A 72,089-nucleotide genomic window follows, 5' to 3' on the forward strand; every position below is an offset into this window, starting at 1 on the left:
GAGGGCACGGATTGCATGGAGCACTGGGTGTGGTGCAAAAATAATGAATACTGTTATGCTGAAAAAATAAAAAATTAAAAAAAAAAGAATATCGTAATTAACATGGAATTAGAAGAAAGGAGCGAGAGTATGAATTGCACTAAATTTTAAACTAAATTAACTTTATAAGATATATAAATGAATATTATAGCATCAAGTAGAATTTTAAAATGTTTTTGTTGATGCATATAGTAATAAGCATCAATTTAGTGATTATCACTTGATTAACTTTTGATAAATGACATCTGTTATGTTCTTAAATTTTGCCAAGACCAGTTCCACTTGGTCTGATTAGAGCGTGATTAGAGCTATCTACAGTTAATATCTAAATTTTCCTTGCCTTGGAATTCATTTTGGCTGACTGTTTTGTTCCCCAACAGTAGGGGCCTACCTTTTGGAAAAAGGTAGGAAAATACTCTGGAAAATACTCTTTGGAAAAATACTCTTCTGCTGCCTTAAGATAGAAGGCAAAATTGCCTGGAGATTATGAGACCTCTTGATGTTTAACTGTCATTTTTCCATGGCATAACCTCAATATGTTGTGTGAGGAAAGTATTTCAGGTACAATCATTAAAACTCTCTAGTGCTTATGACCCTCAACCATCCCACTAAGCTGTGCCATATTCATGAAATAATGTGCAGTTTGTAAGCTTGTACCTATACTTGTGATACTATATCCAGTTTGTAAGCAAGTCTGACTCTTATCTTCACCATATGCACCTTTCAGCATTGCCACTGTGATGCCCCTAAATGATGTGTTTGAATTAAGCAACTCCCTCAACCCTCAGCTCTCACTAGCAGCCAGTCATTTATTGGAATGTGGATGCCAGAAATCGGAGAAGAATTTAGCATTCTCCATGAACTCATTTATTTTATTTTATTTATTTTTATTTTTTATTTTTTTCCTATTTTTTTTCATTGTGGTAAAATACACATAACATAAAGTTGACCATCTTAACTCTTTTTAGCACTAACACATTCATAATGTGCAGCCATAACCATCACCACTCTCTAACTCTTTCATCTAGTAAAACTCTTGAAACTTGAAAGTTTCAGCATCTTGAAACATCTTGAAATTCTACATCTGTTAAACAGTACCCTGCCCCTCTCTCCCCACAAAGTCCCTGGAAATCACCATTCTGCTTCCTGGCCTCTATAGTTTTGACTGTGCTACATAGCTCATATAAATGGAATCATATGGTATTTGTCTTTTTTTGTTAGTGGCTTGTTTCACTCCCTGTAATTGGTTTGCTTATTTTAGACTGCTTTATGATGCAGAAGAAAAGGCTGCCACTGTAGCACCTAATTGTCACACTAAAATTCTGTCTGCCCTCTGTCCCTTCAGTCATACCCTTTGAAGTAGGAGACCTTGCACTCTCTACACTTTTCCCAGGAAAATTAAATAAATGAAAATTCTCCTACTGCTCCAAGTTCTTCAGCTATATAGCATGCCTCTTTTTCAATATTCCTTTGGTGATTTTGTGACTTCTCGGTGGCTAATTTTTTTATGTCAGCAAGAGGAGATTAGAATTATTTAGCGGATTTGTCATGGTTACAGTATTCCACATAAAATTTTAGTATTTTGGTTTCCTTCCACAATTAATATTTTTGCTTGTATTTTTTTAAACATAATTTAAGATTAGTCAAGAAGCAACATTTTGGATTAAAACATCGTTTCAGAAAACAGAATTACATGTGCTTGATGATGTTGTAAATGTTAATTCCAGTTTTACATAAATACCAAAACGTTTGATAGATTTTCAACTTAACCTTATCTTGTTCTGCCTTGATTGTGGGAGTGGAGATATCTGTAGCATGGCATTTAAAGTTCAAGAGAACTGATTGTAGATTGAAAAGATTAACCCCAAAATAAGGCTGCCATTACTATTACCTGGCATTTTTAGTAGATTGGCCTTTCAGATTCTGAAATATTTTAATCTCCCTGTAAGACTGATTGCATTTGAATATGGTGGCCCTGAAATTATTGTATGGTAATTAGAAACATGCTAGTGGTTTAAATTGGCAAATCACTGTGTATTATTAACTGCTGCTCTGTTTGTTATGTGAATACTTCAGGTTGCTGCCTTGTGCAATGTATGAATTGCTAAAGGGATAAATAATTTACTTTCAAGGCAGTTGGCTGCCACTATCCAAGTTAACTCCATGTTCCATAAAAATATTGCTATATCTTAACTGATTCTTTGAATTCTTGATCTTGTCAGCACTTTCTTAAGTTAAGCATTTTGGTTAATTCTTATCTTAATCTGTCTACAAAAGTTCAGAAAATTATTATCCCTGAACAGTTTGCAAAGAATAGGTATTGACTGTTCTTTAAATATTTGGTAGATTTCCCCTGTGAGACCATCTGGCTCTGGACTTTTGTTTGTTGGGAGAATTTTGATTGCTCATACAATTTCTCTGCTCTTATGGGTCTGTTCAAGTTTTCTCTTTCTTCCTGTTTCACTTTTGGTTGTTTACATGTTTCTAGGAATGTATCTGTTTCTTCCAGATAACCCAATTTGTTGGGTATATAATTTTTCATAATATTCTTTTATAATTATTTGTATTTCTGTGGTGTTGTTTGTGATCTCTCTCATTCATGATTTTATTTGGGACCTTTCTCTTTTTGATAAGTCTGGCTAGGAGTTTATCAATTTTATTAATTCTTTCAAAGAACTAGCTCCTGGTTTCATTGATCTGTTCTACTGGGTTTTTTGTTTGTTTCTATATCATTTATTTCTGCTCTAACCTTTATTATTTCCCTTCTTTTTCTGTCTTTAGGCTTTATTTGCTATTCCTTTTTTAGCTCCTTTAGGTATAAGGCTAGGGTTGTATATTTGAGATTTTTCTTGCTTTTTGAGGTAAGACTGTAATGCTATATAGTTCCCTTTTATGACAGCTTTTTCTACATCCCAAAGATTTTGGATTGTCTTATTTTCATTTTCAAGTGAAAATGAAATTTCATGTATTTTTAAATTTCTTCTTTAATTTCCTGGTTGACCCATTCATTCTTTAGTGTTCTTTAACATCCATGTATTTGTGGTCTTCCGAATTTTTTTTCTAGTGGTTGACTTCTAGTTTCATAGTGTATTAGATCTTCTTGTTGGCTAGACCTCCTTCTTATGATATAGTGCCCTTCTTTATCTCTTGTCATGGTCTTTGGTTCAAAGTCTAGTCTGTCTGGTGTAAGTATTGCTATCGCAGCTTTCATTTGAATGATATTTATCCATCTCTTCCATCCCCCTTTCAATCTACAGGTGTCTTTAGGTCTAAAATGAGTCTCCTGTAGGGAGCATTTAGATGGGTCTTATTTTTTCATCCATTCTTATCCATAGGTATCTTTTAATTGGAGCATTTAATCCATTTAAATTCAGAGTAATTATTGATAGATATTAAATTAGTGCCACTTTATTATTTGTTTTGGTGTTGTTTCTGTAGATTTTTCTCTGTTCCTTTCTAGTCTTTGTCACTTTGGCCTTTCCTTCTCAAAGAGTTCCTTTTAATATTTCTTGTAGGGCTAGTCTAGTGGTCGTGAACTCCTTTAGTTTTTGTTTGTCTAGGAAATTCTCTTTATCTCCTATTCTGAATAACAGCTTTTTTGGATAGAGTATAATTGGCTGCATCTTTTTCCCATACAGCATGTTAAATATATCATGCCACTTTCTTCCTGCCTGCTAAGTTTCTGTGGAGAGATCTGCTGCTAACCTTAATTGTCTTCCCTTATAAGTTAGGGATTTATTTTGTCTTGCTGCTTTTAGGATTCATTCCTTATCTGTGTTTTCTGCAGATTTTGCTACACTATGTCTTGGTGTTGGCCTGTTTTTATTGATTTTGGTGGGAGTTCTCTGTGGTTCCTGGATATGGATGTCTGTTTCCCTACTTTGAATCTCAGTTATTGCATTTTTTCACTTTAGCCTGACTAGTTTTTAGATGTTTTATCTTTGCAGTAAGGGACTCCCTAATATCTTCTATTCTATGCTTTTCTCAAGCCAAATAGTATCCTTATGGTTGTTGCTTTAAATTCTGAATCATGCATATCACTTATATCAATGTCTATAGCAGCATTATCAATAACAGCCCAATTATGGAAAGAACCCACAGGTCCATTGACTGATGAATTGATAAAGAAGTAGCATGTTTATACAATGGAATATTACTCAGCCATAAAAAGAATGAAATCTTGCCATTTGCAATGATGTAGATGGAGCTAGAGTCTATCATGCAAAGTGAAATAAGTCAGAGAAAGACAAATACCAGATGATTTCACTCATATGTGGCATTTAAGAAACAAAAGAAATGAATATAGGGGGAAAAAAGAGGGACAAACCATAAGAGATTCTTAATTATAGAGAACAAACTCAGGGTAGCTGGAGGGGAGGTGGGTGCAGGATGGGTTAAATGGGTGATGGGTATTAAGGGGGGCACTTGTTGTGATGAGCTCTGGGTGTTGTATATAGGTGATGAATTACTAAGTTCTACTCCTGAAACTAATATCACACTGTATGTTAACTAACTGGAATTTAAATAAAAACTTGAAACTATAAAAAAAAAAAAAAGAGCGAGAGAGAGAGAGAAAATAAACAAACTAAAACTATGTACAGCAAATTATACAACCTCATACACATAGTGTTAAGCAAAAGATGCCAGAAACAGATCAGTATATACCTTATTATTTTGTTTATAGAAAGTTCAAAAATAGACAAAAGCCTACCTTTGGTGTCCAAAGGCAGATAGTGTGTACCTTGCAAGGGTAGGAGTTTAAATGGCTTGAAATGAGTATAAGAAGATTTTTTAGTGTGCTGGTTATGTCATTTATTGATCATAGTACTTAGTACACAGGTGTGTATCATTTAGGAAAATTTATTGAGCTATATATGTATGATTTGGCCTCATTGCTTTTTTAGATATTATGACTCAGTTAAAAGATTCATCCCCTCTCCCTAAAAAAGAGAAAATTGATATCTCAGAAAGTAACAATAGTCACTGTAGGAAGCTCAAATAAATCCAGCCTCTCTTGAGATGACTTAGTAAGACAGAAATTTATTAATATTATAAAAATGTGAAGAATAATTAACAATTTGACCTAATTTATCTATCTTCCTTTCTCTCTGTCTCTCTTTCTCTTTCTTTTTTCCTTCTATCTACACCATTTGAGTTTTCTAGAGAAAACAAAACCAATAGGATATATAAGCATATACATATTATAGATATGTATGATAATACATACATACATGTATACATAGATATACACACATACACATATACACAGAAATATTGATTATAAGGAATTGGCTCATGCTGTTATGGAGTCTGAGAGGTCCCACAGTCTGCTCTTGACAAGCTGGAGAATCAAGAAAGCCAGTGAGATATCCCATTCCAAGTCTGAAATCTTGAGAACCAGGAGAATTGATACTGTTAAGACCCAGTCTGAGGACAGAAGAGTAATGAATGAGTAAGGCAGAGAGAACAGATTATATAAATATATAATATATAGTATGTATATTTTCACTTTACTCAATAATAACCCTGGCATTTTTTGAGACATCTTTTTAATCAGTAATTTACTGTTCAGCAATGTCAAATTTGTTACTTCTTTCCCCATATTGAGTTTCTAATTTTGGTTATTATATATTAAAATCTTAGATATTTTGTCTTCAAAAAAAACTTCTTGTTCAATTTTTAGAAATCATGATTTTTCATTATAATTTCAATACCTCCTTTATATTTTAAGAATAGTATAAGGAAACTAATATTCTATAAGTAATAATTGTCATTATTATCATCTTTTAGCAGTCTGGCTCATTAACATGTTCAATGATTTTTTAAAATATTGTGTCCTCGTATTTAATTTTTAATTGGTAGGAGTTTCTGAAGGTTGTCATTTGAAGATCATTTTTTCAGTATATTTGTTTCCATTCAGCACCAAAGATAACTACTGATTCAGGGCTACACCAAAATAAAATATTAACTAGTCTGTTTTGAACCACACAAATAATATAGATTCAGGTTCATATGGGCATATGATTAGGTATTCTTAAAGGATGATTATTTTATTTTGTTCTCCTGTAAGTAGAATTTGAGAAAGACATGTGTTATTACTCTGTTTAGGATGATTTTTCTCTGCAAAGTGCTATCCTTCGGGGTTCCAAGTTTCATGAGGGTAGAAGTGGAGTATCTGTCTAATATGACCCTTAAAGTGTTGGCAATATTCAAGCTGTGTCTCTTGTACTCTAAACCAAACACCAGTTAAAACCCAGGCTTTACCCTACCAGATATCCCCAAGGAAACCGCCAGAGGCATAGCTCACCTCTCTTTTTGTAATAAAGCTTTCTTAACATTTGTGTAATTGATTTTCCTGCCATTCCAACCATGGAATAGAAAATTCTAACATTTTATGGAGAAATTATTCAGTATGTTGGATCAAGAGGGTTTCCTCAGAAAATTCAGTCAGCATTTGCTACAAATTTAAGCAAATAGTCTTCTTAAATTTTTAAGAATGTGATTATTTTACCTAGGTGAGTAAAATCTTTCAGTAGATCACTTTGATTTTAGGATAAATTATGAAGTATTGAACCTGAGGTCTAAGCCTGTTTCTCCTAATTAATCTCATGACATCCCAACTCATGCCCATGACATCAGTAAGTTTGACTTACACATTTGCATTACTCAACATATGCCCTGGTCTCTCAGTCCTCCGTGACTGTGCTTTGATAATAATGCCTAATAAAAGGTCCTAAAATATTAGCTGGTTGCTTAAGAAGTTTGTATTTATTTTTTTATGAATGGATTTTCTTTTTTTTTTTTTTTTTGTAAAGATTTTATTTATTTATTTGACAGAGAGATCACAAGCAGGCAGAGAGGCAGGCAGAGAGAGAGGAGGAAGCAGGCTCCCTGCTGAGCAGAGAGCCTGATGCGGGGCTCGATCCCAGGACTCTGAGATCATGACCTGAGCCGAAGGCAGTGGCTTAACCCACTGAGCCACCCAGGCGCCCCATGAATGGATTTTCATATCATCTTCAGTTTGGGCAGATTTTGATGCTGGATTTAGAGAAACTTGAGCTAACTTCAGGCTTTAGATTTAGACAGTTCTCTATTTGTCTTCATTCTGGGTGTTAGACTAAAGGAGAAATGGTTCCTGGAGCACTTCTTTTTTCTTGCTTGTAGTCAGAAACTCAAGAGAAGAGAGCAGGAATGCACAAAGTTTCTTAAGGCCATGGCTCAGAACTGGCATGTTTTCTTTTCTTTTCTCTTTTCTCTTCTCTTATCTTTTTTCCTCTCTCTCTTTCCTCCTATTTCTGCCTACAAGCAGACACATGGTCAAGCATAAAATCTGGGGTGGGGAAAGGTCCTGCCAACAATGAATTATGGCAAGGGACGGGTATATTGTGAGAAAATGATACGATTTAACAAATCTCTGAAAAAATGACATTATAGCCTTACAATATCCATTAAAAGTATGTAGAAACAAAAAGGGGAAGTATTTACCAGAGTATTAAAACTTAATGTTTATGATATTACTCATTATCTTATCCACAGAGGTAGTTGTGTTTAACTTAATTGATTTTATTATGTACTTTATAATAATATATTTTGAAGTTTTAGAAATTGATTTACTTCAATTTTTTTCAAAGTTTATATTCTAAATGTGTCACATACAACACAATGACAATCATCAATGTGTTATTTCATATTACCCTTGTTCCAAAATCATTTTTTCTATTTCATACTGTTTGTAAAATTTTCATTTCTTATTTTCAGTTTTTCTAAACCTGAATATTAATCTACCATAGGATTTCTCATAATTCTCTGTTTATTTTTTAGCTTCTGGTAACATATTTTATTAAATATAGTTATTGGGGTAAACCAAAATTAAAAAGGAATATAACACAGTATATATCAAGATCAACATCTGGATATTTATTAAAGCAACTTCAATGCTATGTAAAGAATACTTGATTGTATTTCGTAGGTACTGTGATAATTGCTTTGGCAATGTTAGACTAATATCTGTCAGTTAAAAAAAAAAAAACATTAGTTGCTATAGACTGAATGTGTCTCCTCAGAATTCATTTATTGAAGCCCTAATCCCCAAGGTGATTGTGTTGGGAGGTGGGGCCATTGGGCTATGAGGATAGAACCTTCATGAATGGGATTAGTGCCCTTATAAGAGACATGACAGAGATGTCTCTCTGCCAATAATGGATACAGCAATAAGACAGCTGTTTGCAAACTAGGGTTCACCAGAATCCAACCATGATGGCATCTTGATTTTGGATTTCTCAAGCTCCAGACTTGTGAGAAATAATTTTTTGTTGTTTAAGCCACCTAGGCTTGTAGTATTTGCTAAAGCAGCCTTAAATATGTTGTTTCATTAGAACATAAACCTAAAATTTGTTTAAGGTAGGTGAAGAGTTGGCCAGAATTAAATACATTAAATACATGGAAGCCACATGAGGATTAATTGTTTTTATTTCAGTATTCAATTAATTAGTCAATTTAGACAACTTCTATTCTAACCAGTTAGTTGTTTAAGTTGAGCTAATTAGTTATGCAACTAAGACTGCCATTCAACAGGAATAAAATAGGTGAAATATCTCTGTACAGATATAATCTGAGAGATATTTTGTCTTCTTGCTGAGAGAATTATATGACATACTGATTTCTTAAAGTATATGCTATTTGCTTTTTAAACATGTATAGCTACCTCTGAGGCTCTCCTCAGGTCTGTTCATTTTATCTGAGAAAACTATTTTCATCATAAAAATACTACTGAATTATCATGTAAATAGTATGATGAAAAATGTGAGCTATAATCTACTAAAATATTTGGACATTTTCTCAATAAAACTCAGACTGCATTAAGCTCCAAAACAAAACAAAACACAACACATCCTTGTTTAATAGATATTAATTGTGAAGGAAACCTCAATAATAGTAATATACTTTCTACATAATATAGGATCACTTTAGATTCACAGTAGTATGACTATTGTGCCTGTAGCCTAGTGGCAATATTTTATGTCTTCATTGTAGCATTGACACTCCTCTTTCACAGAATTAAAGCTGATTTCATCCTAAAATTTTTCTTGTGTTCTTTAAATGTCATTAAAGGGAAATATGAATAAATACTTCTGAGAAATTCTGAAAGGAAATAAAGAAAATTAGGAATTTTCCCCATTTTTTTTCTTTAAAAAGATAACTAAGATGCACTTCAAAATTAAATTCTCATGTCCATTTATTGAAATCATCAAAGATCTGTCAGTCACAGTTTGGTGGTCTAATCTCAACAGATTGTGCCTCTCAGAACTATTATGACAAATAATAATTACACAAGCTTTTACCTTTTATCATCTATCTTGAATAATGGTCACACCCAGCATATGCTATCTTCCAAATAAAGATCATCATATTGGATACACACACACACATATATATATATATATATGTTTTTCATAAATGTTTGAATGATTATTTCCCAAAATAAAGATTTCCAAATAACCCAGTATCTAAGGAAGTGTTTACAATAGTTACAAATTTTTCTCCTAAATTTAGGAGTTTTAACTATCCTTCTCAATTGCCTGTTGATAAATACATACTGAATTTTAGCATTGCTGAAATGATTTCTTAAGTAATTATAATGTTCATAGTTATACAAAAGAATCTGTTAGCTGCCTGAATAGCTTCAAGTTTAAGTCCTAATGAGAAAACAAATTAAATATTAAGAATAAGGGATAATGAAGCATCAGGGTTTTAGAAAGTATCTAATTTTCTCTTCAAATAATATCTTACTGAACATATGTCTTCAAAAGATTTTTAGCATGGATTTTCCTCACCCTCTTGTGTATTTTCTGCAATATCTAGTTACCAAGTGTTCACTCCTTACAAAAAGACATGTAGGGAATATTAGTTACCTTTCTTAAGCAGTGGTATGCTTTAAAGCCTTTTTAGAGTTCTGTTATTCCTTGTAATTAATTTAGTCCAAAGGATGGTAAAATATTTGGCTAATCTAAGCTACAGGACTTTATATCATTTGGGTTACCTTTATTATGCAGCCCACATATAAGTAAACAAATTTAAAACAAATATCTTGTCAAAGAGCAAGATTATATATGCACACAAATTTTGCTTGTGACTTTCATCTAAAATCAGACTACAAAGAAGAGCTGAAGTAAACCCTGTAAAAGGCTTTTAGGCTAAGGGTGGAGTGGAACTGAGAGAATTCTTCTCCCAGGTCGTCTATACTTTCACCTAAGGAAGACAGGGGAAGAGCCACAATCAGAAAACTTGAAGTAAGGAAGTTAGGCTAAACAATATTTGGAGGCCCAGAAATCAGGGAGTGATATGAAGAGCAAAGACTCTACAACCATCACAAGTACATGTAGCAGAGCTAGAAATCAAGGAGAGACTTCCCACTTCTGAAAGCTTACAGCTCAACTTGGAAGCATAAGCAGATTTTTAGAATTTCACCAGAGTTTAAATCCCAGATTCTGCTAAAGAAAAAGCTATGAGTTCATATTTAAAATATTTAAAGCCATTGTGAACTGATTCTAGCTGAAAATTAAGTAAGCCCAGAATTAAGTAAACTGCCAATAAATTCTATATAAGAAAGAATATGACAGTTTATGGGGGTAAGTATTGTTTATTTATTTACTTCCAGTGCAATAAAAACAGTAATAAAAAATTATAATGAATATACAAAGAAATCAGGAAAATGTGGACCATGGTTGAGAGCAGCAGTGATCATTATAAACAGATACTAAGATGCCCTAGGTGTTGGGATTATCACATCAGATTTAAAATGACTGTAACAAAAAAAGGATTTTGTGGGAAAGTTTTTAGAGAGAATAAAGATACGGGAATTTTTGTAGATATATGTGAACTACGTAAAGAACAAATAGAAAGGCTTTAAATTATACACACACATACTCCCCATGTCAGAAATAATTCATTGAATTCATTGAATGAGCTTAACCTAAGACTTGATTCAAAAAGGAAAGGATCATTGAAGAGAAAATATACAAGCAGAAATAAAAATATGAAGGAATTAGAAGAAATAGAGAAATATCAAGGATATGAGAGAAAATATCAAGTGGTCTACCATATATGTAGTTGGAGTCTCAAAAGAACAAAAGTAAGATAATGGGAAAGAAGAAATATTTAGAGAAAATGACCAAAAGAGACTTCAGAAAATTGATTTTAAAAAATCAGCCCAGAGCTTTAAGAAGTTCAGTGAATGCCCCAAGGAGTATAAACAGATAAATAGAAAATATATAGGCTCACTCATACATGCAAATACACACACACATTGCAGCTAAACTGTTAAAAGTTAAAGTCATATTCTTTTTAAAAAGATTTTATTTATTTATTTGTTTGATAGCAAGAAAGAGAACACAAGCTGGTGGGGTGAGGGTGGAAGAGGGGGAAGCAGGCTTCCCACTGATTAGGGAGCCGTATGTGGAATCTTGATCCCAGAACCCTGGGATCAGGACCCAAGCTGAAGGCAGATGCTTAATGACTGAGCCACCCAGGCCCCCCATAAAATCATATTCTTAAAAGGAGAAATCAGAGGAAAAAACCTTCTTTATATATAGGAGAAAAATAACGCTAATAAAGATCACCTTCACACCAGAAATAATAAATAATATTTGAATATGATTTAAATACTAAAGGAGAAATTATAACTCAAAGTAGAATTCTAACTCTAGTTCACCTTCACAAAATCATCCTCAGACAGACAAAAACCAAGTAAGGATGTAAGTAATGAATAAATGAAGAATGAATGTAAGAATGTAAAACTGAATGAAGAGCAGAGGAAATGGAAAATAACTGGTACCATTCAAATGTAGTTGTTTTTCTTAGTTTCTTTCAAAGATTAGTAAGCGATTAAAGCAATCACGTTAACATTATAATGTAGCATGTATGGCATACATAAAAAAAACTAATAAAATAATAGAAGCATAAAAGCTTGAATAAATTTTTTTTTGTACTGTGGATGAAGTAGCATATCGTTTGAAGCTACAGTGTCATAAAAAATCCACATACTAACATGGGGTTAATATCCAAAATATATAAAGAATTTATACAACATAACACATGTAAAAAGCCAAATAATCCAAATAAAAATGGTCAGAAAACATGAACATATGGCCCACAGACACATGAAAAGTTGCTCAACATCACCACTAATCATCAGGAAAATGCAAATCAAAACCATGATCAGATATCACCTCATACCTGTCAAAATGGCTAAAATCAAAGAAGAAATAGCAAGTATAGGTGAGGACGTGGAGAAAAAGGAACCCTCATGTACTGTTGGTGGGAATGCAAACTGGTGTAGCCACTCTGGAAGACAATATGGAGTTCCCTTAAACAATTAAAATAGAATACCCTATGATCCAGTGATGGTACTCCTGGGTATTTAACCAACAATACAGAAACGCAAACTGGAAAGTGATATATGTACCTCTTTACTTTTTGCAGCATTTTTTTTTACAGTAGCCAAATTATGGAAGCAATCCAAGTGTTCATTGATAAGATGAATCGATAGAGAAGAAGTGGTGTATATATGTGTGTCTGTATGCAATGGAATATTATTTAGTCATAAAAAGAATGGAATCTTGCCATTTCCAATGACACTGGTGGAACTAAAGATAAAAATACCATATTTCACTCATATGTGGAATTTAAGAAACAAAACGAATGAGCAAATGAAGAAAAAAAGTATAACTAAGAAATAGAGTCTTAACTATAGAGAACAAAGTGACAGTTACCAGAGGGGAGATAGGTGATAAGAATTAAAGAGTACACTTATCATGATGAGCACTGAGTAATTTTTAGAATTATTGAGTCACTATATTACACACATAAAACTAATATAACTCTATATGTTAATTATACTAGAATTAAAACAAATTTTTTTTAAAAAAATGCATTTGGCAGTATCTATGGAAATCACTAAACACAGGAAAAAGAGACGTAGTTGAGATATCAGTACACAAGATAAAATCAAATACTTCAGTCTTTACAATTCACTCACCAGGAGGTAGAAAAGTAAGAACAAAAACAAATTGCTAAATATCAAACAAATGAAAAAATGGGGACGTCATTTTATGAGGCTGTTTGTGTACCCACAAAATTCATATGTTAAAAACCTAACCCCCAGGGAATAATATTAGGAGGTGGAGACTTTGGGAGGTACTTAGGTCATGAGGGGGGAGCCCTCACGAATGGAATTACTGCTCTTAGAAAAGAGTCCCCACAGAGCTCTCTAGTCCCTTCCACCATGTGAGGACACACTGTGGCAGCCTTTAAAAGTGCCCTCATTTGACCATGTTGTCACCTGATCTTGGATTTATAATCTCCAGAATTGTGAGAAATACATTTTTGTGTTTATAAGTAATATAGTTTGTGGCATTTTGTTATAGGAGCCTGAACAGACTAAGACAGGCCAGCATAATTCATATATCAAAACATGAAAAGTAACATAAAGCAAAAGTTAGAAAACATTATTGCTCTTGAATATAGATAAAAAATTTCTTAAAATATTAGCAAATCAAAATTAACAATAATGAAAAAGTAAGTAAGCTGTGTTATCTCAGAAATTTAAGTTTGGTTTAGTTATAGAAAATTAATAAATGTAATAGTAATAAATCAAATTAGCAGAATAATTGAGAAATTATGTAATTATCTCAATAACTACCCCCAAAAAACTTCAAAAATTCACACCTGTTAAAAAATAATACAATAACAAAACTCTCAGCAAGCCTGGAATACAGGAGAACCCCCTCAGTCTGATAATGGCTATTTATAAAAAACCTAGTTAACACCCATAAAGTTGGAACATTAAACACTTTCCTCCTAAGTTCAGGGAAATGGCAAGGATATCTGCTCATGCCACTTCTATTAAACATTTCCTACATATTTTAACCCATACAATAAGGCAAGATAAACAAAACTATAAATATTAGAAAACAAGAGGCTCTTTTCATTTACAGAAGATTTTATTTTCAGTGTTTAAAGATTTTTTTAATACAAACTACTAAAATATATAAGGGAGTTAATAAGGTCACAAAACAGTATAGAGCAGTCTATTTTGTTTTTATATATTTGCAATGAAATGTTTTAAAATGTAAAATATGGTAGCATAAAAATCAAATGTCTAGGAATAAAATTTTTAAATGTGAAATGACTAATTTGGAAGCTACAAATTGTTGCTGAGAGAAATTAATAAAAGATCTAAGTTAATGGGGAGAAGTATCAAGTTTGGGAATTGGAAGAACCGATTGTTAAGGTGACTTTTCCCAAATTTGATATGTAGGTTCTGGTGACATGTTTTGAAGAAACAGACATAATTATATAACTTACGTGGAAGTAATGAGGATATAGAATAGCTAATTCAGTTTTTCTTTAAACTGATCAGCTTTCTTTTAAAAAATAAGCTTAAGGACTTAATTACTTAATTTCAAGAATTACTATGAAACTATAGAAATGAGAGTGTTATATTGGTATATAGAATTAAATAAGTGTAATTAAGTAGAATGTCCAAAAACAGACTCTCATATATTCAATAAAATGATTTTGACAAAGATGCTAAATCCAATAGGGAAAGAAAAATCTTTTTAACAAATGTTGAAATATTGGATATCCACATTAGAAATAAATGAAAGTCTTCTATAACCCTTCAAAACATCAAAATAAATCATAATAAATCATAAAGCTTTTAGAGGAGAACATAGGAGTTTATTTTATTGGACAACAAACAAAGAACACAGACTATTAAACAAAATGAAATAAAAAAATTAGTCAACAACAAAAATGTAGATATCTATTCCAGCCAAAGAAACTATTCATAAAATAAATGCAAAAAAAAAAAAAAAAACAATACTGGTGGACATATATCACAACATGTATTTATGACTCAAAGTATTTATTCTAAATATATATCATATATAAATGAATAATAAAATGATTAATAACAATATAAAATGGATAAAAGGTATGAGTACAGACTTCACAAGTTAATACATGCTAATGACTTCTAAGCAAGTGAAAAGATGCTCAGGATAATCAATATGCACATCTAGATTAAATCCACAATGAAATACTACTCTAATGCACCAGAATGTATTGACCAGAAGTTTTTGACAAAACAAAATGTTGATAAGGATCCTTTCATCTCTCCATTGCTGTTTGGAGTATAAAATATTTTAAGTTTCTTATAAAATGAACACATACCTTTTGTTCAATCTGGTAATTTAATTCCTAGGTACTTACAGAAAAGAAATAAGACTATATGCTCAAGTAAACTTAGAGAAGAATGATAAGCCTTCTTTATAATGTGCAAACAGAAACAATCACAATGCCCTAAACCAGAAAAAAAAAATCATTTTATATATCTATCTGATAAAATACTATTAAGCAACAAAACCAAACAAACAATAAAAGCAAATGCATATAAGCTCACATATACAGATACACAGAATATCATGGATGATTCTCGATCAACTGACACATCATAGATTAATCTCAAAAATTTTATGATAAGTGGGGCGCCTGGGTGGCTCAGTGGGTTAGGCCTCTGCCTTCGGCTCGGGTCATGATCCCAGGGGCCTGGGATCGAGCCCCACATCCTGCTCTCTGCTCTGTGGGGAGCCTGCTTCTCCCTCTCTCTCTGCCTGCCTCTCTGCTTACTTGTGATCTCTGTCAAATAAATAAATAAAATCTTAAAAAATTTATGATAAGAGAAAAAAGCCATAAAAATAAGTACGTACTGCATGGATCCAAAGTCAAAATTAATCCATGGTGATTGAAATCAAATAATTTGGAGAGGAAAGAGGCACCAGGGATCTTTCTGTGTGAAAAGAACAGACATGTACTACACCTTGTTTGGGGTGATAGTTTCATAGGTCTTTTAAAACTAACCTAAAGAGCTGTTTAAAATCCATGCATCTCTTTTATGCATGTAATTAAGAAGCAAATCTTGAATTTCTAAACACATAGAAACTGAAACAATATAAAGACATAAATAGGCAACAGCAAAGTTTCACATTGCTTGGTCACTGCTGATTCGTCAGACAGAATATCAAGAAAAATAATGAAACATCTGCTTTGAAGAATGAGTTCTCTTATCTGATACGGTACAAAAATACCACAGGATACTGAAATGATATTTTGTATAAAAACAGTGATAAAGACTGAGCATCCACTGACTTGCCCCTGAAATGGATATGTGTAAAAATATTTTCCAATTTATTTATCTGTTGTTTAAATAAAACCTGCTTAAAAAGTAAGTGTATTTTATATATTATTAAGTTAATAAGACTAGTTAACCTTCTAAGTCAGTAGAGATTTTTTCAACTGATAAGAGGGTGTGGAAGATGAAACTCCTCTGGTTATTAATTGCACTGCAATGTGGTTTTCTCAACAGAGTGTCTCTTCTAAGTAGCATTCTACCATTTGCAACCCCTAGGCAATAAATTCTGAAGATGTAATAGTTGCTTGAAAACAGGACTTTTCAAACTGAGAGATGTTATTTATTCTTTCCAGTATTCTGCTATTTGTATGGTTTGCTATGTATCTATCATGCCTTAATTCTTAGGTAATTATACTTTATACCTGATGCTTGAAATCATAATGAGCCAAAAACCAGGGTTCTGATGAAATTGGGACCAAAATATTGTGCTAACAAGTAGCACAGTGGTTGTAAACTATGGCTGCCTATTACAATCATCAGAGGTTTAAAAATAAGTAAATAAAGAGCCTGAGTTCCATCCCAGAAGAATTTAATTGTGATCTGGGAAGTCATCCTAAGGCATCACTAATTTTTAAAATCTTGTCAGTTGATTTTTATTGTGCTACAAGGGTGTAGATTTGATGGTAGCAAATACTAAATGTTGATGCCTGAACTGTATCAAAGGATACAATAGGAGAGTAGACAGTTGGGCATAAGAGCCCAATTATTACTAAACCCAGCACAGCTGGGAGCAATAATCAGCTGACAGAGAACCATGATTGGCAGCCTGGAAAAAAAAGTATGGATTACCTTGAGCTATTGAAGGATGAAAACTGAAGAAAGTTATAGTGGTCTATAATTTTATGTACTGAACTTTTTAATTAATGATTTTGCTCTTCTGCATGAAGTGGGATTTTTAGCATGAGGAATGTTGCAAGTAGTGGTTCTCATTGTGCAAGAAAATCATCTCTTATATAAACTGTAAATGAGGTCTTACTCTAGAAGTTTTTTCAAGTTCTTGGTAGAACTTCTGAATCTGCTTTTTAAATCCTATTTATTCTGATGCAGTTGGTCCACAGTTTGTGTTTAGATAAATAGTGGTCTAAAGCATGAAGATGTTCTAGACAGAATAAATTCTGTGATCTAAAAAGGAAATGAAACCAATATCAAGGGAAAAAATGTGAAATGAAGAAAGGAAATAAGAAACTCTATCACTTGATCATGTCAAGTCTTTTCATGGAAAAAAAATGAGTTCTCTTTATTACAGAAAAATAAGGAGGACTCATAGGCAATGTCAGATATAAGCAGTAAGAAAATAAACAAGATTACATCTAACATCAGCTGTAGCATTAATATTCTGTGATTCAGTTATCTTTAGGTGATGTGTAGGGTTAGCCATATAATTGGAAAAGCATTTCCTGTTTGTTTATATGTGAGGACCAATTGAATGATTCTAATTCCACATGATTTAATTCTTGATTCAAGAATGTGTTTTGTCGGGGCACCTGAATGGCTCAGTGGGTTAAAGCCTCTGCTTCGGCTCAGGTTATGATCCCAGGGTTCTGGGATCGAGCCCCGCGTCGGCTCTCTGCTCTGCAGAGAGCCTGCTTCTCTTTCTCTGCCTGCCTCTCTTTTGATCTCTATCTGTCAAATAAATAAATTAAAAAAAAAAAAAGAATGTGTTTTGTCAGGGCACCTGGGTGGCTCAGTGGGTTAAAGCCCCTGCCTTCAGCTCAGGTCATGATCTCAGGGTCCTGGGATTGAGCCCCACATCGGGCTCTCTGCTCAGTGGGGAGCCTGCTTCCTCCTCTCTCTGCCTGCCTTTCTGCCTACTTGTGATCTGTCAAATAAATAAATAAAATCTTTTTTTTTTAAAAAAGAATGTGTTTTGTCTAGTTTCTATGTTAACAGTGATCAAATGTAGTTGCAGTTGGAATCATTAGGGGGATCTTTCTGAAAACACTCATATTTGGATCTCATGTCTAGGGACAGAGCTTGGGCATTGTCAAACTTTTAAAGTTCTTTGGATGACTGTTAACATGCAGCAGATTTTGAGAGTGACTGCCTTAAGTTAAAGTTGGCTTATTAACATCACTGAACTAACTGAGAATTATGTATTAAGAATTGTTTTAAGGACCTGAACTACTAAGTGAGTCTCAGCTTCATATACTATTGTCAAATCACTGCATTACGGATAAACTTAATCTTTCTTAGAGAAAAAAAAATAGAGTAGTTGAAACCAGTACAGAATTATAATTGGAATTTTGCACAGTTTACCCCACTTCCCTATTTTTTCTCTGGCCAGTCAAATGAGTCTCCCTGAAGCCAATACCAGAGCATATGTTTGTTTCATTTTTCAACAGAAATATTTATATTGACCTACCTAGCACTTCTTTATAAGAAGTTTATAATAAAATATTTCAAAGGCATTCACAGATCTAAAGTCATATGTCAGTGATAAATAATAATTACCCTTTGTGTTTGACTCCCTACTTATTGATCAGACTGCAGGTCTTTTAGGATCTTATGACTCCAGAGCCTATTCACTTGCCAAATGTTTTAATAGAAGGTATTTTAAGGAAGCATAATTGCATGTAATCATGCAATTTCATTTTATGGCTATGGCCATAAAAAATATTTTGTTCCTGCAAAGTGACAGAAATAATAGTACGTTAATCCAAATAGGAGATAGATAGATAGATAGATAGATATAGATGATATAGATATAGATATAGATATCTATCTATATATATCATTTAAGGAAATAGTTTAATTCAAATATAAGTAGGGACTAAAACTATCTACTACATTAAAATATCACTTCTGAAGCCATTTAAGTAAAAACATCGTCTTAATACTTTGTGCAATATTGCAAATATTGTGCTTCTATTTTTATGAAGCCATGACAATAAATACAATTTTTGGGTTACATACAATTTATGCTTTTTCTTTCCTTTTGATTCCAGACCTATTCACTATAACACCAAGTTTTGGTTTTTGGTGTAGTCTCTGCAATGAAATCAAAAGCTTTAAAAGTAACGCGTAGTGTTGAGGCAGTGAGAGCAAGAGACTGGAAAAGAGAGAGAAAGAAGAGAAGTTTGAACTTCATATACCTCAGTGGCAAATTTCTAGGAACTGTTTGCTCTCCTTTTAAATGAATTTCTAGCTGCCTCTCACCTTGCTGGCAAGGACACATTCCACGTGTCCTTTATCAGCTGTGAAAATGACTAAACTGGAAAAAGAAAAAAGTTTTCCAGTAGACAGTGGTAGTGTCTATTTCAAAGTGGACCACCCCTGCCCACTGGTCTTGGAGGTGCTCACAGGAGGACCATTAGGGCAGTCCAGCTGGCTAGTTGATCATGGTGTTTCTAGAAGTGAAGTAGATAGCCCAATAAATTCTTACTTGATCTGTATAAGTAGAGAAGTTATGTCTGGGTCAAATGAACAAAAGTTTTTAACTTGAATCATAAAAACAAAAAGAGTCCATCAGTTACCAGATTTGAGTCAATACACAGACCCAGAAGTTCTTGCATGAAGAGGAGGCCAGGTCTCCTTGAGAAAGGACACCAGTACACCACAGATAATTTATACTGTTAATCATTCTCTTAACTTTCCCCAGAGGGGCCTATGACCTTTTGTGGGGGTAACAGTACATGGGGAAAAGAAAATAATCAGGGCTTTTTGGTGACTACTGGATGCTGGCTCTGAAATGACACTAATTCTAGGAGACCCCAAACATCACTGGGATCTGCCAATTAATGCAGGCACTATGGGAGGTCAGGTGGTCAATGTAGTCTTATCTCAGGTCTGTTTCACAGTGGGCCCAATGGTTCCACAATCCTATTTTGGTTATTTACATAGTTTCAGAATGCATAATCAGAATAGATGTACTCAGCAGCAGGCCGAGTTCCCACATTGGTTTTCAACTTGTGCATAATAGGACTATTATGGTGGAAAAGGCTAAGTGAAGTCCCTAGAACAGTCTCTACTGAGGAATATAGTAAATGAAAGTAATACCATTTTCCTAGAGGGACTGCAGTGATTAGTGACATGAGAAAGGACTTTGAAGTTTGCAGAGGTGGTAATTTCCAACACACCCCCATTCAACTTGCCTATTTGGTCAGCACAGAAAACAGATGGATCTCGGAGAGTTACAATGGGTTATCATATACTGAACCAGGTAGTGACTCCAATTGCAACAGCTATGACAGATGTGGTTTAATTGTTTGAGCAAATTAACACACCCCCTGATTACCTGGTATGTAGCTGTTTAGCTGGCAAATGCCTTTTTCTCCATCCCTGTCAGTAAGGTCCACCAGTGGCAGTTTGTTTTCAGGTGGCAAGGCCAAAAAAACACCTTTACTGTCCTATCTCAAGGATACAACCACTCTCCTGCCATATGTCATAATTTAGTTTACATGGATCTTTATCTCTTTTCCTTTACGTAAAATATCACATTGGTCCAGTCCATTGATGATATTATACTGACTGGACCTAGTGAGCAAGCAGTAGTAACCACTCTAGACTTATTGGTAAGACATTTAAGAGCTGGATGGTAGGAAATAAATATAAGAAAAATTAAGGGGACTTCTACCCCAGTGAAATTTCTGGGGGTCCAGTGGTACAGGGAATGCTGAAATATCCCTTCTAAGGTAGAGGGTGAGTTGTTGTATCTGGCCCCTCCTACACCTAAAAAAGGTGTACAATACTTCATGGGCATCTGGATTTTCTATACAACATAGTCTTCACTTGGATGCATTACTCCAGCCCATTTACTGAATGACTCAAAAAGCTACTAGTTTTGGTTAGAGCCCAGAATAGGAAAAGGCTCTGAAACAAGTTCACACTTCTTTTTTTTTTTTTTTCCAACCTTTTTTTTTTTTTAATTTTTATTTTTTCAGCATAACAGTATTCATTGTTTTTGCACCACACCCAGTGCTCCATGCAATCCGTGCCCTCTACAATACCCACCACCTGGTGCCCCCAACCTCCCACCCCCCACCCCTTCAAAATTCTCAGATCGTTTTTCAGAGTCCATAGTCTCTCATGGTTCACCTCCCCTTCCAATTTCCCTCAACTCCCTTCTCCTCTCCATCTCCCCTTGTCCTCCATCAAGTTCACACTTCTGAACAAATTGCTCTGCCACTTATACCATATGACCTAGCAGAGCCAACGGTGTTTAACCTGTCAGTGGCAGGTAAGGATACTGTTTAGAGCCTTTGGCAGGTCCCTTAAATGAATCACACACAGTACAGGTCCATAGGACTTGGGAGCAAAGCCCTGAAATCACCCTCAGATAACTATTCTCCTTTCGAGAAGCAGCTTTAGACTGTTGCTGGGCCTTTAACTAGAGACTAGACCTTTAACCATTGACCACTGAATTATTATGTGTCTGGAGTTGCCCTTATGAACTAAGTGTTACTTGACCCACTAAGCTATAGTTGGGTATGCACAGGCAAACTCCATCATAAACGGAAGTGGAATGTATGTGATTGGACCCAAACAGACCCTTAAGGCATAAATAAGATGACATGAAGAAGTGACTCAGATGTCCATTTTCCCACTCCTGCTACACTGCCTTCTCTCTCCAAGGCTGTATCTATGGGGAGTTCCTTGTGAGGAAGGCTAGACTCAGGACTGTTTTACCAATGATTCTGTATAATATCCAGGCACCAGTCCAAAGTGGACAGCTGCAGCACCGCCCAGCTCTTTTCTGGAATATCCTTGGAGGTCAAGTAGTGAAAGTAAATCCTCCCAATATGTATAACTTCAAGCAGTGCACCTGGTTGTTTACTTTGCTCGGAAGGAGAGATAACCATGTACCAATTTATGTACTATGGCTAATGGTTTGGCTGGATGGTCAGGGACTTGGAAAGAACATGATTGGGATATTAGTTACAAGGAATCTTGTATATACCTCTGTGAAGGGACAAAAAAAATGAAGAATTTGTTTTAGATGTGAATGCTTACCAAAGTGTGACCTCAGCAGAGGAAGAATTATAATTAGGTAGATAGGATGACATATTCTATGGATACTAGTCAGCTCATGAATAAAGTCATGGTAGCAGGGGTGGGGGGTTATACATGGGCTCAGATATGGACTTCCACTCACCAAGGCCAGTGTGGCTGTGACCACTGCTGAATGCCCACTCTGCCAACAACAAAGACCAACACTGAGTCTCCAGTAAGGCACCATTTCCCAGCGTGATTAGCCAGCTACTTATGACAGGTTCATTATGGTGGGCTGCTTCTACTGTGGAAGTGGCAGGAATTTTTCTGACTGAAATAGAGACTTCCTGTGGATATGGACTTGCATTCCCTAAATGCAGTACTTCTGACAAAGCTGACATCCATGGACTTGTAGAATGTATTATCCATTGCCATGGTGTTCCACACAGTATTGCTCCAACACAGCAAAAGAGATGTGGCAGTTGGCTTTTCTCCTGGAATTCACTGGTCTTACCATGTTCCTCACCAACCTGATGCAGCTGGCTTGATAGAGCAGTGGAAAAGTCTTTTGAAGACTTGTTGCAATACCTGATAGATGACAATGCTTTGCAAGCCTGGGACAGTGTTCTCCAGAAGGGTCTGGGTACTCTGAATTAGCAACCAGTATATGGTGCTGTTTCTTTCATAGCCAGGAATCACAAGTTCACTAGCAAAATTTTTGCTTTCTATTCCTGGGACCATATGTTTTCCTGCCCTAGAGATTCTGAAGGGAGGAATACTTCCACCAGGGACAAAACAATAACTCCGCTGAACTGGAAGTTAGGACTGCTGCCCAGCCACTTTGGACTCCTCTTCTCAATCCACAGGCAAAGGAGAGAGTTGCTGTACTGGGGTGATTCATCCTGACTACCAAGCAGAAATTAGACTTACTCTCCACAATAGATGTGAAGAATATGACTAGGGTACAGGAGATCCCTTAGACTATCTCAGTACTACCAGGCCCTGTGAACAAGGTCAGTGGAAACTACAACAACCCAGTCCAGGTGGGACTTCAAATGACCCAGGCTTGTTAAGAATGAAGGTTTGGGTCACCTCACCAGAGAAAAACCATGAACAGCTGCGGTGCTTTCTGAAGGCAAAAGCAATGAGGAATGAGTACTGGAAGAATGTTGTTACAGATACTAGCTAACAACCACATGACCAGTTATAGAAATGAGGGCTGTAATTATCATATTTCTCCTTATTTTGTTCTGAACATATTTGGATAGTTAGATATAAAATATTTTTTTTCTTGCTCTTATCCACTCATCATATAAGATATATTGAATTTTATACCATAATATTTAAATATTATTAATACTGCATCATAGTATTTAAATTATGGGATATCAAGAAGAATAAACAGCACTCACAGACTTTTCCTTCTCTTCTAGGGAAGTTTTAGTGCACTTCAGTTGTATGCAGAACAGTAGTATTATGTTAGGTGGAACGATGACCTTATTATTGCTGTCATTTAGAGATTAAGTATAGTTTAAGGATATGTGCTGAACTGACAAGGTGAAGACTTAGTGTTAGTTAATTTTATATATCAACTTGAGGGGGCACAGGATGCCCAGGTATCTGGCTAAACATTATGTCTGAGTGTGTTTGTGAGTGTATTTCCTGAAGAGATTAGAATTTCAACTCACAGACTGAGTAAAGTGGATTGCCCTCCCCAGTGTAGGTTGGTCTCCCCATTCCAATTCATAGAGGGCCTGAATAGAAAAAAAGGTGGGGGAAGAGAGAATTTGCTCTCTCTCTGTCTTCCTACCACTCCACCTCCCTACATCCCCCCTTTCTCTGTGTCTGTCTCTTTCTCTCTGACTGTATGGTCTAGAATAGCAGTCTTTTCTTGCCTTCTTTGCTCCTGCTTCTCAGGCCTTCAGATGGAGATGGAATTTATATCATTGGTGTCTGGTTCTCAGGTCTTTGAACTGTACCACCAGCTTTCCTGAGTCTCCAGATTGTAGAAGGCAAGATTGTGGGACCTCACAGCCTCCATAGTCATATGTGCCAGTTCCTTATAATCTCATTTTAGATATATATCTTATTGGTCTCTTTTTCTGGAGAAATCTAATACAAGTGTGTAACCATTCTCAACTCTTTGATCCTTTGAGTAAAAAAAAAAAAAAAAGTTATTAAACAGAACAATCTGGGCACCTACAGGTGCGCAGTTGGTTAAGTGTCTGCCTTTGGCTCAGGTCATGATCTCCAGGTTCTGGGATCGAGCCCTACATTGGGCTTCCTGCTCAGCAAGAAGTCTGCTTCTCTCTGTGTGTCTCTCTCTCTCGCCCTCTGCCCCTTCCCACTGCTCATTCTTTCTCTCTCTCTCAAATGAATAAATAAAATCTTTAAACAGAACAGTCTTAACATCTTCCTACTAGCTCTTGTCTTGAAGGAACCCGTGCACCATGCTACTGTAAATCATGTTGCTTACCTTAGAACTAAGAGCACTCTGACTCCCACTGAGAGACGGGTGAAAGAGATATGCTTTCCTTTTGCATTTTCTCCTAATGCATTGTCTCCTAATACAGTGTCAAAGTAGTTATCTGATACTCCCTATTGTTTTTTTTTTATTTTGTTTGATTTTTTTACGAATTAACTTGCAATTTTCCAGACATTTTCTTTATAATGTGTCTTCATGAACAACATTCTGAACACTCTAATTATTTTTTAAAAATTTTGCTTTAATATTTATATATTTTTTTCTTATGAAAATATCATAATTTTCTAAGGAAATAAAATATTCAAAAATGGAATAAATTTATCACCCCTCATTTTATAGAGTTTGCTGCTGGGCTGCAACTTAAAGTTAATGTCCCTTATGGTGCTGGGATGCAGACTCAAAGAACCATTATAAATGATGTAACTATTTCAAATAGTCTTTAAGCACAAAATTGTTAGGAAATTAGAGAAGCCAGGGACAAGTTTAAATGTGTGGGAGCACAGAAGACCAAAATTGTCAGTCACGAATGCCATCAAGAGTTATCTTTTAACCAGGAGATGATGTCATTTATTTTCTCATTTGTGTTTCAGTCTTCTACTGAACCAAGGAGATTTTTATGACCTTCTCAAAACTAGTTTCTTTCATAAATCCAAATCTTATTTCAAAGTTTCACTTTATTACTTCATTTCCTTTCCTTTTTCTGGCAAGTGAACCAAATCCACAGAACTGCTAATGGAACTTTCTGAGGTCTTACGTGAAGTGTGATGAATTTAGTTCAACTCCTGTAACAACAAAAGAAAAATCTGAAAAAAGGGTAGTTTATTGATAAAATAAAACCTAGCCTCCCAAAAATACAGTGTAGATGCAAAATAATTTAAGAGTCAAAGTAATTCACCTATCTTGGCAATGTTGGGTAGGTGACATTTCACCAAATTCTTGTATCTGGACAGTGAATGCAGGAGTTTAGGAAATAATACCAATTATTTAAAATATATATAATCAACCTCAGTAAAGCATTGAGTTATAAATGGATTTTACTGAATGCAATTCAAGAGGTTGACAGACTGATAGATGTGTTTTCTCAATCTCTCTCTCTTTCTTATAGAGTTAGCATACAAGTAACTCTATCAATAGGATGCATATTAGGGGCTTTATTCAAGAACTCAAGATTTCCTTTGATTAAGGAATGGAAGGAAAAGAAAGAGGAAGAATCAGGAACATTGTTCATTTTTCAAATCAAAATCTGTACACTATATCAGAATCACCTGGAGGTTTTGTTAGACCATAGATTGTTGGGTCTCCACCAAAGTTTCTGATTCAGTAGGTTTCAGATGAAGCCAGAAACTCTGAATATTAAACAAGTTTCCAGGTAATGCTAATATGCTATTCTGGAGATCACATTTTGAGAACCACTGCAAGAATATCCTGGAAGATAAGTGGAAATTTTCAAGACTATGAGATGGTCCAAATGTCAAATATAATGGTGTATTCAGAAATAGTAAGTACTTAGAACTGACAACTTGGTTTTCTGTTCTCATATATTCCATTTCTTTGATTATCCTACAGATGAGTTAGAGTTTAGTAAGTTCAATTAATGACATTAATAGAATTTTAAAAAGTTGCAAGTGTATGTGTATGGCTAGGAAATTAATGCAGTAAATATAAATTGATTAAAGGGTTGATGGTAAAGGAAGCTTTGAAATGATAATTAAGGGCTTTAGGGTCTTTTATTCTGGGTCTCCCAAAATAATGAACAAAATGATAACTTTTTACCATGCTATGGTGATAATATAGAGAAAATGTTATCTTCCTAGTACTGGTAAAAATTCCATTATAAAGAGAGATGAACTTTATAGCACTTGCCAGAAGCTGCAGGTTAGCACCCACACTTTATGCAGAGGAACTTACTGTAATAAAGGAGCAAGAAGGAGGAAAAAAATAAGGAACTTATAAAACTCAACACCCAAAAAGCAAATAATTCAGCTAAAAAAATGGGCAGAAGATATGAACAGACGTTTTTCCGAAGAAGACATGCAAATGGCTAACAGACACATGAAAAGATGCTCAACATCATTCATCATCAAGGAAATACAAAGCAAAACTACAATGAGATGCCACCTCACACCTGTCGGGATGGCTAAAATTAACAACACAGGAAACAACAGATGTTGATGAGGATGCAGAGAAAGGGAAATCCTCTTACACTGTTGGTGGGAATGTGAGCTTGTGCAGCCACTCAGGAAAACAGTAAGGAGGTTCCTCAGAAAGTTAAAAATATACTACCCTATATTCCAGCAATTGCACTACTAGGTATTTACCCAAAGGATACAGAAATACAGAATCAAAGGGATACACACACCTTTATATTTATAGCAGCATTATCAAATTATGAAAAGAGCCCAAATGTCCATCAACTGATGGACATATATCAATATGGGATATATAGATACAGATATAGATATATATAGAGATAGATATAGGTATAATGGAATATAATGGAATATTGCTCAGCCATCAAAAAGAATGAAGTCTTGCCATTTGTAATGATGTGGATTGAGCCAGAGAGTATTATGCTAAATGAAATAAGTCAGTAAGAGAAAGACCAATACTATATGGTTTCATTCGTATGTGGAATTTAAGATACAAAACAGATGGACATGGGGAAAAAAAGAGGCAAACCAGAAAACAGACTCTTAACTGACTCTTAACTGTTGGCTTAAGAGAACAACCTGAAGGTTACAGGAGGGGAGGTGAGTAGAGGATAGACTAAATGGTTGTTGGTTATTAACGAGGGGACTTGTGATGAGCAATAAATTCAACACCTAAAACTAATATTACACTATTATATTAACTAACTGGAATTTAAATAAAAACTTGAAAAAAAGAAGGAGGAAAGACGAGCTGAAGAGAATTGTGAGGAGTGATCTAATGGCCTGCGGCCAGGAAAAGAATCACATCTACTAGAGAGCTTCCAGTGAAATTCTATGGAGACTAAATGGTTGTTGGTTATTAACGAGGGAACTCAAAATATATCTCAAATATAAGTTTCAGGTGTTGAATTTAGTGCTCTTCACAACAAGTTATTTTAGAATAGATATAACTGTCTTCTCATGGAAGCCAATGAAAAAGCTAATCTGTGCATGTAGGTTTTAGCAGATTCAAGAACACTTAAAACTGATTAATATTGACGAACTAATTCAATAAATTAGCACATAAAACAACATCTTGGTTCTCCTAATTTACATGTGATAAAGACTGAAAACTTCACAGTGATCAGAAAGTTCAATCATCACTATTTTAGCATTTTGCATGAAAAATAAAATTTCCAGTATCTTCAGAAAAATCAGGATATTTTCACTGAAGGGAACCTCATGGAAAACTCTAATTCATTAAAAAAAAAAAAAAGATTTCTTTATGTTGTATCCAAATCCATCTCTTCCTTACTTTAAACCACTGGCTTTGATCTGTTCTTCCTTCTAAGTTAGCATACATATAATGCAAATCTCTTCTCTCTAATGTTCTTACAGATATTTTATTTGTTTGTGGTTCTATTTTAATGTCATCTACTCTTTTAGCACCTCGTGTTTATTCAGTCATTCTTTGTGAGGGTTGGCTTCCATTTCATGTAGTAAAGATAACTCATCTAAGCTAACTGAAGTTTGTCACTATGTTTGTCACTATTCCTCTTCTCACACTGTGGTGTTGATAACCAGATGTGTTTCAGACAATGCTAGGTTGTAATCAAATTTTGGGTCCCCCCTGCCCCGCCTTACCGTTATCTATTCCTTCTTTCTCATAACAGAATTTTCTCTGGGGCATCCCCTTACCCCCAATATCTTTATGTATAGTTTAGGGGCACTTGGAAACAACTCTGATCACACAGGAACTTACCTGACTCTGTCGTAACCAAACAAAGCATAAGATTATCTGGTAATAGTGACTGGTCCAGGATATGCAGTTGATCCAGACTGATCAAATGCAACTTAATCCTGGGGCTCTTTGGAAATATTGAGAGGAGAAAGTCTCTCTTTTCATGACTTTGGAGCTGTGTTGATTTAAGTCTGAGTTGCTGGAGGGAAACCATGTGGAGAAAGTCTGCTTGAAAATGAAACCCACACAAAAGAAAGCAGAGTCAAAAGAGACTAGTTAACATGACATCCTTAGAGTCTTTGGAGCTCTAGAGGGCAAGAAAGCAGCTCAGCTACAGGAAATCGTGTATTTTCTCTTTCTACTTAAGCCAATTTTGGTTGAATCTTTTTAGTCCTAATTTAAACAAGAGTTAGTAGAATCAGTATAAGGTGAAGAATGCTGGAGGCATAAAGCTTGGAGTCCTGCTTCTATCCTAAAAATTTCAGATGGTAAACTTTCAATGGAGTTCATTAATAATTTCATTCTATCTACTTAGAGACTGGTTGTTACTCAGAGTCTGGGCAGTGAAGCAGTAGCACCAGCCCCCTTACCTTGGAGCTTATTAGAAATGTAGAAGCTCAGCCTACCCTCTCCCTATACCTGTTGAATCAGACTCTTCGTTTTGAAAAGATACCCCACAAGTTCTGTATGCGTATTACCTATTATTTGGGAATCACTGCTATAGATTTGTTAGATCTTGCCTGGCATGCTTCTGTTTTGGGGCTTTCGCTCTGGCTATTGCTTATGCGTGGAATAATTTTCCCATAGGTTCCTGCATCTCTAAACCTCTTATAAGTTTTTCTCAAATTTCCAATGAAAGCTGTTTTTTCCCTCCCTCCCTCCATGAGAATGTGAATTCCTTGAAGCAGAAAGCTTTTGGCTGCTCTCTTTTGTGATATCCCCCAAACATCTAACACACGTGCCTGGTACATAGTACGTAATAAATATTTGTTGGACTAATTAATCAAATTCTTATACCTGTAAGAGCCACTTCAATGGCATCCACTTATTTCTCGGACATCACCTTATATTACTCTCCCCGTTTTTTTGGTTTGGGTTTAGATATACTGCTTTCTTTTTTCTTCATTAAATATGCCAAGTTAGTCCTGTTCAGGGCCTTTCTACTTGCTTTTCCTTTCTCCTGCATGTTCTCCCCTCACTCCACCATACTCCTGCACATTCTTTACCCAGATCTTCATATGTTTTTCTCCTCTTCATCATTCAGGCTACAGATCAAATTTCATCTCCCCCAGAAATGCCTTCTCTGACAGACTTCAGTCAAAATTACCATCTCTCCAGGAAACCATCCCTCTGTATAATAGCTCTGTCCAACAAAGAGTCACTATTGTATCTATTTAAATGTTTCATTTTACTAACAGCTTTATTGAGATATAATTCACATACCATAGAATTCATCCTTTTAAATAAAGTGTAGTCAATGTGGTCTTTAGTATAATCACAGAAGTGTATAATGATCACTATCAATTTTAGAACATTTTCATTACTCCTAAAAAAAACACCTGTTTCATTAGCAGCGCCTCCCTAATTTCCCCTTTCCCAGCCCTTAGCAAACTATTTTTATTTTGATTTGCCTTTTGTGAACATTTTATTTAAATGGAACCATACAATATGCGGTTTTTCATGACTGGCTTCTTTTATGTAACATAACATTTTTAAGGTTCATCAGTGTTGTTGTGTGTATCAGTACCTTTCTATCAGTACCTTGTGTTTTTATGGCTACATAATATTCCAGTGTGGATATTCCACATTTTGCTTATCCGTTCTTCAGTTGATGGACATATGGTCTGTTTTTCCTTTTACAATATTAAGACTAATACTACTTTGAACATTCTTGCACAAGTTTTTGTGTAAACATAGGTTTTCAGTTCTTGGGGGTTTATACCTAGGAGGAGAATTGCTAGGTCATGTGGTAACTGTATGTTTAATAATTTCAGAAACTGTCAGACTGTTATCCAAATTCTTCAAGCAATGTATGAGAGCTCCAATTATCATTATTCTCTATCTTTTTAATTTTAGCCTTCCTAGTATATGTGAGATGGTTTCTCATTGTAGTTTTCCTTTGTATTTCCCTGATGACTAGTGCTGTTCAACATTATTTCATGTGGTTATTGGCCATTTGTGTATCTTCCTTGGGGCAATGTCTATTTAAATATTTGAAAATTTGTCAAGTGGGTTATTTGTCTTTGTATTATTGAGTTTTTTTTTTTCCAATTTTTTTTTTTTAATTTTATAAACATATATTTTTATCCCCAGGGGTACAGGTCTGCGAATCGCCAGGTTTACACACTTCACAGCACTCACCATAGCACATACCCTCCCCAATATCCATAACCTCACCCCCCCTCTCCCAACCCCCCTCCCCCCATCAACCCTCAGTTTGTTTTGTGAGATTAAGAGTCACTTATGGTTTCTCTCCCTCCCAATCCCATCTTGCTTCATTTATTCTTCTCCTACCCCCTTAACCCCACATGTTGCATCTCCTCTCCCTCATATCAGGGAGATCATATGATAGTTGTCTTTCTCCGATTGACTTATTTCGCTAAGCATGATACCCTCTAGTTCCATCCACGTCGTCGCAAATGGCAAGATTTCATTTCTTTTGATGGCTGCATAGTATTCCATTGTGTATATATACCACATCTTCTTTATCCATTCGTCTGTTGATGGACATCTAGGTTCTTTCCATAGTTTGGCTATTGTAGACATTGCTGCTATAAACATTCGGGTGCACGTGCCCCTTCGGGTCACCACGTTTGTATCTTTAGGGTAAATACCCAGCAGTGCAATTGCTGGGTCATAGGGTAGTTCTATTTTCAACATTTTGAGGAACCTCCATGCTGTTTTCCAGAGTGGTTGCACCAGCTTGCATTCCCACCAACAGTGTAGTTCCCCTTTCTCCGCATCCTCACCAGCATCTGTCATTTCCTGACTTGTTCATTTTAGCCATTCTGACTGGTGTGAGGTGATATCTCATGGTGGTTTTGATTTGTATTTCCCTGATGCCGAGTGATGTGGAGCACTTTTTCATGTGTCTGTTGGCCATCTGGATGTCTTCTTTGCAGAAATGTCTGTTCATGTCCTCTGCCCATTTCTTGATTGGATTATTTGTTCTTTGGGTATTGAGTTTGCTAAATTCTTTATAGATTTTGGACACTAGCCCTTTATCTGATATGTCATTTGCAAATATCTTCTCCCATTCTGTCAGTTGTCTTTTGGTTTTGTTCACTGTTTCCTTTGCTGTGCAAAAGCTTTTGATCTTGATAAAATCCCAATAGTTCATTTTTGCCCTTGCTTCCCTTGCCGTTGGTGATGTTCCTAGGAAGATGTTGCTGCGGCTGAGGTCGAAGAGGTTGCTGCCTGTGTACCAATATCCTTGATGAACACAGATGCAAAAATTCTCGCCAAAATACTAGCCAATAGGATTCAACAGTACATTAAAAGGATTATTCACCACGACCAAGTGGGATTTATTCCAGGGCTGCAAGGCTGGTTCAACATCCGCAAATCAATCAATGTGATACAACACATTAATAAAAGAAAGAACAAGAATCATATGATACTCTCCATAGATGCTGAAAAAGCATTTGACAAAGTACAGCATCCCTTCCTGATCAAAACTCTTCAAAGTGTAGGGATAGAGGGCACATACCTCAATATTATCAAAGCCATCTATGAAAAACCCACGGCAAATATCATTCTCAATGGAGAAAAACTGAAAGCTTTTCCGCTAAGGTCAGGAACATGGCAGGGATGTCCGTTATCACTACTGCTATTCAACATAGTACTAGAAGTCCTAGCCTCAGCAATCAGACAACAAAAGGAAATTAAAGGCATCCAAATCAGCAAAGAAGAAGTCAAACTATCACTCTTCGCAGATGATATGATACTATATGTGGAAAACCCAAAAGACTCCACTTCAAAACTGCTAGAACTTGTACAGGAATTCAGTAAAGTGTCAGGATATAAAATCAATGCACAGAAATCAGTTGCATTTCTCTACACCAACAACAAGACAGAAAAAAGAGAAATTAAGGAGTCAATCCCATTTACAATTGCACCCAAAACTATAAGATACCTAGGAATAAACCTAACCAAAGAGACTAAGAATCTATACACAGAAAACTATAAAGTACTCATGAAAGAAATTGAGGAAGACACAAAGAAATGGAAAAATGTTCCATGCTCCTGGATTGGAAGAATAAATATTGTGAAAATGTCTATGCTACCAAAAGCAATCTACACATTTAATGCAATTCCTATCAAAGTACCATCCATTTTTTTCAAAGAAATGGAACAAATAATCCTAAAATTTATATGGAACCAGAAAAGACCTCGAATAGCCAAAGGAATATTGAAAAAGAAAGCCAAAGTTGGTGGCATCACAATTCCGGACTTCAAGCTCTATTACAAAGCTGTCATCATCAAGACAGCATGGTACTGGCACAAAAACAGACACATAGATCAATGGAACAGAATAGAGAGCCCAGAAATAGACCCTCAACTCTATGGTCAACTAATCCTCGACAAAGCAGGAAAGAATGTCCAATGGAAAAAAGACAGCCTCTTCAATAAATGGTGTTGGGAAAATTGGACAGCCACATGCAGAAAAATGAAATTGGATCATTTCCTTACACCACCCATGAAAATAGACTCAAAATGGATGGAGGATCTCAATGTGAGAAAGGAATCCATCAAAATCCTTGAGGAGAACACAGGCAGCAACCTCTTCGACCTCAGCCGCAGCAACATCTTCCTAGGAACATCACCAACGGCAAGGGAAGCAAGGGCAAAAATGAACTATTGGGATTTTATCAAGATCAAAAGCTTTTGCACAGCAAAGGAAACAGTGAACAAAACCAAAAGACAACTGACAGAATGGGAGAAGATATTTGCAAACGACATATCAGATAAAGGGCTAGTGTCCAAAATCTATAAAGAACTTAGCAAACTCAATACCCAAAGAACAAATAATCCAATCAAGAAATGGGCAGAGGACATGAACAGACATTTCTGCAAAGAAGACATCCAGATGGCCAACAGACACATGAAAAAGTGCTCCACATCACTCGGCATCAGGGAAATACAAATCAAAACCACCATGAGATATCACCTCACACCAGTCAGAATGGCTAAAATGAACAAGTCAGGAAATGACAGATGCTGGTGAGGATGCGGAGAAAGGGGAACTACACTGTTGGTGGGAATGCAAGCTGGTGCAACCACTCTGGAAAACAGCATGGAGGTTCCTCAAAATGTTGAAAATAGAACTACCCTATGACCCAGCAATTGCACTGCTGGGTATTTACCCTAAAGATACAAACGTGGTGACCCGAAGGGGCACGTGCACCCGAATGTTTATAGCAGCAATGTCTACAATAGCCAAACTATGGAAAGAACCTAGATGTCCATCAACAGACGAATGGATAAAGAAGATGTGGTATATATACACAATGGAATACTATGCAGCCATCAAAAGAAATGAAATCTTGCCATTTGCGACGACGTGGATGGAACTAGAGGGTATCATGCTTAGCGAAATAAGTCAATCGGAGAAAGACAACTATCATATGATCTCCCTGATATGAGGGAGAGGAGATGCAACATGTGGGGTTAAGGGGGTAGGAGAAGAATAAATGAAGCAAGATGGGATTGGGAGGGAGAGAAACCATAAGTGACTCTTAATCTCACAAAACAAACTGAGGGTTGATGGGGGGAGGGGGGTTGGGAGAGGGGGGGTGAGGTTATGGATATTGGGGAGGGTATGTGCTATGGTGAGTGCTGTGAAGTGTGTAAACCTGGCGATTCGCAGACCTGTACCCCTGGGGATAAAAATATATGTTTATAAATAAAAAATTAAATATTAAAAATAAAAGAAATATTAAATCTTTATTCATTTACTCTAACAGTCTTAATATGAAAGCTCTTGGAAGCAAGGGGCCTTTTATATGAATACTTTAGAGGCCCCTTTCAGGCAAACAGAAGGGAGAATTCCATTTGTCTCCACACCTAGCTGTCTTTCCCCCTTTAATAACAGCTCCCACCTACTATCCCAGGGCAGACAGCCACTTCTCAGCTGTCCTGCCTGCTGTTCCTTGCAGTAAATGTCTACCTCCTTTGTTCTGTCTTAAGTGATCCTTTTACCTCTGGCTCCTCTGGCTTCCATCTTCACATATTGGTGAATTGAAACATAATGAATTATAAAGCTAGGCATATCTAGTTTCAAATTTCAGATCCCCAAGTTGTGTAATTCAGGAAATTACTTCATTTGGGTTTTTTTTTCCTCTAAGTTTTCATACCTTTTAATGCGTGGTGGGAATAAGATCTAATTGTAAACAGTTTCTATGAAGATTAATTTGGACATTTTTAAGAAAGACACTATGGCACAAAATGAGTTTTGGATAAGCTTCTTTGCATTGCATTCTATATTTGGATTTAGAATTTATGCCTAAATTCATAATTCTGTAGCACTTTTATCTATAGAACACTACAGAGAAAGAAAAGACGTGGGTGGGTCTTTGGACATATAATAAATATAGACAAAAGTTGGAAAGGTTGTCTAACCCAAGGAGTAATCATGTAGAAAAAGAAGCCTTCCAAATTCAGCACCCATGAAATAAACTAGATGTTGAAGTATTATTATTATTGAGCTTTCCTAATTATTACTCAGATTTGTTGGTGTGTATAGAAAGGCTGTTATATGCAAATGGAATTATATACTTGTAAAACTAAAATGTTATCAAAATATACAGGCCTCTTAACTTCTTATGCAGAAATATCCATTCATATAATTCACAATTCTACAAATACTTATTGAGCATGTTTGTCCCAGGTCAACAAACACAACATTATGATTAGGTGTTAGAAGGCTGAGTGATACTGTTTCAAAACTAACAGCCTCAGACAGTGATTTTGTGAGGATGCCAAAAAAACCACTTACCATTCCCTTTAGATTCATTTTATCTAAAGGAGTGTTACTATATCATAACCACATACTTATATTCTACACACCCGTTTTACGAGCAATAGGCAAATGGCAAGGGTTTTTGTTCCTGTGGTTAATGTGAACATTTATGAAGTACATCTTCAAGTTCTATTACCCATTTATTTGGTATAGTATTTGTAACAGACTGCAGTAGTAATCTGATTCATTTAAAAATTCATTTGTCCTTTTACTAAACTGGAAATTAAGTTAAACAACAGATTGAATAAAGTAGTTTAATTATCCAAGAAAAGCATTTTTTGAAGAACCCAGATTCTTCAGTGTCAAGTAACTTAAATATTTCCATGTTTAGGAAAGATAATATATTTCAAATGGCCTTATTTTATCTGTGTTAGGAAGCATTATAGTTCTTGAGAGCACAGAGTTTTAATTTGGTTTGGTAGAAGAGGATTCAGTTCTGGAGCATATTACTTAAATTAACAGTATCAGTTTCTCATAAAAATGTAACTATTAAAAAGGTTTGTATAACACATTATTTGGAACACATTTGGTAAGATTTGATAAGCACTATTGATACTTTTATTAAGTATTTCATATTATCATTAATTTTATACTATTAATTTAGTTTTCCACCCACTTAAAGGGCAACACTGTTACACTGATATTAGAAATTTGTTTCTGTAAAAGAGTAAAGGTGATGATAGTCATTCTAGTAAATTCTCAGATGTGATCAGTGTGCTCCTTTACCTCAAATGAGACAGAATTTACTTTTTTATTTGTTCTTTTTCCATTAGCAAATTTTATTAGACATAGTAGTTGATGCCTCTTTAGGACAGGATTTTGAAGAACTGTATTTACCTTTTTTTAAACCTGTTTACATACAGGTATTTACCGGTTTACATACAAAGTAAAGGAAATTGAACTTCTCATTCATTTCGTGTTAAATTTGTTTATAGTATTTCTTACAGTCAGCTTTTTTTTTTACATGAGAAAAAGGATTTAAAAAGCAAATTCATTACAACTGTATTCAGAGACCTATGACTTCCTGTTCTGCACTGCTAACATTCCTTTTTATTAAAAAAAGAGAAGGAGAAAAAGAAAGAAAGAAAACAAAAGAAAAAGAGAAAAAAAAAAGTTTTTTCTTCTCCTATGGCCGTGACAGTCACTGGAAATTATCTGTTTTTTCTATGGAGAGATATCTGAGATCCCCTAGCCTAGGTGACTCTACCTGACAAGTCTGTCTTTCACAGCATTTAGCAGACATGAAGTAGCAACATGACTCTATCCCCTGAATCAGTTTGCTTTAGAGACAAGAGAGGATTGTGCTTAGATGGTAAAAGTAATTAATTCATCATATAGTATTTAACTTCATGATAGAATGTCAAGAGCTATAATAGTAAGAATTCTGAAATTCTGGATCTAAGGGAAGAGTTTCTAATTAGATGTCTTCCTGAAATATATGGAAATATATGGAAAGGAAGGAGGGCTTTGAATAAATAGGATGAAGATGACTGCTACTAAGTCTTAATTCTATGAGTTGTTTTAATGCATTTCTTGCTATAAATGATAAATAACTTCTGTAGTTATAAAATATCTTTGGTCCTAATTCCAGATATTGGTGAAGTGTTTTAGTTGTGTAGCTGAGTGCAATTCAGCTTTAGTGTGGCAATAGTAAGTTTAGAAAGCTACATTTTGAATGAATAGATGAAATATTAAGTATTTGGAAAGCTATGAACAAGAAAATACATGCTGTATAATAGAAATGTGAAATACGTACAAAAAAATGTACTATAGGGGCGCCTGGGTGGCTCAGTGGGTTAAAGCCTCTGCCTTCAGCTCAGGTCATGATCGCAGGGTCCTGGGATCGAGCCCCACATCGGGCTCTCTGCTCAACAGGGAGCCTGCTTCCTCCTCTCTCTCTGCCTGCCTCTTTGCCTACTTGTGATCTCTGTCTGTCAGATAAATAAATAAAATCTTTAAAAAAATGTACCATAGATAGTTTCTACACAGAATAATATTACTTGTGAAATGTTACAAAGTAGCAATTTCCTACAGAGGGAGATCTCCCATTTTAAGTGAGATCTCCCATTTTTAAGTAATAATAATTAGTATTATTATTAGAATATTAACACTTGTCCATTATGTAAAAGAGACCTCATGCTTCAAAAAGTATACAGAATAATGAGATTTCTCAGTTTCTGTTTTATTTAAGATAATAATATTGCCTATCACAGATAAATCTATAGAAGACTAAGGAAGAATGATCTCATGTGAACTATGATGACTGTTTTTGAGAATGAAAAAAGTACTAGATGTCACAATTAGGTTTAAAAGGAGAAACATAGGTACTTGGGTGGCTCAGTTGATTGCGTGGCAGCCTTCAGCTCAGGTCATGATTCTGGAGTCCCAAGATTGAGTCCTGCATTGGGCTCCCAGCTCCATGGGGAGTCTGCTTCTCCCTCTGACCTTCTCCCCTCTCATGCTCTCTCTCATTCTCTCTGTCTCAAATAAATAAATAAAAATTAAAAAAAAATAAAAGGGAGAAACATTTGCTTAGGTGAGTAATATTAAGGGATATTTAAAAAGGATAAATTTTGAACCCTTACAGCAAAATATCTGAAAAGACTGACACTGTTTTTCAATTATGAAATAAACTCCAAGAACTATTTAATAGTACATGCATAAGGAAAATTAAAAATGAAGGACATGGATAGGCTTATTTTAAACTATTTTTGTTACACTATTTACTCATCTTCAAATATTAGCGATCATGATAATTTTGAACAAATATAAGTTTTTATCCTTCCTTACATTTTGAATGGCACTGCCTTTTCATGAATCGAAAGATGGAATGTATAAGTAGTCAGAAGCCAAAGAAAAAGGCCAGCATGGAGGCATATCCAAATAGTACTACAAAAGATTGTGAAACAAGTGTGATTTGGAAATGAAGCCAAATGAAATTAGTATAGGATGAGTATAAAAAGCTATGGGTTTCTTGAAAACTTGAAACCCTCTGCAGGATCACAAGTGAATTAGTTAACACAGAGATCACAGTAAAACTAACTAAACTGTGGAAGGTATTAAAGATGCCATGTTTTGTGCTGGTAGCATGGAAGTGTGTATATTGTAACTTCACAAGCCCAAATTTTGAAATAGCCTTTCACAAAAGTTTTTATAAACCAGTCCACCCTTTTATACTTTAATATGTTTTAAAATTCTCAATTTAGTTTTCCCTCTTCCATAATAACTCTGACAAGGAAGTTATACAGAAAAAGAACATGCATTGATGTTTGTTGTCAAGGCTGTCATCTGGAGATCCAGTTTTCCTCTCTTGAACCTTTCTATGCATCCACTTAACACATCTAAGAAAGTGCCACAGAAGGCTAGAGGAAGATGATCCTGCTAAGTATCATAACTTCAAAAACCCATATCTATCTATTAGGTGGGTCAAATGCCAATTTTACAAAAATCTTACGTAGCAAATATGCATAAGGTGACAGTTTCCAATTTGAACTATCTCATTAAATGTCCTAAAATGTTACTATTCTAAGGAACAAGAGAAGTCAGATTACATAAGCAAGAACCGTAATTAAAGAAATATTGGCAGTGAGAAAATAATATCAAAGGCATTATATCAAGAGAGGCATGGATCAAGAATACTATTTTTAAAATTTTTTTAATTTAAATTCAGTTAGCCAACTTATAGTACATCATTAGTTTTCAGATATAGTGTTAAATAATTTATCAGTTTCGTGTAACACCCAGCGCTCATCACATCACCCAGTTACCCCATCTCCCCTCCAGTAACCTTCAGTTTGTTTCCTGTAGTTAAGAATATCATTTTGGGGCGCCTGAGTGGCTCAGTCCTTAAGCGTCTGCCTTCAGCTTAGGTCATGATCCCAGGACCCTGGGATCAAGCCCCACATCGGGCCCCACATAGGGCTCCCTGATCTGAGAGAAGCTATTCTCCCTCTCCCACTCCCCCAGCTTGTATTCCCTCTCTGGCTGTGTCTCTCTCTGTCAAAAAAATAAATAAAATCTTAAAAAAAAAAAAAAAAGAACACCATTGTAATGAGTAGCTGGATGATGATATGGTGATGATAATGATAATGATGGTGATGATCATTATAATCCTGAGATATTACAGAATCTGGAAATAGTAAAAGTGGTTCTGAGAGGGTCCTTTCTTAATCCCACAGCAGATTAAAGATGCTGTGGGATTAAAGGTGACAAATTTGATTTTTAATAAATTGACAAGAAAGAAAATATCATATATTCTAGTATACATTTTAATAAGTCGAGAGTTCTATATATATCTGGTGACCAGGAGCAAGTTCTGGGCAGAAGAAGACAGGAATTATATAATTTTATTGACTTATTGAAGTCCTTTGAGTAACTAAATTCATTTTAAAAATGTCTCTGGAGACTAAACTCAAGCCAGTTCAATGACGAGGAAATTTGTTTTGCATGATAAGCCAGAAATGATGCTACAGATCTGTTACATCAGACCTCTAATTCCATTGTGTTATGATTGTCTTGCCTCAGTTCTCCTTAAAGTGGTTGTTTTAGATTCAGCTGGCTCTCTTCCTCATACACTGGAAGCACCTGAGGCATCATGCTTCCTTATTCAAATCTGGGCTAGAAAGAACAGGAGCAAAGAGGAAAATGTCCTCCCAAAGAACAGCACGAAAATTCTTTAATTCAACTGTAGTGAGCCATGTTAGCTTACATGCTCACTCCTGAGCCAGTAGAGTTGGCTGCAGTTTGCCATGTGTGGAGTCACTTAAGAATGAAATAACCATAGATCTAGGGATGGGGGGTTGGTTTTCCCTGAGTTAAGTAAAAGAAAACCGTTAACCTGAACAAAACCAGATTCTATTAAGAATAAAATGATAAATACTTGGTAGGCAGCTAATAATGAATACCGTAGGTAAGGAAATTCAAGCTTTGCTGAGAGAAACCTCAGCAGTACAAAATGAAAGGATATGCAGAGGAAAAGGAATTTTTTGGTGATACTGAGAAGAAAAAGTTAGAAAACTGTGTGTAGGGGAGGAAGGAGAAACAAATAACGTACTCTGAAATCTAATGAAGGAGAGATATTTTATGAGGAGAACGAGATGCAGAAATTTTGGAGACTTTGGGTTTGACACTGGGCTCCTAATTATTCAATGTTGCAAAATACCTACCTAAAGCTAACTAATAATATTTATAATTTGGATTTTGTTTTTTCATAGCAGAATTTTCTGACATTCATATTGACCTTCAAGACTACAGTCTTCTCCAAAATCCAGTGTTTTCAAAACATAGCTAGTAATTAAAACCACACAAAGTATTTGTTAAAGTATTGATCCTTGATCTCTGAAGATTGTGTTTCAATAGTTCTGAATAAGACTCACGAACCAGTAGGTCTGATGCACCCACAGTTTCAGCTGATTAGTCAAGTTTGGAAAGTTCTGTCCTACATCATGGAAACTTACTGTTTATTGAATAATGACCTATAAATCTTTTTTTTTAAAGATTTTATTTATTTATTTGACAGACAGAGATCACAAGTAGGCAGAGAGGCAGGCAGAGAGAGAGAGAGAGAGAGGAGGAAACAGGCTCCCTTCAGAGCAGAGAGCTGGATGTGGGGCTCAATCCCAGGACCCTGGGATCGTGACCGGAGCTGAAGGCAGAGGCTTTAACCCACTGAGCCACCCAGGTGCCCCTGACCTATAAATCTTTTTAAGCACATGAAAAGAGTGAGGAACACAATATTGATCAATATAACCAGGTAATATTTTTAGGAAAATAATATTTCTTTGTTTGTAATATATAGGCTCTGCATAATCTTTAATAACCCATTACTTTTATGCGTGGCAAAAGGAAAATAGGTTGAAAATACCCAGTACAATGTGGTAATGTATTTAGGAAGAAAAAAAGACAGCCACAGATATTGACCACCATCAAAAACTTAGTGAAAATCGGCGCAATGTTTTTTGTTGTTTTTTTTGTTTTTTTGTTTTTAAATTGTGCAATACCAAGATAAAGCTGCACCTGGCATTCTGTTTAGACTTTATCAATCAAAGTACACAGAGTGGATCTGGAAAGTATGTGGAGGCGACAAAGTAAAATCAGGAAAAACATGGCAGAAATGCAAAGGAGATGATTGCTCAGTGAGGACAGGGTGAAAAGGTTAGAACTTTAATGTCTTGAAAAAGAACAATAGAATTGTGGTTGGATCAGACAATATAGAAGAATTAAGAGATAGGACCTTAAAATGTGAAGAAGTCTAAATAAGACCTCAAACTGCAAGTAGTATGTTACAAACCAGTCAGTAAACTCAAGAACACCCTTTTACTCAGGAAGATGGTATGCATTGAAGTTACAGTTACAAGACAAAGGTTTAGAGAGCTTTGAGGCTGAAAGATCTAGTGTGAATTCCCTCTGCTAATATGGAGTAAATACCCTCATTTTGGCCTAAAACCAAGCCCTCTTTTTGCCTCACACACCATTTCCTTATTCCCTCAGGTCAGGGGCATTCTGGTATTTCTCCTGCATCATTTTTTTCCATAATATATATTTCATTTCCATCAATATGTGACTGTGTTACTGTTTTGTTTATGGTAAATAAACACTTTTCTAAAAATTAGCCTTGTTTAGACTATTCCATTTTTCTGTGGCTTTTAACAAAATTTTTATGGAAAAAATAATAGTAAATAAGGAAGGAAGAAACTTTTGGAGGTGATGTATATATTTATGGAATAGACTGTGGTGGTTTCAAGGTTGTGTACTTCCCTCCAATCCTATTGTGTTGTATACGTTCCAGCTCTTTGTATGTCAATTTTATTTCCATAAAGTGGCTTAAAAAAAAGAAAAAAGGGGTGCCTGCCTGGGTGGCTCTGTCAGTTGAGCATCAGACTCCTGATTTCCTCTCAGGTCATGATCTTAGGGTCTTGAGATCCAGTCCCATGTTGAGCTCCTCACTAGGCATGGAGCCTGCTTAAGATTTTCTCTCTCCCTCTGCCCCTCCCACCACTCCTGAACTCGCTCTCTCTCTTTAAAAAAAAAAAAAAAAAGTTGAAAAAAGAAAAGAAAGAACTGTCTAAATTCACTGTCATTCCTCACCTTTTTATTCTCTCAATTTTTAAAATAAACATTTTAATTAAAGTATAACATACATACAGAAAACTGCATGCATCATGAGTATTCAGCCTAATGATTTTTACAAAGTGACCATGGAAGTGTAACACCCAAGTTAAGTAAAACAAAACAAAACAAAAAGCCCTACTCTGCCCACAAAACTCAATTCTTCCACCATCTCAGTAACAACCCACCCATAAGACTAATGAATCACAGACCTGTACCCCTGAAACAAATAATACATTATATGTTAATTAATTGAATTTAAATTTTAAAAAGTTTTTACTCTACCTAGTGATTATTAAGATACTTGCTTATGTTAGCTTCTACAATCTACACCGTTTTACCTGTCACAAAGAAATCCATACCTGGAATTGGTATATTTGTGGATTTTGGAAGGAGGGGCTCAAAGTTATTTTTTTAATGGCTATTTAACTTGGTTTAATTTATTAAAATAACTGTCATTCTCCTACTGCTCTAAAAGACCAACTTTGGCAGAAATCTTTATGTCCTGCATGTATGTATAGGTGTGTTTCTGAAGTCCATGTTGGTTACAACTATTTGTATAGCCTTGTGACGTTACTAAAATGACACAACTAAAATTTTGTAAGATGTTTTGGTCTCTGTTTGGAAAAGTTTTGTTCTTTTTCTTCACTATCTTACTGTGTAGTGTTGACCCATTTCATTTGCACATAAATTTTAGATTTGACTTGTCAATTTCCTTAAAAAAACCTCCAACTTTTCAATTTCTTTTAAAAAATTCCAAAATTGAGGTTGAGATTATATTCATCTATAGATCAATTTGAGAGAAACTGATATCTTTACACAGTAGTCTTCAATGCATAAACATGAGCTATTTAGACCTTAAGTTTTGCTCAGTTACACAGTTTATCTAACGAGAGATATACACAATTTTCAATCTATTCCTTTGCAAAATTTATGGGTATTTGATAGTATATTTTCATTTGAAATAATTTTTTTCCCTAACTGCTTGTTGCTATCAAATGGAAGTACACAATATTTTTGTATATTTTATTATCTGTATTGACATAAGGCTCTTGGAGGCTAAGGATTTTATGAGCTGACAGTACTGTATGTCTGTGGGAAGGAAAAGTGTCTTGAAGGAGACAGATCCCATCAAGAGAGAAACCAGGCACTTGTTTCATTATTTTTTTCTCCGATGCTTCTTTCAGTTGCCCCTTTCTCCAGAAGTCATTTTATTACATCGTTGTAACATTAAGAACAATTCTGAGCTTGACCCATATAGCAAATGCTCTTATAGATACCAACAGCATAGAAAGCTGTTACTGTATGTCATGCTGCTACTGATTAATTTTAATCTTTCTGAATTACTAGTGGTTTTTTTTTCACTGATGCACAGTAGAGACTCAATGTCTATGCAAAGTGAAACAGCTTAGGTTGCAGTGGAATAATATTTGCTAATGAAGATTCCTAACAAGGAAGACTCTTTGATGTGGAATTCAAAGATGCCTGCAGAAGACTGCTGTGTTCTGTGAGATACGTACTTAAAAACACAAATTGTGCTATTGTGTTTTGGTTATGCATGGTATTATTTCATACAGACTTAAAAGTGGCAAAATTTATAGTATGATACATAAAATGAGAGAAAAATCTAATTTCTATGGGCAGCAAAACCAGATCATTCTATGCAGCCCCTGCTTTTAGACGCCAGCCACTCTAGCAAGAAATGAGTCGGCAGCTGTTAAAAATTGAGTGTGAATCCCCTCCAAGATAAAACAATCTGATTCAGTCTCTTGTGGCCCCTCCTGTAGAGGAGCCAGATAATTATAAAGGAAACCAGAAGGGAAAACAAAAGAAACATGGAAGAATTAAAATATTTTGGAGAAACACACAGAAAAACAGTGCCCTATTTCTGCTTTGAAGAAATAAAGTAATATAAAAAATACCCTTTTATAGATATGCAGACGCAGTTTTAACAAACTGTGTCAATTGCTTTCAGTCTCTAATACTTGTTTATAGTGTGTACGTATTTGCCAATTCTAAATCACAAAAATATAGTATGTGTTATGTTTGGATAGTAAGAGACATTTGGTACTTTTACAGAAGAAAGATGAAAAGTTAGAGTGGAAGCAGAATAGGATTTTGTTAATTTAGTTTCATCATTGTGTACTTAGCATGTGTCTGGTTCTTGGATAAGTCCTCATTTAATTTCTACACAAATCCCTTGATTTGTGCATTTTCACCCCCCTTCTACATATGGGCATACTGATACTCAGTGATATTAAGTGACAGGTGAAGGGTCATGTACATTAGGTGATGTACATTTCTGAATTGATATATTCTTTTTCAATAATACAGAAAGAATGTTGTATTGTTCTCCTTCCCTCAAAAGGTAAATGTTAGTATATAAACACAGACCCGGTAACACAGATGCTTTTATAAACCTAGAACAGTATTTGGAGGAGGAAAATCTTTTGACATGAGTAATATTAATAGTGAAGTCCTAATCCATTTAGTCCTTTTATTCAGTGTAAATGAAGGGTTACATGTGTTGTAAAATACAATAAATCATTAATGAAATGTATCCCTGAGTCACTTCTGGAATTACACTGGCACTAGGATAAAATATTTCATAAATGAAAAGAGATGCAGTTTTCAGGATATACATTATAGTAATAATTCTTAGGTTGATATACAAAAACATGTGCCATTTCTCTCTGTGCTTGTTTTCCTGCAATTCCTGTGCCCTCCTGTCAAAACATTTTATTATTCACCTTTGCAAATCATGTCACAAATAATGTAAACAAATGTCTAGAATGTATTATAAGATGAGCGTTGAATATTGAAATAAATTTTCCTACACTATCATTGTTTCCATATCAAACAAGAGTGGTCAGAAAGCTATGTAAAGTAGTCACCATTAGAGAATTTGACATGAATAGGATTTTATTCATTAATTTTAAAAGGCATCACTTAATCACACTGGTATATAGTCCTAATTTCTTAGTGCCTAAGGAAGTACTGTAAGGTGCCAGTGTTGTTGCTTTAAGATTAATCTGTTAGGAATCTCACTGCTTTACTGAGTATTTTTTTTTTTAAGATTTTATTTATTGGGGCGCCTGGGTGGCTCAGTGGGTTAAGCCGCTGCCTTCGGCTCAGGTCATGATCTCAGGGTCCTGGGATCGAGTCCCACATCGGGCTCTCTGCTCAGCGGGGAGCCTGCTTCCCTTCCCCTCTCTCTGCCTGCCTCTCCTCTCTGTCTACTTGTGATCTCTCTCTCTGTCAAATAAATAAATAAAATCTTAAAAAAAAAAAGATTTTATTTATTTATTTGACAGAGAGAAATCACAAGTAAGCAGAGAGGCAGGCAGAGAGAGAGGAGGAAGCAGGCTCCCCGCTGAGCAGAAAGCCCGATGTGGGGCTCGAACCCAGGACCTGGGATCATGACCTGAGCCGAAGGCAGCGGCTTAACCCACTGAGCCACCCAGGCGCCCCTTTTCTTTAATATTAAAAAGAGAAGAGGGAGAATTAAAACAGAGTTCAATCACCAGTGACTATTTTCTAACCCCTCTGTATTTCCCCCTTTGATATTTTAAAAGACTATGATCCATTATATGGAATAATATGAAAAAACAGTAATTATTGGAACATTCTTAATGTCTCAGATGTAGTTAGTGAGTTGGCAACTGACCTTAACAGCCAGAGCAATATTTCTTTTTTTTAAGGTCTTCTAATCTCTTCTCTTCTGAAATATCAGCAAAAGTTACAAGTTTTAGCCCTGATAATTTCCTGAATGTTTAATGGGTTACTTCAAAACTGAGCCCAAGTTCTGTGATATTAGTGTAAACATTTAATAATTTTAGAAATAAATACAGAAAGAAAATGTTTTAAGTATGATGACAACAACAATAAAAATGTTCAGGATCTTCCTGTATACCAGTAGTCTAGGTTCTTCAGCTATCGCTAAATGATAAAACAAGGACAGCGTTTTTCTCTCTCAATAGAACTAGACAGTACAAATTCCCCATAATGGGGTTCTAAGACCTGGAAGGTCAGCATCTTCAGAGCTTGTCTGGGTTAATGATTAAATGTTATATTACATTGAAAACCATGAATTAACAAGGAAGGACTACAGAGAGAGTGTAAAATAATCTGGTTGGAAGTCTACTCCACTTTTTGTAATAAGTCCTTTCTGAAAATAGCAAAATAGCAGAGACTCTCAAATTAGAGTAGCAATGGTTTTTAGTGCCCCTTATGAACATAATATATGCACATAATTAGTTTTGTATATGGCCCACAATTAGGACTGTATTAATCTAATCTAGTCCATTTTCCTTTAAGAAAAATGAAACTGAAATTCAGAGTGCCAGTTGTATAACTAGTCAATGCTAACATTTGAGCTAGAACATTTATTTTTCATATCTTATTCTCATTTTATCTGTTTATTTTGTAGATTGGCTATAATATAACATGAGAAATATTAACATGTTATAAATTTAAAGCAGTATAAGAGTTAGCTATAGTCTTTTATGCATTAACATATTTAAGGATAAAGACGGGTATAAAGTGAGATTAATTTGATAATAATTCATGATAAATATGATAGTGTCTTAAAATAGGGGTGTGGCAATGGGGAGTAATTCTTAGGTTTAACAGTGCTCACTATATTGGATGTGGACAGCAGTTATGGGGAGTAAAGAGACCATATGGTTGTTCAGGTTTCCAACTTGGCCATTTGGAAAGATGCTTTCATGATTATTATAGATTTAGAATACAGGACTAAGTTAGGTAAGAAATGATTCATTTTGTATTTGTATTTGAGATATACATATGTGGGTAACTAAGGACATTTGGAAATCTGGGTCTGAAGCTCAGGGAGAGAGATGTGGGCCTGAGACTTAAATTCAGATTTAATTGGCATATGGATTATAATTGAACCCACAGATTGGGAGGATGAGATGATAGCCATCTGAGACATATCCATTATGAAGTTGAGTGAGAAGCAAATATCAACAAAAAGGATCACAAGATTTAAAGGTCAAAAGCAAAGAAATGAAAATGAAAAAAAAAATCTTTCAAAACAAGATTGCATTCAACAATTTGAATGCAGCTTAGAGACTGACTAAAAGAAGAACTGAAAAGTGTCCATTGGCTTAATCACAAAGATATATCAATGAATTTCATGAGAACATTTTCTGTGCCATGGTTAAGTAGAAGCCAGGGTAAGAAAGGCTGAAATGCGGGTATGAGGTAAGGCAGAGAACAGAGAAACTTGTTGGAGGAATGTGATCCTGAAGATGAAGAGATAAAGAAGGTGATGTCTGACTGGGATCACAGAATCAAGTGTGGCACCCATGATGAGAATGCAACTGTCATACCTCCTACTACCTAGAGCATAATTGACAAAGAGCTCCAGCTACTGTGCTTTCAAATCCATTACAGTGCTTACACCAAGGCCATACTTCCTAAAAGCTTCACCTGACCAACATGAGTGTGAGAAATACTAAAGTAGCCCTTCTCTGGGCCACAGGGACAAACTTGGGTTTAAGGAATCCTTGATGACTTTGTTGATTTCTTAAATTGTACAACTCGCACCCTACATTCTCTCCGTCTCTTCTTCACTAAAGATCATATTGCATCACTGTCTGACCGGTTCTTCAGTCTTCGCCAGCTCTTTTCTTATTTCCTTTCACATAGGCCTTTCCTCAAATAAAATCTGCGCATGTCTACTCCATTGTGTCTGCATCTCCGAGGATCTGACAAGCACATCAAGCAGAGGGCTGTGGAAACGCTTGTTTTCAAATTCATTTGTAGGTAGAGAGACTGTTTAGGAGGAAATATTAGAACCTAAAGATCCTTGGGGTGCCTGGGTGGTCCAGTCGTTAAGCGTCTGCCTTCGGCTGGGGTCATTTCCCAGCTTTCCGGGGATCCAGCCCTACGCCGGGCTCCCTGCTGGGCTAGAAGCCTCCTTCTCCCTCTCCCACTCCTCCTGCTTGTGCTCCCTCTCTCACTGTGACTCTCTCTGTCAAAAAAATAAATAAAATCTTAAAAAAAAAAGCATAAAGAATCTTTGTGTTACCAACCAAAGTTTCAGAAAACCAAGTTGCAGTTTTGAGAACATAATGAGCTAGGGAATAGGAGGAGATTGCGTTTGGAAGAAGAGACATTGCAGTCCACATGGTGAGAAACTTCTGAGCAGGAATAAGCAGGAGGCTTTACTTACTAGACGATGATGAAGGAGATGGAGCTCAAAGAGTTTATGTTTTCATTAGATATTATTATTATGGTAAGAACACTTGACATGAAATTTGCCCTCAACAAATTTTTAATTGCACAATACAATATCTTAACTGTAGGTACAATGTTATACAGCAGATCTCTAGAATTTATTCATCTTGTGTATTTGAAACTCCGTATAGTTGAACAGGAACTTCTTATTTTTCCCCCAGCCTCTAGGAACCACCATTCTACTCTGTATTTCTGTAAGCCTGACTATTTTAGATACCTAATATAATGGGGATCATGAAGTATTTATTCTTCTATGGCTGGTTCATTTCACTTAGTATAATGTCATCTGAGTCCATCTAAACTGTCACAGATAGCATTACATTTTGATAAAACTACTTCAAACCATCTCCTAGTGGATGTAGGTTTGTAGCAGTCAGGGCACCAGCTGTCAGATGCTTGCTGTCTTGCCATCCTGGCAAAGGTCCTAGTCATCAGTTTCCTTCAAGTATAAAACAGAGGTTTGTGTGGTCAAATGCCTGGTTGAGGATCTGATAATGGTGGGGGAAACAGCTGTGCTAGACTCTGGGCATGAGGTGGAAATGGGGGCAAAGTCTTAGTGGTGGAGAGCCTAATGTATAGGCTAAAGCAGAAACCTCACTGATCAGAAGTGATACAAATACAGGCCTGTGTCTGTAGTTTTATTTAATATTTTAACCCATTATCATTAGTGTCAGTAAAATGTAATAATTCAAAATATTATATAAAAGAAGATCTTATTTGTGTGGATTTTGAAGCAGCAAAATATTTTAACTTGGGTTAAAATACATCTTTTAAAAATCTTTCAAATAAAAAATATTTATATTTTGGAGGAAATTTTAGACTTCCTTGGTCAGAGAGTAGGTACTAGAGAATCAAAGCTTTTGTTGAAAACGTGTTGCTATCAGATTGTGATGAATTAGCTGTTTACCATTACTAGCCCTAAAAGTGATCCATGTTTAGAAAGATCAATATATAAAAATTCCAGACTTAGCCATTTTAAAGCAAATATTTCTGTTGAATTTTGTGCTAAATGCTGTTAGGATGCAACACGCATTATGGAAGCTTATGCATCAGCAGTATGCTGATTCCAGACCTCTAATTAGGAAAATGATGAAACACTAAATAGTAAAAATAAAGCTTAATTTCATATCATAAGTGAGTGTTTAAATTGTCATCTCTGAAATGGTATCTCTTGGTGAGAGAAAGTAGTGACTATGAATTTGAGATGAGGGGAAAATTAAAATAAATAATTACCATCCAGCTCTCTGTTTGGTTTGAATGGATTCAGTGATTTCTCTTTATTTACTTACAGTTATTTTGAAGTTCCAACATTCTCTGACTTCAAAGTTGCTGAAGGCATGGTTTTTGTGTAGTTGCATTTTTTAATTGTTTTGGGGAGTGATTATTATTCAATGGGAAAGCAAGTAGCCACATTGTCTTCAACAAATGGAAGTTCCCTCTTCTACTTCATTTTGTTGTTGATTATTTTTAGAATGCAGGAAACCTTTTGATTTTTCTATGTTGAACATGTATCTAGCTACTTACTTTTCCAAGTGGATAAAACTACTTTGTCTGTTGTTTCCTATGTTTTACTTATATTGCATATGATCAGAGTGGCCAGCATGATTTCTGCCCTTGCAGATTTACCTCTGGCTTGATGCAAAGTCATATTCATTAATATACAAACCTTCTTCAGGGATGATTATGTAGAGATTATGTAGAGATAAACACCCACAAATTTTATGTTAAATCAAAATGTATTAAATGTGTATGTATAATAATTAAAGTTATGAAACTCAATTTTTCTTAAAGATTTATCATTTCATTGTCCTAATCATATTCCCTAAAATTTGCACTGTAATTTTAATCTCATAACTGATATTTAAAAACTCAAGTTTCTTATATAGAAAACAAGGCATACATAAATAAAAATTTTACATAACTTATTGTTAAGTTATCTTAAACATATCAACATAAATAAATTAATAAAGTCCATTAATATTTGTGTAATTCTAAGTGAGTCTTACCTTGGGATTTTTGTAATCCCCACTTTTATATGTTCCTAATTTTTTAATGCATCACTTTGCTATCTTATGGTGTCTGCAGTTAGTTTACCAGACCTAAAAGTAAAAAACTATCTTTTTAGCCCACGTAAATTCACAGTATCTTAGTTTTCAATTGATTGTTTCTTAAAATAATACAGGTTTGACCATTTACATAAAGGTGATTTAAAACTAAACAACTGAACATCAGGCTAAGCTTCCCTTTGATAGATAAAATTCAGTTGACAAACCAATGACATTTTATTTCTAAGCTTTTTCCTTTTCTATAGGCTTTGATTGTTTGAATTTTTTGTGTCTCCCCTAAAAGTCATATACTTTTATTATATATCCTGTCATCCTTTAATCAGGATATATTGACCAAATCTGTTACCATTATTAAAAACATATGTGTCTTATCATTGTCCCATTATAATTCATAGAAGATCAATTGTATTCATTTCCTGGGATATGGGAAATCAAGTTCCTGGCTTCTTTTGTATATATCTGGCCAATTCAGAACTATGGTACATACTCCAGAATCTTTTGCTGGGTCATTAAGTGTGACACTGAGCTGATTACTCCTTCTTTTTCATGGTCTTTTTCTTCCTAAGATAAATTGACCTTCTCATATTTCTCTTTTAAAAATTTTTTTCCAGCTTATACAGGTGGTAGGTGTTGATGAAATTTGTTTCAGAGAATTGAAAGATTGAAGTCAAGTTACATGGTAGTAAATGTTTGGTAAAAAGTCATCTGTAATTTCTTGGAAGGCACATACTCAACTTAATGAACTTGTACTCTAAGGGAGAAAGTATGTGAGCAGTATGTTAGCATTTTGATTTTGTTGTTTGTTTTTGATGCATGTTACAAGAGAGATGAGCTGTTTGCAAGCGAAGAAAACAGGGATCGAGGGATCTCAGAAATGTGGGAAACTGTAGGGTAGAAATAAGCACTGTTTCCTTAACTGAAAACAGTAATGACAATGAGAAAAGTAACAAATTTATGTGAAGGTGATTAAATAAATGCTGATTTAAACAGAGTCATAAGATGAGGCAGTGATTAAAGAGTATGGGAAGAGTATTGATCAAAAGATGGAGGGAGAGAGTTTGCGGAGAGTTGTTGAGGTTTTATTTGAGCCAGGCTTGGAAGAAGGTCACTTCAGGGCCACCCACCTTCTGTCATTCAGAACTCAGTTTCCTGGTCATGAAAACCTCAGGGGAAGTCGTGAAATAGAGTACAGTTCTTTGACCAAGAGGAATAGAAAAGGGGTTGATGAACACACAGCAATCTCTATCATGTTATCCTTTTCTTACTTTTTGCCTAATTCAAATTGCTTTCTGAAGGGGACCTACTTACACCTCCAGATAACATTATAGATTTTTCCGGTTCTCTTTGCATTTGATTCAGTATGTATTTTTTTTTTTTAAGATTTTATTTGTTTATTTGACAGAGAGAGATCACAAGTGGGCAGAGAAGCAGGCAGAGAGAGAGGAGGAAGCAGGCTCCCTGCTGAGCAGAGAGCCTGATGTGGGACTCCATCCCAGGACCCTGAGATCATGACCTGAGCTGAAGGCAGAGACTTTAACCCACTGAGCCACCCAGGCACCCCCAGAGTTGGATTTTTAAAAATTTTTTATCCCAACCAAGATTATCTAATTTTAGTGATGTAAAATGTTAATACTGATTGTGATTTTTATTTAATGACATGTTTGACTAATTTATTTTACATATTCTATGTAACTTCTTTATTTTTCTTCATTACCTCTAAATTTATATTTTTCTTCTTTCAAGTTTAAGACATGCCCAGTGCTTCACATTTCAGAATTAAGGAACATTTCAATGCCTGATACCAATTATTTTATTAATATTAAATATTATATCATGATATTTCATACTATTTATGGGCATGCTTTAAGATACCTATGAATGAAAGATATAGTTCTGTAGGTCTGGATTGTTCAAATCCTGTACATTCCCAGAAAATGCTTGTCTTCAAGACTGGCCCTTGGCTGGCTCTTAGATGATGAACTCTGAGCCCATGGGATATTCTGCCTTATAAAGATATTTTTGTATCCCTGAGACTTTGGCCCATGCTGTTCAATATGACCAAATAATTTATGATAACAATGTAATGGTGAGTGCTCCATTTTATATGCCTGAGAACAGGGGCCATGCTGTACCAGTTTGATCTGACATTTTATGTTAACAGTATAATTATGGTGAACATGCGTTTTTGTTCTGAGGGAGCTGGAGTCTGAGTAGCTGGGGTTAGTCATGCAGGTGCTGCATTCCTGGATGACTGACCCCAATAAAAACAAACAAAACAAAACAAAAACCTGGATACAAGGCTCAGGTGAACATCTGTGGTTGGCCACAGTTCATACAGGTTGCTACATAGTACTGATGCTAGAGTAAATGTGTCCCTGTGACTTCACTGGGTGAGGACACCTAGAAGCTTGTGCCTCCTTTCTCCTAGACTTCACCTCAGATGTCCTTCCCTTTGCTGATTTTAATCTGTATCTGTTTCCTTTAGTAAACTCTGAGTGTTGCAACAGCTTTTGAATCTTGTGAGTCCTTCTTGTGAATCACTGAGCCTAAAGGTAATCTTGGAGATCTTGGCACAACCTCTGAGTCATTAATATTATTACACAAAAAGCCATCTTGAGTCCTTACCTTGAGGGTTTGTTTTTTGTTTTGTTTTGTTTTTCCAGTTTACAGTTTTTCATTCTATTTACAACTCTTCTTACAGCCCTCCACCAGGGTGCCCTTGAGGTGCCCTTGTTTTCTTTTTCCTAATCATCATGCTGTCCTTCTGTTCTTTGTTCTCAGCATATACCTTTCTGTTCTCCTCCAAGCACTTATGTCCTTTCTTAAACTGAATCCAATAACATTGGATTAAAGTTTCTCCTCTAGACCTTCAAAAATAGGAAAGAAAATCCCCAGGTATCTTTGTACACAAATCTTAGGTTCCTGAGACTTACATGAGACTAGCATCATTCATTTCCCACCAGAGGTGTGTGACTTCTTTTATTTACAAATCACTCACTGATTATCAGACAAATATTGCTGAGCCCCTACTATATGTTTTCTTTGATCATTACCCTGTACCAGATAAATCAAGCATAGGTTTTAACTTCTAAGAGCTTAAAATGTAGTAGAAATTTAAATAGCAGCAAATGAGTGATAAGAAAAATTATAAGAAAGGTGCAAAGGGAGATTTGCGGAATACTTAAAGGCACTGCTTTCATTCAGCACTAACTCAGGGGTCTTGTTGATTTTTAATTTTTATGTGTCTCCATGTTTTTATTTCTAACTTTAATGTCAAATTCATGCTTGCTGTTAATAGGCTGGCATCATGCCTACTACAGTAAAATAAGAAATAGATAATATAGAGTTTTTGTTAAAAAGTTGGAGTTATTTTAAAGGAATATTTTAATATCAATTAAAAAACCCATGTTACTATAAATAACATTATTAAAACTACTCATGCTTTTAACTTCAGCTTCAAAGGATTGTCTCAGTTTTCAACATTGCTTTTGTGTGTTAGCTATTGATTATAATTTTAGTTAAAACACAAATAGCAATTATAAATTTATTCTCTAGCAGTATTAAGCAAGCCTTTATAGTAATCAATAAATATATTTATTTACTTTGTAACATGATAAAGGAACAATTGCATATTAAATAGAGAAACTTTAACATTCAGTATCTTGATTCAGTTATCCTTGTTTGCTCATTTGTATTTTCTAGTTACCCTACAAAATGATATATGAATTTGTCAACCACTAGCTAGTGCTTGAGGTTTATAGCATTCAGTTAAAATGTTGAGTATTTACATCTTACCTGGCTATCCACTGTTCCTAATTGATTATCTATATTGTGAGTTATGCAAGTTACATTCTAAACTATATTTTTAAAAAAGTGTGTATGATATTTGTGAGCTCAGATGCATTTTATAGAAACAACTCTGTGAGCTTGAACTTCAGCTCAGAATGAAAAGGGGCAATCTCAAGGTCATAAAGTAGTTGGTGATATAGCTGAGAAACAGAATATAGCACTACAGTGTTTCAACTTGCGGAATAAATAAGTAAATCAAAAATCTAATGTCCTCATATATTTTATCTAATGGATATGACATCATTAATATCACAGTGACAAAATAAAAACAGCACACCATAATCAACAAAAAGTGTAAGCCACAAGCCTTAGGAATATTAATTATTATCTTGAATTCTTGATCCTGTTTCAAGTATCATTGAAAGACATTATTGAATTAATCTGAATAAGAGCTGTAATTTGTAACCTGTAAGTTGTAGGTAATTAAAAATAGACTTTTGGGTGCCTGGGTGGCTCAGTGGGTTAAAGCCTCTGCCTTCGGCTCAGGTCATGACCCCAGGGTCCTTGGATCGAGCCCCGAATCGGGCTCTGTGCTCAGCAGGGAGCCTGCTTCCTCCTCTCTCTCTCTCTCTCTCTCTCTCTCTCTCTCTCGGCCTGCCTCTCTGCCTACTTGTGATCTCTGTCTGTCAAATAAATAAATAAAATCTTTAAAAAAAATAGACTTTTGCTTTACCATAGATGCTAGTAGTTTTCTTACTATTAAGATAATATACAAAAATTCATTAATTATTTATTTTATCAAGTCTCTACTAAATGCCAAGCACAATACTAAGTTTTAGGGAATGCACAGACTATAGACAAAGTTATTGCTTCAGAGAAGTCATAGTCTGGGGGGAAACAAATGCATATTTTTCTTACGTGAGTTAAATGCAAAAGGACAATGATTACAGGTGTCCAAAATGTTGTTAAATTCACTTTAAAGATTTTGTTTTGTTTTGCTTTTTGTTATAAAAGAGATCTGCCTGGCTCTGTGGAATGCATTGCTGAATAAGACAAAAGAATTAGAAATTAATCTGATTAAAGGGTTGACTTTACCCAAAAGCAAAGCCAGATTTCTTAGACAAAGTGTTCAGAAATTAGTAGGAAAATTTGGACTCATGTGAGGGCTTTATTTATAACAATGTTGTAGAGTCTGAGAAAATGTGATCCATAGAGTTGAATATGGAAAAGAAAGGCTTAGATGAACCTGGAGACAGATAATTAGGGGATATTGGTTTAGCTAGTTATGTCAGAAGGTTCTACCATTACATGGGGCACCTGGGTGGCTCAGTGGGTTAAGCCTCTGCCTTCAGCTCCGGTCATGATCTCAGGGTCCTGGGATAGAGCCCCATATCCGGCTCTCTGCTCCGCAGGGAGCCTGCTTCCCCCCACCTCTCTCTGCCTACTCTGCCTACTCTCTCTGTCAAATAAACAAATAAAAAATCTAAAAAAAAAAAAAAAAAGAAGGTTCTACCATTACATGCAAAAGTAAGAGAAATAGAGTCCATTTACCAAGAGACAGCTCCAGGGACCATTTCAAATGTGCCTAAGGTCAGTGGGGTAGCTGAAGGGTTAGACAAAATACAAAACAAATTCTGTTTACAAAGACTCTAAAACAAATCTGTAGGCAGTCAAAGAAAGCTGCCATCTAAAAGGGTGCCCAAATTCTATCCCAGACAAAATTAATTTTGAATTAGTGCTAAGATGTTAATATAATGGTGCAGTTTTCCTCTGCTCTGCCACTCCACCCTAAAGCTGTATTGACTAAAGACACGGAAGTGAAGGGCCAGTGTTACAGCTCATCAGTTGTGTCCAAATGTAAAGGCTATCATTTTAATTAAGTAGTTTACTGACTATGTTATTGTACTGTTAACACTATCAGATACAAAAGGTGTATCCTGATGAATTCAGGAAAAAATTAAGTTGCCTTTTATCTGAGTATTATTCCCATTAAAAACTTCCCCCAGAACAGTATTTCACTAAAATATGCCTAACTTTGGGGGCGCCTGGGTGGCTCAGTGGGTTAAAGCCTCTGCCTTCAGCTCAGGTCATGATCTCAGGGTCCTGAGATCGAGCCCCAGGTCAGGCTCTCTGCTCAGCGGGGAGCCTGCTTCCCCCTCTCTCTCTGCCTGCCTCTCTGTGTACTCGTGATCTCACTCTCTCTGTCAAATAAATAAATAAATAAAATCTTTAAAAAAAAAATATGCCTAACTTCAAGAAAAATGTTCTGAATTACTTCTACTTGTAGTAATTTGAATTTCCTTTTTTTAATTGTTGTTTCTGCACTGAAACATTTTAAATGATATGCTTTAGTTATTAGTTTTAAAACTAGATATACATATTTGTGGATGCTATTACAATAAAAACCCTGCAGAACAACTAACCCTTTGGCACGATTTCTTTCCATTACTTATCATATCTAAGACTTCTTCCAGAAAAGCAAGAAAAAATTAAACTAAATTGATTCTTAATAGTGACAAATGCCATTTTCCCCCCAAAATTTTAATGCTAGTATTTGAAAGGAAGAAGCATGTGAAATATGGAGAGATGATGTTCTCATGAATTCCTTTTGAATGCAGGGGATTGGTACTATTCTTCACCATTACTAAATTAGGTTAGCATCTGTCTGCCCTTTACTATCTCCACACTGAGATGATGACCTGGAAATGTGGGTCTCATGAATCCCGAATGCATTTAACATTCCCAAGTATTACACATTTATTTGGTTATTATAAAGCATCTTGAGACCTAGGTTTGCACCCAGAACTACTGCTCTGCTTATAACAAAACAGAATTTGCCTCAGCATCCTGAGACATAATTTATTTAGGGTCAGATTGTTCTATTTAAGGGTATATACTGATTTACAGATTTATTTCATTGTCTTGCTCCTGCATCTATCGTACAATACTGATATTAAATTTTCTGAATATAGAAGTAACTAGCTAAAAAGTAGATTAATTCTGTTGTTAGTCCCAAACTTTGATATTTATTTAGATCATCTAATTTTTCATTTACTCATTCAGCAGGAATTTTTAAGTGCATACCATATGCCAGGAATAGTTAGATGGAGAAATGCTACAACAAAAAATAAACATAACATGATTCTTTCTCTCTAAATATTTTGGATAATAAGAAGAAAAAAGATGGGGCGCCTGGGTGGCTCAGTGGGTTAAGCCACTGCCTTCGGCTCAGGTCATGATCCTAGGTCCTGGGTTCGAGCCCCACATCGGGCTTTCTGCTTAGCAGGGAGCCTGCTTCCTCCTCTCTCTCTGCCTGCTTCTCTGCCTACTTGTGATTTCTCTCTGTCAAATAAATAAATAAAATCTTTAAAAAAAATAAAAGAAGAAAAAAGATGAATTAAAATGAAAGCAGTAAATTCTTGCAGGCACTATGATTGAAGTTTTTATGGTACACAGTGGGTCTCCAAAAGAGGTCATTGTGATTTATGTTTCCAGTTTAAAAAGGTTCCTAGAAGGGGGCACCTGGGTGGCTCAGTCATTCGTTAGGCATCTGCCATCAGCTCGGGTCATGATCCCAGAGTCCTGGGATCGAGCCCCACATTGGGTTCCCTGCTCAACAGGAGGGAAGCCTGCTTCTCCCTCTTCCACTCCCCCTGCTTGTGTTCCCTCTCTCACTGTGTCTCTCTCTGTCAAATAAATACATAAAAAATCTAGGAAAAAAAAAAAAAAAGGTTCCTAGAGGATGTATCGCCAACTGCAAATTATTTTTTTCCCAAGAACCATGGGATATGTGTTTTTTTGTTGTTGTTGTTCCAAAACTATGGCATGCATGTTTCAGTGTTTTAATTTTAATATCATTGCCATTTATACTTGCCAGATTTTTTTATTTTTCGTCTTCTTAAACTATGCTATATTTAAGTTTGAATAATTAGTTCACAATTATATTTACAAAAGCCTACAGTTTGTTTGTCTGTTTTACTTACTCTGTCCTTCTCCCCTCTACTCATCCCCAAGAAGACTGACATTTGCAGCCTTTATCAAGAAACCCCCTTGGCTTTTCTGATGGAGTCCACTATTGGTAGACACTTGCAGAATAATCAGGGAAGATAGGTGAATGGTAGATCTGGAAGGGTAAGCAGGAAAAATTGAGAACTTTTGAATGGGAAAAAAAATCCCATAAATGTATGCTTTTTAATACATGGTAATGTGTTTACTTACTGTTTCCTAACTTCTATTTAGTTAGTGCCCACTGCACTAATTTGTTATGGACATGCTTCCTTAGGAACAATAGAGAAAACAGAATAGTCTACATGTTTCCAGAAATAGTGTTTTCTCTCTATGATGACTATGATACTTTTTTCCAACCTACTATGTACTAAGAAAATACTTATCTTTTTTTTTTTTTTTTAATCGTTTTGCCTTTGTTGGTGGGGACTTGAGAGAAGAAATTTTGTGTATAGCATTTTTTTAATGGGTTAATTTCCACTGCTAGGGTTTATATATTTGTTTCATGAAACATTTGAGCTTTGTTCTTTTGTCCTAAGGCAAATCTATCAAGTGTACATAACATTACAAATGAAAACAAATAGAATACCTTGCAGCACTTTTCTTATCATAATCCATACCAATTCAGATATTAAGATTAACCAAAAGAAAGATCAGAAGCCAAATGCTGAAGTTTTTCAGGAGCATTGATTAATAAATACGATATTGTATAGCTATATGGCAATTAAGTCCCCCCTAAAATTTAACTCTTTGTAAAAGAACTCTATGAATTCTCTAAAACACTTGATCCAATAAACCATTTGTTTGATTCCCACTTGGTCAGAAAATATTAATTGAATTGATAGTATGTAGGAAGCTTAATGCTAGGCTGTGCACATATAGGATGAATCACTTCAAAGTAGGTAGAGGAATAAAAAGGCATTTTCAAAACAGAATGTAATAATGTTAAAGTACAGGATGCTATGGGAATATAAAGGATGGTTATATAGTCCAGCATTGAGGGAATGAAAAAGGGAGTGATATATCAAATTAGAGTTAGGAAGGGAGAAAAGGAATTATCCAAGGCAAAGAGAACAATTTCAGGGGAGAGATGTCTAGGCATAAACAGAGGTCCAGGAGTTGGGAAGGAGCTCACTCGGTGCATTTAAGCGTAGGTAGGAAAAGCTTGGTGTTTCTGGAACTTGGCATAATACTTAAGAGGTTGGATGAAAGGGGAGTAGGCTAGAGAGAGAGGTGGTGACATGTTCATTAAGAGTTTCCATTTAAGATTAAATTGGGATTCATCTGCAAAGATGGGGTGTCATAAAAAGAATTTTAAGTGGAAATGTTAAGAATTACATTTTTCAATAGCTATTCCAGAAGCTATGTGAAAATCTGTTCAGTGTGAGGAAATTTATATCGCCTTTTGTTGCCTAATGTCGTTATGCTTTTTTCTAACTATTTGTGTCATTCTCATCAAAATCTTTACTTAATTAATCATAATGCAGACTTCCTCTCAGCTCCTTTGCTGGCGTGGAAATACTAGTTGTATGTTTCTGTATGGAGGGGTGACTTTTAATGAGGCAGTTTGATATATACATGCTTCCTTCACCTTTGTGCCATTTTATCATTCTTTTTTGCTAAATCAAAGAGAATGGCAGAGTAGCATGGCTGTCTTTGTATCTGTCTGGCTTTGCTCCTGGCTTGTGCTAGAAGTCTATCTATAGAATGAGTAGCGACAATCCTAGGTTCTTGCTAAAGAAGTACCCTTTGGAGTTTAAGGAGGACTTTGTCAAGTCAAAGCTTGCAAAAAGCAGTGGAAAAAGTCAAAAGCTCACTTGAGCAAAGTTGAAGGGTAGAGGGGTTTGTTGGGGGCAACTGCAGAAGGAAAAGAAATCTATACATGACCTAGAAAAGAGTTGACCAATCTATAACCTGTCCAAGACTATAAGCTATTTGGCCTATATACAATATGTAGAAATAGAAAATCAAAGTTTTCAAGTCAATAGGTTAGGCACTGTAGGAGAAAAGTCAGAGGATTCTAGCTGAAATACACTTCAACTCCTTGAAGATAATAGGGAACCCGGCAACAGTTAAAATGTTTGAATTGGTCCAAGATATCCATCATTGTGCAAGCTCATCTGCCTTTTCCACTAAAGTGTTCTTAAACTTGCACAATTCTTGCTGTCTACAGAATATATATCTCACCCTTGCAACAAAGGAGCAGGGAGTCTATAGTCTTTGGAGTTGCTCCAGCACTGTTCTTAAAGTGAGTTCTATTTTTAGTCATCTCTAACCCATTGGGTAAATAAGCATGTGAACTTCTTTCCTGGAGCAAATGTCTCTTTGTTTTTTCTCTTTGAGCTTCAAGGACTACAGAAAAAAGCAAGTCATTTTTGTCTTGGATTTTTGCTCCTGTTTCACAAGCTGTTTCTATTAAGTTTCTTGAATTTCAACTTTGTTTCAATTATAAAGCCTTTTGAATAGGAATCCTAGAGCCCCTCCTTATTAGCATGCCATCAGGTTCCAATATGTGTGTTAGTAATATTAAGTAAGAACTTCAGCTGTGCATTCCAAAGCCTATTAACCTGAAACAAGGTAAACAGTTAAGGAGAGCTAAACTGCTTTTGGAGACAGAGTTCTATATGAATTGAAATCTAACAAAACACACATGAATATTTACCAACAGAACTAATCACTGCCGTTATTAAGAATTCATAATAACTGTTGAACTGTATGCATTATGTGTAGAAGAATTGATTTTTTTTCTTGTTTTTTTTTCTTGTTTTTATATAATATGACCAGTAGAAATTCCACAAAGAAGTTGAATATACACATACATACACACAGATTAGTAATGAAAGGTCATAAGTTTTGAGTTAAACCTGTGAACAACTTTATTCCAATAAAATCCCTTTGGGAATTTGATTCATATTTGGAAACTGGTGCTAGGTTGAATGGTAGGAAACCGAATTTCAGGAAACCTGGTAATATTTTTCTTTTAAAGCTTGATTATCTTTTCTGTGGCTATACCCTTTTGAATTATTTGGCCATTTCTCTTTCATTTTCTTTCTATTATTTCTCTCCCTTTTAAGTCAGGACAAATAACTAAACATACTTCCATAACCTCACCCCCAATACAAAGAATGCTTAACTTCTGATTTTGTTTGCACGTCAGATCAGTATTTTGGGTCCTCCTCATTTTATGTATTCTCCTGTGAGTTACTCCCACTTTCTCTTCATCTTGTATGTGTGTGGGTATGTGTGCGTGTGCTCAGTGAGGCTTAGAATTAAAGACTCTATTCTACACAATGCATCCACTCCATCAAGAGCCAAATTCTTATCTTGCTTTGAACCCTCAGGGATCATTGACTTCAAAAGAATATATTATGTTCCAAAGTGGCTCCATACAGCTGTAGAGGAAGGCATAAAATTGGTCCCAAGAGACTAGTTCCTCAATTCAATGGGATGTTATTCTGCTGCATACATAAGTAGCTCTGTCTTTTTCTCTGGTGCGTGAATGCCTGTGTGTTTGTGATCAAGCATACTTGGGCAAAACAGAATTCTGGTATTCTTTCTGTTATTATTCTCAGGTAATAGTAGAGATCATATATCAAAATAAAAACTCATTAATATTTTAAACTGAAGGTTGTTTTATGATTTCTGTTATCTTTGAAATGCAAATAAGCAGAAAGTCAGATTAAAAAACAACCACAGCAGATCCAGTGTGCATAATAAATATCAATGGCCAATTCTCTAGGTGCCTTCCAAACTAAAAGGTTTCCAGAATATCAGTTTACTTGTTTAATTGCAGTAATTATGATGGGAGTCTCAGATAGAAAGCAAAATTCACATTATAGAAAACGAAAAAAAAAGTGTATGATCACTGTGAGTGCATGAATGCCACCTGATACACACACACACACACACACGGATATATAACGTCAATTTGTTTTTATGTAGTTTTTTTATGTGTGTGTGTATCAGGTGGCATTCATGCACACACAGTGATCATACACTTTTACATAGACTGTTTTCAAAGAAATCTGAATTTCTAGTCATGGATGTATCTCTTTTAAACTTCCCCTGCACAATCTAACTGTGCAGAATCATTTGGGATTTACATTTTCCTGTAGAACTATTTTTCATAACATGTATTTTATGTTTAAGTGTTAAGCAAAAAGATAAAGCAAAGTTCTAAGGTCAGATACATTTGGGAACTTTGAGGATAAAAAAAAATGCTAACCAGATTTCTTTTGTTTAGTTTGTAGAGCTTTCACTGTGCTACATTATTCTACAAAAATAGGATATGGAGTATTCATCATTCTCAAAGTGTACTCGACTGCAGAACCAAGGCCACCCCACTATCCCAGCCCTGCCTCAATATTAGTTTGCCATTTTGCAGGAATTTTTGAACTTCTAGGGATACATTTATATTTAGTAAGATGAATTTCATTTGATTCTTTTAAGTTTCCTCTTCCACATTTTTAAATCTTTTTGTTAATTGCTCAAAAATGAGCACCACTATTTACTGTCAAACACACCCATAATTTTGCATTACTTGACAGTTTGGATTTGGGCTGGTGTGTCAAGTTGATATTTTAGCCAATGGATAAAAATGGATAGCTTTCCATCTCTAGACATTTAACTTTTTCTGGATATTATGTATGGGCATAGCTAATGAACTAAATGTTGGCAACCGCATTTATAAATATAAGAGCAATATCTTTGGGTGTATTGAAAGACAATATTTTATTTATGCCCTTATAATTAGATGTTAATTAGATTTTAACTATCATTACCTATTCTTTCTTCTGTTGGCAGTATATATGGGTATCCCATTATATGCTGCTTTTAGGTGGATTATAAATCTTATTAAATATTAAATCTTATTATCTAATATGGTTAGATATTGTGTAACACAATAACATATTGTGTACCATTTATGGTACATAAATCATATTTTGGCAAGATTGGATTGGTACCTAGAGAAAATGCAGTACAATGAGACAAAGATAGTTATTGGTCCCAACCTTCTTCAGCCTAATGAATTAGGCATTAGTTGTACTGTCATTGCTCTTTACTAGTGTTTTCCTAAAGAACCCAAGAAACAATAGGATAGCAAAACCAATAGTTATTTTAGTGAATCAGATACATTCATAATTGCAAGACTTCTGCATCTAATTTCCGAATGTATACTTCATAATCTTCTGGATTCAAAGTGAGGAGGAAAGCAGTTTTTATGTTTCTTTCCTAGAAAAGAAATGAGTACAGTATGAAACACCAGATGAAAATGACTTACATAGTGCTTTTCCTAACTTCTGATTGTGATTCATAAGAAGTTACATAAGCACTAATTTTTCTTTTTTTTTCTTTTTTTTTTAATGTTATAGTATCATAAGCACTAATTTTTGACAGAAAGAACAGAATCCAATTTATTGGAATATAATAACTAGGTGGGAGATATGCAAAAAGATGTAATTCTAATTCTCAAATGTCTTTTGAGTGGTATGGGCAGAATTTTTATATGTAAAATATCCAGTGTAACTATTTCTCTATGTTTATTAAATTATGTTTCATTATTATAGTGTTTCAGGTCTGTAAATTTTGTTAAATTGTCTATATTTTCACTTCGAAAGAGTACTCATACCAGAAAAGTGAAATACACTAATTGAAAGAAACCTAATTTTTTTGTCGCCTTGTATATTTCTCTATGACTATATATACATAATTCCACAACTTTTGTAATTTCAGTCAATACAATAATAATAAAACATATTAACGGGTGCCTGAAAACCCATAAATTAAACAAAAGTAAAGACAAAAATTGGGTGTTGTAGTGACCTATAGACACAACTCAAGAGAAATGGTTTCAGAATATGTGATGCTTCTCCTATGTTTTTGATAATTCCACAGTATATTTCTGAAAAAATTGAGCATTTGCTTTAATTTTACAATTTCAATTTTACATTTTCTTCAGGAAAAAAACAGCAACACATGAAAATGTACTTTTAAATTTGTTGAAGGAAACTTAGAGATTACAGGCAAATTACCTAAATTAGAAATTGGTGAAATGAAATTTAAAAAAGCCTTTAGCAGAGCATATCAAGTAAGTGCTGCTGTGTTACTGTGAATGTCTGCATATATGATTTGAAGACTAAGATGAGTATTTTATACTGATGTCTGTGTTTGGAATCTTCTGAAAAATAATTGTTATTTATGTTACCATCATAGTAATTCGCTACTAGTTGTGTACTCATAGTAGTAGTGTAGAAGCGATAGTAAGAGTAATAATAGTGGTAGTGATATCACCAACATTGTTATTATTTGTCATAAAATTTGTGTGAGAACTCTTCTGGTCAAGAGGTTGTTTTTTTTTTTTTTTTAAGATTTTAATTATTTATTAGAGGGAGTACAAGCTGGGAATGGCAGGCAGAGAGGGAGGGGGAAGCAAGCTCCCCACCAACCAGGGAGCCAGATGCAGGGCTTAATCCCAGGACCGTGAGATCATGACCTGAGCCAAAGGCAGAGGCTTAACCCACTGAGCCACCCAGGTGCCCCAAGAGGTTGTCTTTTAATATTAGAGCCCATAAATCCAAGTTAAGAGATATTGAAATGACCATATTTGGAATCTAGATAGGTTATGCCTTAACTATGTGAATAATCTCACATTTTAAGATCTCTTTTAGCCATAGATCTGTCATGGCTGCATAAAACTACTATTACGAAACATATTAGTTCAAATTATAGCAGGATCTACTTCTCATTAATTGGCCCTCCAAAGGTATTATGAACCTACTTAGAATAGAAGAATAAGTTCCTCTATATTGTATGATTGCTTAACAGAGGATTTCAATAAACTATATTCTATGTAATATACACTGTAGTTATGTCCCCATTTTAAGGACCAGAGTTTTTCCTTTAAAGACCTTCACATGCCATGGACTATGCCAATACCTATTTTTCACTACCTTCTGTCTTAAAGTGCAAATATATGTTTAAGCTGTCCTTAATTTTCATATAGTTATAGGTGACATCAGTTAACATTTTATTTTAAAAATATAGAACTGTCCTATTTTACTTAAAGGGGATAACTGAAGGCTATAGAGCACACAGAGTGTGCTGTTTTCCCAAAGTTCTCAAGAACATGATAAAAATAAGGGACATCCATATTTTTGCAATAGCATCAAGGGGGATAACTATTTAAATTTAGAGTAATTATTTTCTTATGAAAAAAATTTCCTCCAATGGATTATTTTTAATAACAACCCAAATAGAGTACTTGAAATAGAACTACATTAATAAAATATTGCTTTAATAACAATAATTATAAGAGAATACCTTATGTATTAATAGACATATATCTATAAATGATCATTTTACCTAATTCAAATTATTAGCTTATAATAGAATCTCATAAATGTGTAATCACTATATGTTTTTTACATAATGAGTCAAAGTTTTTCTTTAAGATACCCTGACTGCATTAAGTAACTATAAACAACTTCAGCTACTCAGTATTTGAAAACAGCCCACTAGGAAAAAAATATATATGAAGAAAAAAGAATGGGACTATATTTAAGCAACAATTTTCAGCCAAATAAATCTGCATTATTGATATTTTATGCCTTCTCATTAAGTTACCATGAAGAAAATGCAGAAAAGCCCATCCTACAGTCTATAATATTATCTCCTTCATTGGGCTAGAACCTCAATGCAATCTTACAAAATAAAGTGAAAAATATTCCTAAACAAATGGACTTTTCTTTTGATCTGTGAGATACAGACACACACCCACAGAAATTTTTGTGTAAGCTTTATCCACACTTTTCTAGTGTGGAAGCTGGTGAAAATCAGTATCTCTTTGTCAATTAGGGATGCTTCCTGCAACATTATAAAGGAAACTGAACTGGAGCTCAGTTTCTTTATTCTTTACCTGTGACGGAAAGTCCTTAGTTTCAAGGAATATGTGAACTTCATAAATTGTATTCAAAACAGATGTATAATGAATTTTCCTAGATTGTCCATAAAATTTTTAAACACGTCTGTGTAACCTCCAAATTTCGCACTGCTTTTCAGGCCACATAATCATAGCATTGGTAAAATCAGCAATACGGCTTCCTTACCTGCAGAACAACGTGGGGCAAGGTGGTAAACAGGCTGAAGTAAATTGAAGTCTTGGCCTTCTTCAGCACAGAGTTTGACCTGGACTTTCTAGACTTCCTAAACCATGGATTCATTTTTCTTCATCACACTTATCACCCCCAACATATTCTATTTTAATTTGTTTATTATCTCCACTAACAATCAAATTTCCAAGAGAAGGATACTTTTTTTTTTTTTAATTGAACTACTTCCAGTATCTAGAAAAGTGCTTGATACAAGGTGGGTTTGCAATAAATCATTGTTCAATGGGTGGAGGAAGCTCTATTCAGGAAAGTTTACTGGCAAACACAACGTGGTAATTCATGATTGTAAATACCTTGTGAGACATGGTGTTTCAAAACCTCTTTAAAATAAAGGTATTTAAAAATGTATAGCAAATGGTTAAAACTAGTAATAACTGCAGGCCCATTAACTACAGAGGAAATAACATATAAGGGAAATCATGACTGTGATATATCTTGAAACAGTTCTATGGCAGCTTCTCTTCAGTATGGCCATTGTCAATTCCTTTTCTTCTTGTATGTGCATGTATATGTGCATTCCCCCATCCAGAGCTGGAGTCTGTTCTTTCCCACCTTGAATCCAGGATAGAATTTGGTTTACCAGTTGAATGGGTAAGACAGATGTTCTGGGACTTCTGAGGTCGGGTTATTAGAAGGATTGCATCTTTTACCTAGACTGATTGGAACATTTGCTCTGGAGAAAGCAAACCAATGTGTAAGAAATCCCACTACCCTGAAACCACCAAATGGTGAGAAACACAAGCCAAACGGACAGACCCAAGGTATTAAGATCCCATGCGGAGAGAAAGAGAGACGAAGATGTATTGGGGCACCAGACATTTGAATAAAGAGGTCATTTTGAAATTCTGTCCTCTAGCCGCAGATGTCCAGCTGACGCTGTCACGGATTAGAAATAAACTGCTCAGTCAAGATCTTCCTGAATTCCTGAATTCCTGACCACATATCATATAAAATACTTGTTTTTAGTCTCAAATCTTGGGGTGGTGTGTTACCATAATTAAATATATGGAGCAAGTTCCAATACCATTATTAGACAGCAGAGAGACCAGCACTCTGAGCTTCCAACACAGAAGAGAAGGGTGTATTTCATTCAGGTTAAATTATACAGCATGTGCTAACTATGCCAAAATGTTTGACACAGATTTAACTGAGACCATTCTGGTTCAAAGGGCAAACTACAAAGAAATGACTGAAACAGTTTTGATTATTGGGTCAGAGAATACATCAGAGATTCCGATATTGCTTTGACATATATTTCCATTTTGTTGTCTTTGTTTTCTTGCATCATTTAGGTATAATATTCGTAAAGTGGCCCACTGCCCTGTACTAACGCTGCTAATGTTTTATTTATGATACGAAGGTCTTTCTTTGCCTTTTAGCTAAGCTCTACAGGGATATTTCAATGAATTTTTAATCTTCGTTTTTACCCCCCCTTAAAGCAGAGTTACAAGTGTGTCTCACAGACAGTGATGCTGAGCAACCAGGTATTTGTCAGACCGCCACGTGAGTCATTTTTTTCAATGACAAAGCAGGTGGCTGCCCCAGAGGGGAACATAAAAGGAATCTCAGTAATCATGTCCTGCTTGAGTTGCCTACACACTGCTGACTCAACAGCTGGTTCTATCCAGAAGAAAACAAGACAGGAAATAAAATATAAACTAAAAACAAACAAATGAAAAGAAACATAATAAAACCACCACTGAAACAATAACTTCCTTTTTTTTTTCCTTTCAAAGAATGATTTCTTAGCATGTATGCCTTAAATGAAAATGTCTAAAACAAATTATAGACAGAAATCTTTAGACTTTACAGGACGTTGGATCTGGTGTTTCATCGACAAAAACCGCCGGTAAAATTGGAACCACATAGTCATTGCTTTCTTATTTGCTGAATGGAATATCCGAGCCCAGAGGGGTTCTAGAAGTTTTGAATAGGGTGTCGGGCCAAGATCTGAGTCAGGAGTTTCCAGGCCACATACTCACCACATGATTTACTGACAGCATCATTGCATAAAAGGAAATATAACTTCTGAAAATGCCCACAATTAGATACTAAGTAGACACTTGTCATTCTCTTCTTTTTTTTTTTTTAAGATTTTATTTATTTATTTGACAGACAGAGATCACAAGTAGACAGAGAGGCAGGCAGAGAGAGAGAGGGAAGCAGGCTCCCCGCTGAGCAGAGAGCCCGATGTGGGACTCGATCCCAGGACCCTGAGATCATGACCTGAGCTGAAGGCAGCGGCTTAATCCACTGAGCCACCCAAGCGCCCCTTGTCATTCTCTTCTTTAATCCAGTAATAGACAAGCAAAGTCCCTCTAGTGGCATGTGGGGCCTTGATAACAATCACCAGTGCCTCTAAACGCATTAAGTGGGCTTCTGTGACAAAATGGTTTTCCATTTCTGATGAGACACGTTCTTTAAAAAAAAAAATGCTGTGAAATTACATGAAAAGGTTGGAATTTCTGGATAAGTAATAAAATATGGAGAAATTCAGAGATCTCTTCTTCCCTAGATCACCTTAAAGCAAAGGAAAAAGAACCATTCTGTTGGAAGAGGCCATTGATAGGGTTACATCCCCAGCTGAGACTAGGGAATATACTGGTGGCTGTGCTGAAGATTTTCTTTTTGGAAGTGACCGCTAGAACATCTTTGACACTGAGACAAGAAGACTAACAACAGGTACTAGGAAGGAAGAGTGAAGATGAATAAGGAAAGGGAGCACAGGTAGATCAGTTTGAAAGGGCACCAGGACCATGAATAAAAGGCAGAATGAGAGTTCAGCATTCCCACCATTGATGGTCTAAAAACAAATCAACAGCAAACATACCTGCAAGATAATGAAATAATTTTAATATTTCCATGTTATAGCTATCAATGCCTGACAAAGTGGTTTTGCAGACCCGATCATGAATTCTGAATATTCTCATTCTTCCATTATTTATTGTGTAAATTTGAGGTATACAACTTGATGCATGTATACATTATAAAATAATAAGCACCATCAGGCTAATTAAAATAATAGATCACCTCACATGGTTACCTTTTTGTGAGGGAGAGGTGAGAACTCTTAGGATCTAATCTTTCAGCAAATTTCAAGTATATAATACAGTGTTGTTAGCTGTAGTCACCATGCTATACATTAGATCTCCAGAACTTACTCATCTTGCCTAACTGAAACTTTGTACCCCTGACCAGCATCTCCGCATTTTTTTTTTTTACCTCCTACCAGCCCTTCGTAACCACCATTTTAGTCTGTTTCTATGAGTGTGATAGTTTGCCATTACTTCTGAAACAAAATCAGTCCTTACTGCTGAAATCAGAGTTTGCTTTTCTGTATCCAGCCTTCTATTATTTGTACAACCAGCCAAACTGGCCACCTCAACACCAGCTGATTCTCAGTCTCTTGCTGTTTCAATACATATGCATACATTTACTATTCATTCCACCTAGAACACCTGTCCCATGTCCCATTATTGCTTCCTTTGTTGGTGCCCAATATACACAAGTTAACCTGTGTAAATTTGTCCTTTTTCGGTTTTCAAAGCATCAAGTAGTCATTTCCTCAAGGAAAACTTCACCAACCCTCTCAGAATGGATTAGCAACCTATTCAAATGTATATATTTAATTTCTTGGCTGTGTGTTAGTTTTATCACATTGTGGGTCAGCTCCTTCCACCTACTGCTAGGTTCACTCTTTTTGGGGCAAATGTCTGAACACGGCACTCTCTGTACTTCTGTGTATATATTTAAGCTTTGTCAACATACCATTGATTGCGGACGATTGTAGCTCTGCATTAGGGCTTATTAAAATTCAGTACAGCACATGTCTGCTCATGTAAAAATATAGAAGTAATATCCATATCCAGAACCTGAATGCCATGCTCAATTAATGCCAAGCACAATCCCAGTGCATCTGCTTGGTACATGCTCTGGTCACAGCCTAATAGTCAATTGTACAATGACAAATAAATGCATAATGTATCATGTTAAGATAATTTTGTATTTTAGAAAATCTTAGCAGTTTCAAATTTTGAGGCTTTGTGCTTGAATTTTTTTTTATTGTGGAAAGTAAGCAGCAGTTCCTTTGATATTGTTAGTCTAACTTGAAACCAAAAAAAAAAAAAAAAGTCTTATTATTCTTTTAAGCTGCCGTTATCAGTTTAATTGAGGAGTACAAACATGAGCCATAAAAAATGCAGCTTCTTAGCCTATGAATCAGAATTTCTCCATGGTCTATAAACCAAAAAGTACCAATCAATTATATTGCTTTTTCCATCATCTTTAAGCCTGGATCTACATTTTTATGTATGGCTAAAGACTCTCATTTCTCTTGACAGACCCTCTTGTGCATAAATGTTGTGCCTTTAAATGTATAAACCAGATTTATAAAATATCACTTTAAATGTATAAACCATATCTATTTCAATAAAATGCCACTTTAATTTTCAGCGATTTCCAGTTTGTGGTGAGTATGAACTTTCTCCTCCAACCTAGGATATAAAAATGACACATCTCTTTTCTTTGTTTAAAATCGTATTTAAAAAAATTATATCTAATCTGCTTTATGTTTCCAAACCCCTGATGTGAAGAAATTCTATTTCAGTCATTATTGGGCTTCTCTCCTCTGTAGGGTCAAACATCTTGCAGTTATTGTCACCATTGATATCCATGTGATTCCTTTAAAGGAAGACAGTTCTACTGCCTATTCAGGAAACCTCCTGAGATTAGGACTGGCCTCCTCAGGGTGTCATGCCATCTATCCCCAAATAAAGGACAACTGGGATGAGGAGGAAACACAAAACTACTTATGGAACCCACAAAATCTTGTCCCTTCATAGTGAGGGGTTGAGTTTCTTAAATGCTCACTGAACTTTGGCCCCAGATGTTACCAACCTTTTTTTTTAAGGCCTCAAGGGTTTTTAGGGATGGTAAAGTGGAATGTTAAAAAGATCCTTTTGAAGTGCATGGGTGGCTCAGTTAAGCATCTGCCTTCAGCTCAGGTCATGATCCTGAAGTCCAGGAATTGAGCCCCTCATTGAGCCCCTGACATCAAGCCCCACATCAGTCTCCTTGCTCAGTAGGGAGTCTGTTT

Source organism: Lutra lutra, chromosome 11, assembly GCF_902655055.1.
Source record: "Lutra lutra chromosome 11, mLutLut1.2, whole genome shotgun sequence".
NCBI classification, from domain to species: Eukaryota; Metazoa; Chordata; class Mammalia; order Carnivora; family Mustelidae; genus Lutra; species Lutra lutra.